Raw genomic sequence first — 72,089 nt, 5'->3', positions numbered from 1 at the left:
TCTTACCACGATGATGGATTATGTTTGCTTTGGGCTCAAATTTATGGGGAACGACTCACTACCTGTAGTAGACTTACTTCGACCTTCAACGATATGTGCAGGCTTATACCTCAGAATCTTCCTACAAATGGGCTCTTGGTGAGACTGAAACCTTCAAATAAATTAAAAATATGACCTCCAAACACCTTTCCTCTAGCAAGGGTCTCTCAAATTCAGAGTGCTTAAGATGGGTACACCCAACTAGGCTAGTATCGGTAACTTGTTTTCCTTTGCTTATGACTAGTTCTTGTGCTTGCCCTGCCTTGTCAATTTTAGGTTCTAAAGAAATGACGATTCTTGTGAAAAATGTGTTTTTTTTTTTCTCAATGGAGTCCCCCCTACTCCCCTGACTATGTTCTAAACAAAAGACAAGAAAAACCAGATAAGAAAAATATTCAGATTTGCATAAAAATATTAATGGGATGTCCTCCATTTTCTGGACAAGGGACTAGAACTTGGTGGAAAATTTGAAGCATCACATTGAGAACAGTTTGAGAATCTCTGTTATTTCTCAATTCCTATTATTCTAAGGGGAGATGCTACATGCTTCCACCCAAATGAAGGACTGTGACATCTCAAAGAACTCTACCATTATTTTGAATCTAAGTTTGTATGGTGGAGCTGTGAGATCCAGAAACCTTAGTGGTTCTACCTCTTTTAAGGATGAAATGCAAGGGAAGTCTCTCAACCCAACATATGAACTCTAATACAACCCATAACCCTACACAGTAGAAAAATGGATCAGGCACCAACCACAGAGGTAAATCTCCCAAAGGTAAACTCACTTTTTACTACTCTTCAATACAAGGCCATAATATGTAGGTTCAATGGGTTTTGGCCTAGATCTGATGCTTTACATACTGGACCCCCAATTGTGTCATCTATTTATGTTCCAAATGTTTCTTCGTTTTACATTTTGATACATAGAAATATCTAGAGAACATCCTGAATGATGGACCCTAGTCTTGGGGAAGAAATGGGCTCTTATTCAACCCATGGTTCCTGGATTTTGATGCCACAAATATGGTGGAATCAATTATGTTGGTATGGGTGAGACTCTCAAATATCCCCCAAACCTTCTATAACAACAAGGTCTTAGATAAAATTGGAAACACAATGGTAAAATTCAAAAAAATGGTCCTTGAAAGAATAAGATAGGTATTTCTACCTTCACTGTAACCTATGTAGAGATATACCTTACCAAAGGTATACCTAATCACATTAAACTAAAATGAAAAAAATTTAGTGGAAATAAGTATTATATTATGAGAATACATCATTCAGACACTGAATATTCTTTCAAACAGTACATTTGTAAAATACGTCCACATAGGCAAAATAGATTCTAGAAAAGAAAAAGAGGTAGGACCATAAGCCAAAAGGATGTCAATCCTTCAATCCTCACCTCTTAGAAGGCGATGGGAAATAAATCATGGAGAACCTACCAAACCAAGCACAAGTAAATGCATAGGCTTAGCATGGTCTAGTACCCCATATGTAGGATAACATCAAGCTATAGGAAACCCAGGCACCAGAACAATAGGAAAACGAGTCTCCTATAGAAAACAGGATAGGGGGTACACAGGTATCACATGTTTTTGAGAGCTTAGATTCAGAAAAAGAATCCCATCTGAACATAAGTTGTGAACTAGCAATGGTTCTAATTGGTTCAAACTTAGGGTGATGGCAGAAAGTAGAGAAAAATCAAGAAACATAGAGAAGTTATGTGATTATTATCACACTTAACTTTGATGTTTCACATATATCATTCCTCTAGTTTTTCTCTTGTAGGTCTGTTATAGGCCATTTTTTCATATCTGGTTAATCGGTCTATCATCTCGATCAATCAACATCCTTTTACCCCTTGTCATCATCCTTGAACAAAGCCCTAAGAATGAATCTCCCTAATCCTTGAATTTCTTCCCTTAACTCCTTCATTTCAATGATTTTAAGGCCCAACACAACCTGTTGCCTTAGGGACTATCATTCGCCAATAGCTTGGCCCTCTTTGGACCTGCATTGATCACCAATAGGTTTCCCCTTGCTGGGGGTGTGCCGATTCTATAAATTCATGATAAATATAAAGGATCCTCAAGCTTCCTCTTCCAGAAGCTTCTAGGAGTTGTTATAACTATTTACCTTGGATGAAAGTCTCGAATCCTATCCTATCCTACCTTGGAGATTTGACCCCTTATCCCTTGATCTCATCCTCCCATTAAGAGTAGATCTCAAGCCTAGATTGGCAAATGGATAATAACTCTTAACCTATTATACTCTTCTATATATTTGTTGCCATCCACAGGCTAGGGGTTGGCTTTTGGAGATAGATTTTACCCTCATGTTATTGTTGTGAGAGTAATTTTTCCATGCATTAGGGTGACATAGAGGTACACTTTGTGGCAAGGAAGGACAAGCTAACTTGGAGGAGCTATTTTACAAGATCAACTCCTATAGTTGGTTGTAACTCTCTCCATTTCTATTAATACAAAGAGTTCATTGTTTCCCTATATGTGATGTTATGTTTTCATGTATTTCAATGTCATGTTGATCCATTGAATAGAGTGATTGGATGATGGTACATCGATGTCGTAGATCATTGGCTTGTGTTGTTTGGTTGTACAGGTTTTAATTATAGTGACTAAAGCTAGCATTGGAGCATATAATCCAAGAGAGGAGTGAAGCTTACAACAAATTCTAAGTAGGCCTCATCCCATTGTCCATTTACTTTAATGAAAACATTAGCTTCTTTTCTTTCTGTTGTTCTAGACTAGGCCATCAATTCTAGGGAAGATACTTCTTTCCACAATCATAGATTTTGTATAACAAATTGGTGATCATATGTTGAACCTCTGAATTACCTCCCCCTTGAAATTTGTTCTCACCTTTTTTCTCTTGATTTCTCACAAGACTATAGATCCAATCAATGATAAATGTTATATTTTGTCTTAGGAAAACATTAAAATGATCACCATATTATATTTTCATGTTGTTGCTATTTTAATAGATTTTTGTAAATTAGCTACAGAACGCAGCCTATTCTGCAGCTAACTGTGGGTTTTGTAACTACTCTCATGGTTTGGCAGGTTACAGGTGTCAAATGAAGAACTGGGCCACATGGGCATCTCCAAAATCATCTCTACATGGATTCTATCCTACTCACTCGATCCAGATCAACAGAAAAGCATGCCTAAATTCTTGGTCAAAGATCGAGTCAAATACGTTATCTAGTAGTAGTAGGGCTCTTGATATTTCATAGTTGATTAGGCGTCTAACGGTTTCTATTGAAGAGTTATTGCGGAGTAAGCCACTTGTAGTTGATCAGGAGTTGAGGAGTTAATGCATATCAAGCCACCTGTAGTTGTTCAAAAGTTTAACAGTCTCATTACAATTTGAATTAAGCCATTTATAGCATGTATTTCTATAAACAGTGATGATAGATTCAGATTAAGCCACCTGTAACAAGATTTTCTCTTAGACAGTTATGTTGTTTTTCTATAAATATCAGTTAAATGAGACCGAGAAGTAGTTAGAAGCTAAGGAAGGATTACAGGATTTTTGTTAAAAACTCTGTTCAGACTTCGTTTTGTTGATAATACAAACTCTGTTTTGTTAATGGTGGTTTAAAAGTGCATCTTTAATTAGTTTTTATCTAGCCACATCAGTTGTAGAGGGCCCCCGTACTAAAGGAGGTTTTTCACTTGTTGTTTTCATTTTAATTTCTGCTACTTTGTTCTTTTTTGCAAGTCCATTTTCTTTAGTTTTGTTTCATTTCAGTTTGTAACCAATAGTGTGAGGATAAAAATCACAACTGTGCAAGTCTTATTCTTCTGAGATCTTGTATGAGAAATGACTGAGTAAAAAAAATGAAGAAATGAGAATACACAGTTTCTTAGCTCCTTACTATTTTGATTACTCATTTTCTTAGCATATAACTATCAATTATCTGTATTAATAGATGTTCTCAAAACCATTTCGGAATAATGATAATTCTAACTTAATTGGTTGAATATCTAATTCATGCAGTGACTGAGCTTACTCAGCATATTGTGAGTTTTATAATCTATCATCTTTTCTTTTCTGTTTTCAGATCATTACTTAGTTGCATCACTTGACATTCCAAAAAATCATTTCAAGGAGATTGATTCTATCATGTTCCAAAATTGAATGGTTGAATGGCTAAATGAATGCAATTATTGGATTACCTTTTGCATCAGTATTACTTTTGGTTATAGGAATTAGATCCATGGATTAGGACTAAATGGTAGATAAGATAGATGCTTTGTTTCTCTTATTAGGTCCTAACTAGTTAAAAATGATTCTTAGTCCATTTTTAGGAGATTAGACTAACTTAGGAACCTATCCTTCCTTTTGAAACTCATTAGATCCATGTAAATCTCTCATAGATTGTATATTCTTAGACACCAAAGAACAGAAACCCCCCAAAACAAACATAAAAATACAAAACAACGAAGTAAGAGAAAAGTTAACTAAGCACATATAGTGCATCACACTTCATCAGTCTACAAACCTCGGTTGATAATTCATGCAAGCAATTTAGGACACTAAATTGACTAAACATTTTGGTGCTGCTACCAGGGAAGTGTAATTAGGTAACCTTATCTCTTACATTCAAAAAAAAAATGATATGCGTAGAGAAAGAGACTCTAGGGGTAGATTTATAGCTAGAGGTAGGAGTTCAATTCCTACAACACCACCTACTCCACCAAGAATAAGAAGAGATACACCTCCATCTCAAGCTCATATTCCTAGCCATAGACCTCCTAAAGTTCTAAGGTCAGAAATTCAATCAAGAGGATCTCCTACTTCATCTACTGAGGTAGTCCTAGAGGAGGAAAATCTTGGATCTCCAACAGAAGGAGTAGCCTTTTTCACCTCCACAAGGGAACATATTTTAGTTGAAGAATTAAGAATACCTAGTGAAGAAGAAGAAGTAGAACCTCTCTCCCACATACCATTAATAGAGGAACCAGAGGAAGAGAAATTAACCTTGCAGGTTGAATCTTATATTGACTCTAAAGAAACTATAATGGCAGAAGAAGGAGAGGATGAAGAATTCACACTGTTTGGAGGAGGAGGAGGTAGAGGAAATAATGGAGAAGGCAGAGGAAATAATGGAGGAGGTAGAGGAAATAGGGAAGTTGATAATTCTTTTGGATTCCCTATAGTTGATGAAGAAACAGATGCCACAATGAAAAATATCTCACCTTCTGTCCTCCCAAACTTTCATGGATTAAAAGTGAAGACCCTGAAACCTTCTTATTTGAATTTGAAGTCTTGTGCAGAACTTATGATTATTTACAAGACTCTCAAAAACTCAAATTGTTCCCTTCAATGTTGAAAGGAGCTGCTTTAAAGTGGTTCATGGGGTTGGTCACTCAGTCCATTAGAACATGGAATGACATGAAGAAAGTGTTTTTGGATAGGTATTTGGATTATTGCATGCCTATCAATCACAAGGATGAAGTGTTCAAAATGATGCAAAGAGAGGATGAAAATTTAGAGGATTTAATTGAGAGATTCAACTATAACTTAAAAAGAGAAAAAATGGATAACCTAGATCAAGATACTTTAAAATCTCTTCTATTAAAAGCCATTAGAGATGAGTGGATAGATATCCTTAACATGATGGGGAAGGGAGATATCTCTCAACTCCCATTAAGTGACATAGGAGAATTATGTGTTCATCTCTCAAGAGGAAAATCCAAAACTGGGAAAGGTCCAAGAGATCCTTCTCTTGTTAGGGTGAATAAATCTGCAACTGGATCAGTGAGTAGGGCAGAAATTGGAAACATGCTTGATGAATTTAAAACAGATATTCTAGGGAGCCTTAGTGAACAGATAGACACCCTTAAGTTACAAAACAAGTAGAAAACCGAAACTGATGCTCTGGCTATTTTCTGTCCCAAATGCAGAAAGAAGCACGCTTTAAGAGAATGCCCTTTAGATGCAAAAGTCATAGAGACTTGTGTGATTTGTTCAGAAAACCATGAGACCAAAAGTTGTCCTTCAATCCCTGGTCTTAAGGTTGTTTTTCAAGAAGAAACAGTTTCAAATCCAACAGAGTCTCTTTGCTTTGTCTCTAGAAGACCTTGGCAAGGGTAGCAAAATCAGGGTTTTAACAGCCAAATGTATATGTAGCCCCTTCCAAATTGGAATTCTTGGCAACAACCTTGGCCTCAATCTCAATTTCAAACTCAACCTTGGGCTCAAGGAATGCAGAATCCTTATGGAAGATTCTCTCCATACTGTCAATATCCTCCACCATATCCAAACTATCCTCCCCAACAAATTCCTCAACAAATTTAACAACCCCAACTTCAAAACCAAAACCCTCAACTTTCACTGCCATTTCCACAAAGACCAAATCAGTTACTTGCCCAACCATTACCTAACCCCAACAATAAAAATCCTCAGAATAGCTATATGTTAGAAGGACAACAATTTCCAACTTACATTATCACTCCATTAGATCTCAATGATGTCCAATTGAGATCTGGTAGGATATTAGAAAAGAAAAAAACTTCTGTGGTTATTCAAGAACAAGACAATTCTGAGGAAGATTCTCTACAGAAAAATAAAAGTTTTGAAGGAACATCTCCTCAAAACCAGAACACTGAAAATGAAAAACAGAAAGAACCAATAAACTCAACTCCTATCATAGAGCAACAACCAGTATCTACTTCTACACCTCCTTTTCCAGAAAGATTACAAGTTGATAGAGGGGTAGAAAAGCATATTATGTTGCCTAATTATGATTTTCTAGATGAATTGAAAAATGTCTGTATCAAAATCCCTTTGTTACAAGCCATTAAGGAGATTCCAATTCTAGCTAAAACAATAAAAGAGTTGAGCATGAAGAAACCAGGAAGAAAAACAAAAGAAGTAAAAAGAATTCACCTAGCAGGAAAAATAGCAGACATAATGATGGGAAAAATTGCCATACAAAAATATGTAGATCCAGGAAGTCCAGTTGTAAAAACACATATCAATGGAGTTGAAATCCCAAATACACTGATTGACTTAGAAGCAATAATAAACATTATGAGAAAACAAACCATGGAACAACTCAAACTTCCCAATCTTCTTTATACACCTACATTACTGCAATTGGCAGATAGATCTGTAATCAAACCAGATGATGTATTAGAAGACATTTCATTGTCTCTAGACTCTTGGGAGTACCCTGTTGATTTTATGATCCTAACCCCAAAGAGAAATATAGGAGGACATCCACTTATATTAGGAAGACCTTGGCTGGCTACAACTGATGCATTCATTAGCTATAGATCTGGGGATATGTATATCTCTGATGGTAATTCAACTAAGCAATTCACTTTATATCCTCCAGCAAGAACAATCATAGATATAGATGACAAAGAATGGATTGATGATGAAAATGATATTCAACCCCTCTTTACTATTTCGACCATTAGTGAAGATAGTCAAATCTTGAATATAAGGGAAAATTTTGAATCAACTCCAGAATATGAACATGATCAGTTTCAAGAAAGATCTAATATTGAATACTTGTCATCTAGGCAGATGTCTCTTTATTCTATGGAAGAATTTGGTAGCTCTACAATTGAAATCTTTCCAGGGAAAACATTGAACATAAACAATAACTTGGAAAAATTACAACAGGAAAAGCTAATCAAAACTTTACAACAACATTCTTCTGCATATGCATGGGAATACACTGACATGAAAAGAATTAGTCCTAAGACTTGTATACATCACATCTACATTGAGGAAAATTGTAAACCTACCAGACAACCTCAAATAAGGATGAATCCAAATCTTAGGGAAATTGTGAAAGAAAAGTTGCAAAAATTGTTGAATGTAAATTTTATCTACCCAATTTCAGATAGCCAGTGGGTTTCTCCTCTAGTGATTGTGCCTAAAAAGAATGGTAAATGGATGGTATGTATTGATTATCGAGAATTGAATAAAGCTACCCTGAAAGATCATTTTCCTTTGCCCTTTATAGATCAAGTGTTAGATACATTAGCAGGTAAAAAGTACTTCTCATTCTTGGATGGTTTTAGTGGTTACAATCAGATCCAGGTAGCACCTGAAGATCAAGATAAAGCCACATTCACCTACCCATGGGAAACTTATGCCCACCAGGTACTCCCTTTTGTATCATGCAATGCACCTGCAACATTTCAAAGAGTAGTACTAGGAATTTTTTCTGATTTGATACATGATTGTGTAGAGGTATATATGGATGACTTTACAGTTTATGGGAATACATTTGAGGAAGCATTAGAAAATTTGGAAAAAGTTCTTAAAAGATGTAAGGAAGCAAACCTTTCACTAAGCCATGAAATTTTTTTTATGATGTTTACAGAAGGGATTGTTTTAGGACATCACATTTCAGGAGATGGAATTAAAGTTGATAAATCTAAAGTTGAAGTCATCTCTAAGTTATCAATTCCAAGTTGTCAAAAGGATGTTAGAAGTTTTCTAGGATTCACAGGGTATTATAGAAGATTTATAGAAAATTTCACTAAACTAGCATCCCCACTCTTCAAATTGCTTACTAAGGATTGTGAATTCAATTGGAATCCTGATTTCCAGTTGGAGTTTGAGACCTTGAAAGCAAAATTTTTTAAGGCACCCATCTTAAGAGGTCCAAATTGGAAACTACCTTTTCATATTTCAACAGATGTTTCATATACAGCTCTGGGAGCTGTATTAGGACAAAAAGATTTGATCCCTTTTGCCATCTACTACACAAGCAAGAATTTGACTCCCACTGAGTTAAATTACACTGTAACTGAAAAGGAATTATTAGTTGTTGTTCATGCTATCAACAAGTTCAGACATTATATAATAGGCTATGAAACCTTTGTTTATACAAATCACTCTGCAATTATATACTTAATGAATAAACCGATTACTAATGGAAAAATTAAAAGATGGTTATTACTCTTGCAAGAGTTCAACATCACTGTGTTAGATAAACCTGGAAAACAAAATACAGTTGTTGATTTCTTGTCTAGAATCCAAAATATCAAAGATAACACTCCAGTTGAAGATAAATTTCCTTATGATTATCTTTTTGCAGTAACTACCCAAACTCCTTCGTTTGCAGATATTGCTAGTTATTTAGTCACAGGAAAATTACCTTCACATCTGTTTCCTAAGGAGAAAAGAAAAATCATTCAAGCAAGTGAAAATTACTCATGGATTACTAATGAATTGTATAAAACAGGTCCAGATCTCATGATAAGAAGATGTGTTCGAGAAGATGAAATGCCTGAAATTCTTAAGGCATGCCATGATGAACCTTGTGGTGGAAACTTTGCTGACAAAAGGACAGCCTATAAAATCCTTCATTTAGGATATTATTGGCCCTCCATCTTTAGAGATGCCAAAGAGTATGTCAAAAGGTGTGACAATTGTCAAAGGGTAGGGAAACCTGCTCCTTCAGATGAAATGCCACTACAAACTCAGGTACTCATTGAACCTTTTGAAAAATGGGCCTTGGATTTTGTTGGACCAATTAATCCTCCATCCAAACAAAAAAAGTATATTTTGGTATGCATTGATTATGTCACTAAATGGGTAGAAGTTAAAGCATTACCTTTTGCTAATGAGAAATCTATAGTTAATTTTCTTTTTAAGGACATCTTCACTCATTTTGTTGTTCCAAGAGAAATAGTGATAGATCAAGGATCTCAATTTACATCTAAAATGGTGGAAATACTTGTAGAAGAATACAAGATAAAACATAGGAAGTCTACTCCTTACCATCCATAAGCAAATGGTCAATTTGAATCTACCAATAAGGTGATAAAAGGAATTCTCACTAAGACTGTACATCTACATACAGAGATTGGGCAGAAAGGCTTCCTAAAGCCTTATGGCCTACAGAACTACATGAAGGAACAAAACAAGACATACTCCCTATGAGCTTGTTTATGGGAAGCAAGTCCTATTCCCTATAGAGTTTCAAATCAGAACCTTCAAGATGGCAGTCCAATTGGGACTGGATTTATCAGAATCATAGAAACATAGATTAGAGCAACTCAATGAGCTTGATGAAATTAGGTAAGATGCAATTCAAAGAACCAGTTTAGTCCAACAACAAAAGGCTAAATGGCATGATAAGTATATCAAGGAGAAGAAGTTTCAAGCAGGAGATTGGGCACTTTTGTTCGATTCAAAATTCAAAGATTTTCAAGGGATGTTTCAGACTCATTGGCTTCGGCCATATGAGATTGAAGAAGTCTTTAACAATGGAGCAGTGAGAATAAGGACAATAGATGAGAAAAAGGTACCTGTTCTTGTAAATGGTCATCGGTTAAAGATATATCATAAGCCAATTTCAAGGGAGGATATTGTCAGAATTTTCCAAAATAACACTGAGATGAAGTTGGTGAAGAAGAGTGATTCTTCTCCACTAACTTAGTTTTCCTATACATATATATAGAAAAAAAAATATTAAATAAAATGTATAAGTATGAAAACCAATTATTCATTGGCTTACTTATACAGGAAATACAGGGTGAAAATCAGAGATTTCTGACATCCTATATTTCCTATTTCTCTTTCTATAATAAGTAGTGACATAAAGCTACATTCATTTGCAGTACCTAATCTGCAAATTCATTTCATCTCACTTCACTTTCATTCCCTTTCACTATTATATTCCATTTTCCTTTCATTACACTCCATTTACATTTTATTTCACATCCATGTTCCATAGCCATATTTCATCTTTATCATGTTCTGCAGCTAACTCCATTCCGCAACCAATTTGATTCTGTAACCATAACTCCATTCCGCATATTTGTTCCAAATAAATGTTGATTGTAGGGAATTGAAGAATTTTTTTTTGAAGACTAATATGCTAAGAAGGGTATCTGCTGATCAACATAAAAAAAAACAAGAAACAAGAAGGTTAAGTTCCAAGAGGTAAAATTGCAAAAAGTTATGGGCATTCATATGTCTCCATGACAAATCATCATTTGATTTGATTCCCATCTCTATCATACTGCATATCCGCCACACCATCCGTCTTCTATCACATAACGATCCATAATTAAACTCCCTCATTGTTTTCAATGGCAATGACTATGACATGACATATTTGTCCACATCTCTCCAAAATTCTTACCATCTACTTATTCCAAGAAAACCCGTAGTTCTTTTCACCATATTGGCAGTCAATCCACTTCATAAACTAGGAAGGGTAATTCTGAAGGTTAAGGAATTTTGCGAAGTAGAAGACATGGGACTCATTGTCAGGTCAGAACCGGTAGGAGAAAAATATATGGAAGGATACCCACAACTCAAGGAAATGCTGCAGAAGGCTGGATGGCTCAAATTCATCGAAAAATTTGATGGTTTTCATAAAGAGATCACAAAATCTTTTGCTAGATCTTTTGATGGTACAGAAGTAGAAATTGGAGATATTAAGTTTGTAGTAATAGAATCGTTCATAACAGAGGCTACAGAACTTCCAAGACATGGTGAAAGATGGTTCAAAAACAAGGAATTCCACAGTGAATCATGGAAAGTAATCCTCAAGAACCCAGGTATGGATGTCTCTGTTTTTAGAAAAGGAATTCCCATTTCAGCTCTTAAAATTAAATGGAGAAGCATGCTTTTGATATTACAGAAATTTATCACCTGTGAGGGGAGATTCGGGTGCATGTATGTCTACCATATACGTTTATTGATGAATTTCCTAGAAAATGGAGAACTGCTAAATAGTTTAAGAAGGATGGCCTCAAATGTGCAGAAGAAAATAGAATTCATAGACACAACCATGTACCATCATGGGTTGATAAAGATACTGATTGGGTTTCATTTAAAAGGCATAGGAGATACCTAGGAGGATTTCCTCGTTAGAAATCATTTTCAAGAAGCACCAAAGTCACCCAAAGAAGATAATGCTAGAAAAAGCAAAAGAAAGAAGATTGGTATATTCATTGAAGACAAACCTGAGTCTTCATCAAAGAAAGATGATAAAAAAATAATATTTGAAGAACTGACAAAAATCAGGAAACAAGTCAGAGCAAGAGGAAAGATAAGAAAATAGAAAAAGATCACATAGAAAGAGAATGTAAGTCATCCACAACCTAGAAGAAGCTCTAGACTCCGAAGGTTGGTAAAGAAAACACCGTCGAAAGCGACAGAGTTCATAAGCTTAGAAGAGGAAACCCCAAAAACTTCTCCTGTTAACATCTCTTCTCCACTCAATCCTCAAAACTCTCTTGACCATAATTTTGAAGGTGGCCCAAGCAGAAGACCTCCAGGCATAGACCCACTACAACAACAAATATATGATTATATAGAATCCATGGAGAAGAAAAGTGCCTCAATGAATACAAAACCCTCTGTCAATCCACAAGAACCTTTAATTGACTCTCCCAAACAGGAAATTTATGAATTAGGGATACTGAACAGACATATCAAGAAGGAGAATGCAACCTTGAGGGAACAAAGTAAATTGGACAAGGCTATTCATGATAATACCATTCTACATCTAGGACTGTGGTATAAGAAAAATAGGAAGTTGAAGAGGAAGAATAGAAGTTCGAACAGAACAGTCATCAACCTCAAATACAAGCTTCTTATGAGGAAACCCAGAATGACAGTCACTTCAAAGAAGAGCAAAAGAATAAAATTGGATGTACTAGCAGAAGTGTCTAAGCAAATGCATTGGAGAAGAAGAATTCACATTTTTGGCAAATTGCATGAGGACATGTAATGATTTTGCAGTGGGGGTATGTTGAACCTCAGAATTACCTTCCCCTTGACATTTTTTCTCCCCTTTTTTCTCTTGATTTCTCACAAGACTACAGATCCAATCAATGATAAATGCTAGATTTTGTCTTAGGAAAGCATTAAAATGATCACCATATTATATTTTCATGTTCTTGATATTTTAATAGATTTTTGCAAATTAGCTATAGAATGTAACCTATTCTGAAGCTAACTGTGGGTTCTATAGCTACTCTCATGGTTTGGTAGGTTACAAGTGTCAAATGAAGAATTGGGCCACATGGGAATTTCCATAATCATCTCTACATGGATTCTATCCTACTCACTTGATCCAGATCAACAGAAAAGCATGCCTAAAGTCTTGGTCAAATATGGAGTCAAATACGTTATCTAGTAGTAGCTGGACTCTTGATATTTTGTGGTTGATCAGGAGTCTAAAAGTTCTGTTGAAGAGTTAATGCGGAGTAAGCCACTTGTAGCTGATCAGGTTTTGAGGAGTTAATGCATATCAGGCCACATGTAGCTGTTCATAAGTTTAACAGTCTCATTACAATTCGAATTAAGCCATTTGTAGCATGTCTTTCTATAAACAGTCATGATAGATTCGGATTAAGCCACCTGTAACAAGATTTTCTCTTAGATAGTTATGTTGTTTTTCTATAAATATCGGTTAAATGAGACCAAGAAGTAGTTAGAAGCTAAGGAAGGATTATAGGCTTTTTGTTAAATACTCTGTTTAGACTTCGTTTTGTTGATAATACAGACTCTGTTTTTTTAATGGTGGTTTAAAAGTGCATATTTAATTAGCTGTTATCGAGCCACATCAGTTGCAGAGGGCCCCCACACTGAAGGAGGTTTTTCACTTGTTGTTTTCATTTTAATTTCTGCTACTCTTTTTTTTTTGCAAGTCCATTTTCTTTAGTTTTTTTTCATTTGAGTTTGTAACCAATAGTGTGAGGATAAAAATCACAATTGTGCAAGTATTATTCTTCTGAGATATTGTATGAGAAATGACTGAGTAAAAAATTGAAGAAATTAGAATACATAGTTGCTTAGCTCCTTACTATTTTGATTATTGATTTTCTTAGCATAGAACTATCAATTATCTGTATTAATAGATGTTCTCAAAACCATTTCGGAATAATGAAAATTCTAACTTAATTGGTTGAATATCTAATTCATGCAGTGTTTGAACTTACTCAGCATATTGTTAGTTTTACAATCTGTCATCTTTTCTTTTCTGTTTTTAGATCATTACTTAGTTGTATCACTTGACCTTCCAAAAAATCATTTCAAGGAGATCGATTCTATCATGTTCCAAAATTGAATGGTTAAATGGCTAAATGAATGCAATTATTGGATTATCTTCTGCATCAGTATTTCTTTTGGTTATAGGAATTAAATCCATGGATTAGGACTAAATGGTAGATAAGATAGATGCGTTGTTTGTCTTATTAGGTCCTAACTAGTTAAAAATCATTCTTAGTCCATCTTTAGGAGATTAGACTATCTTAGGAACCTATCCTTCCTTTTGAAACTCATTAGATCCATGTAAATCTCTCATAGATTATATATTCTTAGACACTAGAGAACAGAAACCCCCCAAAACAAACATAAAAATACAAAACAACGAAGTAAGAGAAAAGTTAACTAAGCACATATAGTGCATCACACTTCATCAGTTTACAAACCTCGGTTGCTAATTCATGCAAGCAATTTAGGACACTAAATTGACTAAACACCATATTAGGGAACGATGTACTCCCTTGGTGGTTTCCTTGTCCTTAGTGCTTGTTCTACCTCTTCTTCAGACCTTCAATATATTATTCAATCAAGAATATACCTAGGAAGATGTTTCATTGAGTTCCAATTGCAATTTTTGTGTCAGTACCTTGCATCCTCTGATCAATGCTTCCTCTAGGCTAGAGAAAGGGTGTTGTATATCCCATGAGCCTTATCTGTGCCTAAGTTGCATAACACAGATGCCCATCTAGCACATGTGTGGCCCTTGTTCATGCAAAAAAATTCTTTTGTTTGATTTTTCTCTCTTCCTAGCTTTGTTCCAGCTGCTCTTCCTTGAGTATTTGAGTGTCTTGCGGTCTCTCAAAAGCCTCCTTTCAGTTTAATTTTGGTTTGAGTTCCTTTGATAAGGATTTGTTTAGATTTTCCTTTGTTCTTATTATTAGGTCATCAGTGAATTGATTTGTTTGATCATTGAGTACTTGGATTAATTGGTGTTCTAGTCATCATTCTAAAAAGTTTTCTTTTATCAGTGATTAGACATGCATCTTTGTTTTCATCATGTTTGAAAACTAAGTAAAATTGAAAATAAAAATCTCTTTGCATTGGCATATAGGGTTTGTGTGTGCATCAACTTTGGAACAACTACATTTAAAGGGAATTATGTTGCCATATTATTTACCGCATTTTGTATGCTGCGTACTCTTTATCTCTTCCCTTCTTTAGATAGATTTTCATTGAAAGTGAAAGATTTCATTTCTTCATGTTAGCTTGCATTTTAGGGAATTCAGGTGAGACTCGCAATGAGCCATAAAACTGAAACTTAATTGAAGACAAACATTAAAATTTACTGAATCAATCTAAGTAGAATTTATAACATTAATGCAAACATTTAGAGGTATATGCTAACGTTTTTTGGCGTCATTAAATGTAGGAGTTGTCGTTGTTTTCCAGCATTGTATCCTGAGGGTGATATCCTGTTCCACATACGTAAGTGTATTGAACCATTCCCCATGTACCTTTGGGTATATTGGATTGCACTCCATGCATGATAAGTATATGGGAACACTCTCATTGAATGGTTACACATTAGACAACACTACTACGGACTGCACTTCCACGTACTGTCGAGTATATTTTGGAATTCCACCATAGATTTGTATCCTTGCCATAGATAACCAAGTCAGTCGCCTTGTATACCATGATACACTGAACAAAGCATTCGGGGAGATTTCTTTCACGTACATTAAGTCCTTGGTTCTCCAAGGTGTATATTGCAGTTCATGGTTTCTTGGTAAACCTTTATGCCTAGTTTTACCCCTTTTTTTGTGTTAATTGTTAAAATTTATTAATCCAACATGGAAGAACAAATACCTACCCTCTGTCATTCATGTAGAATTAAAAACAAGCCTCCTTTTACACCAAAGGCAACTCCTAGCCATCATCAGAAGCATAAGAAAATGAAAACTACTAAATCAGGAACTTCGAGAACTACTTCTGGTCATCCTCCTGAAATTGATCCACCATAGTCATCCTTCCCTTTGCGTATTAAGCCCAAGATTACATCTTCTCTTGGAGGTGAATATGACACAATCGAAACATAAGTATTTGAACCCTCATCTCTTGAGGTTATTGAGCCTAAATTTACTGAATCAATCACCTTATTGCCTAAGGTTACTCAACCTGAGGTACCTCGGCTATATTCACCTATTACTTCAGGACCTCCCTCTTCTCTTCCATTGTCTCATACGTAACCGTCAACTATATATCTTGGACCTAATGATGAACCTCTTCCACCTGGTCTTGTGAGTATTGAAGAGATCCTAGAGGAAGAACCTTATCCCTCTTCTCCTGTTCATTTGAGAGGGCTTCATCTTTATCAGGATTATCCTCTTCCTCCTCTTCAAACTGCATTTCAAGTTCCTTTATCCAATTCCCTTCCTTTTAGTTCACCTGTGAGTTTCTAGCAATAATCATCTTTGGTATTGTTAACCATCACTAAATCCACTATGGTTTCCCTGAATGTACCTGCTACTATGGATGAGACATCAAATGTTGCTTCCTCATCCATGTTCGTGACATCACTAGAGACACATTTGTACAGTGGCCCATCCATCCCACCTAGTTATTAGTCATTGTTTAGTACCTTCTCTAGTGAGGCATCCAGTCCTTAGACCTCTCCCATGACATTTATTTATGGAATTCCATCTGGAACTTATCTAATGAGCACTATATAATCTGCTCCTTTTCCTCCACCTACACCTACAGTTGAATAGTAGGTTGGTCCTTATATTAGTTGTTATGCTCTTGACCCGCGATAAATTCCAGAATACCAAATATGCGAAGAAAGACCACCCAAAACACAGAATAAAATGAGAAAAACAACAAATATTTTATTATTCACAGATGAAAGCAATGTTCACTTGCCTCTTCGAGGGGGCAACCTCCAGCAGAGCAGAGATCGTTTACAAAATAAGACTCGATATTTATCAATGGGGAGTCTCTAGCCTCTATATAGGATTCATACATACAATACCATGGGTCATTACCATGGTTCTCTCAATACCATATATCTAATACCATGGCTTGTTTGCACTAAGTGTGGTCCCTTTATTAAATGCGGGTCAACCACTTACAATTATTAATATGGGATTTATTGACTCTTTAACTAACTATGACTATGACTCGACCCTATTGGGTTTATTACATAAATAAAGGGGTTAGGGTTGGACCCTAACATCAGTGGACACCTTCAACAACCCAAATTTCCTTATGTTGGGTACCCTTCATCTGGTGGGAAGTTACCTCCATCATTCCCTCCTCCTTTGGCATGGGGAAACTTGTCATTGTTATACCACATGTTAGTGCTTAGCCTTTATTGAATCCTCCTTTTCCTGGTTTGATTGCTAATTTTTGCAACTCTACTTTTTCCATCCAATCTGGTTTGATTATGAGTACATATATATATTCTCAACCTATACCATCTGCAACCCAGATTCATACCTATGAAACTATGCCTCAACAAGATAAAATCAATGTAATCCAACCTTTACAGGCTACCTCTATTGCTCAATCTATTCTAATGGTAATAGGTACTTCCCAAGTCTTGCTTACTCAACCTTTGTAACATACCTTACAGTCTCAAATGCTTGAACAAGGTATCCCTCAAATCCCAGTATGACAAACAACATATGGTATGGCTCAACCTCCACGTACTCCAACTTATGTTTGAATGATGAAAAATCCAATAGGGAAATAGTATCATCATTTTCAAGGTATCCCTTAAGTACCTTATCAAGGTTGGCAAATCCAAACCCAACCACTCCTACATTTGCAAGGCTATCCTAGATCTGGACAACAAGAATATGCATATAATGGTTATCAAAATCCTCCCTACCTTTGTACCCAGGTTCCTCTTCATCATAACCCTCCCTATTATGGAACACAGATACATGTTGCTTATGTTATTCCATCCTATACAGGCTATCCTCCTTTGGAGTTTAACAAGTAGTTTCTATTTGTGGCCACTCTTGAACTGCCAGACTTGACTCGGCTCATGGATAATCCCATCACTCATTCTCCATGGTGGCCGATAATTCCTACTAAACTGCCTTATGATATCCCAAAATTTAATGGGAATCTTGGAGAAGACCCTTCCACACATGTGACGACCTATCATTTGTGGTGTTCCTCGAGCTCACTTAATGATGATTCCATTCGATTGTGTCGTTTCCAACATACGCTTATAGGTTCCGAATCTAAATGGCACATTGAATTACATAGAGCTTCATTCCATGATTTCAGTTCCTTAGCCATTATGTTTTGTTAGGTCCCTATAATACTAGTGATTACCCCATTACTATCGTAGTTGTATCCCTTATTAATATTGTTTTTCCCCCATTGTCCCCATATTGTTATTACTATGCCCCATAGAATCCCTCTATTGTTATTTTTGTGCCTTTATATTATTATTGTTAGGTCGACTGGGTTATATTGTGACTCCTTAGACTCCTATATATAGAAAGGAGGTTTTTTCATTTGAATCAGGAAGGAATCATTCATTTGTATAATGTAAAGGAGGTTTCCCCCTCAAAGAGGCTGAATTTTAAGGCGTTGATCTATCTTTTCTATATTTTTGTGAGCTGGTTTCATAACATTTGGTATCAGAGCTTTTGGATTCTATGGTTTCGCTGCTCCAAATAGGTCATCGTGGTATTTTCGCTACAACTTTTTTTCTACAACGTTTCAGAAGCGAAAAAAAAACCATTTGAGAAGAAATTGCACTAAACCTCGGGTCCGAATTTCAAAGCTTTTCGTGCTATATTTGCAGAGATATGATCTGAGGAAGTTGGTCTTTTTGCAGACTCCTGAATTACATTCCAAACAGGTGACCTGGGGAAAATCGTCATAACTTTCTCTCTGAGCATCGGATTGAAATTTCATAAGAAGGTATAGGAAGAGGACGGACTATAGTTTCTTGTGTATATTTTTCAGAGCCAAAGGTCGAAACAAGGACACGTGGCACGTCGTACAAGTTCGCTCTACTGAACTAGTCTATAATCAGGTCACTGTGGGAGATTTGGCATAACTCTTCCTTGGAGAATCCAATTTGGATCAGACTGGTGGCATTGGAAAGAGGACATAGAGGGCTACTGCAAGTCACAATTTCAAAACTAGATGATCTGAAATTACAGAGATACATCAGAGGCAATATCGAGCTCCTATAAAGTGAAAAAAGGTGTGTAGATTTTTTTTAAATTCTTGCTTAAGCTTGGTTTGAAAAATTATTTTGAAGGAATTCAAAGGGCATAGTAGAGCATTATTATCGGTAACTAATTCCCTAAGGAAAGAAAATGCAAACACCTAGTAAGCAACCTGAAAGCTCTAGCATGACTCACGAAGAAGAGGAAGAAATGCTACATGATATATCAAAATTACAAGACCAAGTGCAACAAATGTCACTCTCACAAAAGCTAACAAATGCTAAGATAAATGGCGTGGAAGCTAAGATGAATGGCATGGAAGCTAATATGGACAATTTGAAGATAGATTTGAACACAAAGTTGAAGACAGGCATGGCAGATTTGAAGACAGATTTGACAAATTTTCTACAAGAAATACTTACTAATGGTGAAAGGGTAGTAAAGGAAACTCATGATGCGAACAAAAGAAATGTTAATCATGATTTCATAGACTCTAATGTTGGATTGAAGACCCACCATATTCCAAAAATCGATATGAGGAAGTTTGATGGCAACGATCCCGCAACATGGATATTACAGATGGAGCAATTTTTCGATCTCAATAATGTGCAAAACACACAAAATGTACGTATTGCAACTTTATATTTGGAACCAAATCAGTTTGTATGGTATCAATGGCTTTTCTCTCATAAACAAATTATCACTTGGGCATTTTTTACGGAAGAATTGAAAACACGTTATGAGGATACAAAAAGCAACACTTTTTTTAGCCAATTGATAAGTCTCAAACAAAAGGGTTCAATAATGGAGCACATTAAGGAGTTCCAAAAATTGAACATAAGGGTAGAAAATATTCCAGAGGAGCATAGGATTGATGTTTTCATAGGGACTTTAAAGGATAATATCCAACATGATGTTCGCCTTTGGGAACCTGATTCATTAGAGAAGGCATTCAGGTTAGCAAAAAAAATGGAAAGCAAAATTGTGGCAACCAAGAAGCATACCACTCACAACTATAAATATGGAAGTGTTGTTGCCCCTAGTCTTCCACAACCTATAAGGTTGACACCACAACAATTGGAAGAAAAAGAGCAAAAGGGCTTTGTTACAGTTGTGATAGCAAATACACTAAAGGTCATAATTGTGCTAAGAAGAAATTTTTCTACATAGATTGTGAAGAGGAAGAAGAAAAGGAGCAAGAAAGGTCAATAGAAGAGGATATACTCCAGGAACAAAGCCTAGATAAAGAAGAAATGAATCCGACCATATCTTGTAATGCATTAGCTGGAATTACCACTCCTCAAACCATCAAGATAGAAGGACAAATCAAGAAGAAAAAGGTAATAATGTTGATTGATTCAGGAAGTACACACAATTTTATTCATTGTAAGGTAGCAAAAGAATTGAATGGCTTCCTATATCCAACACCAAAGTGTCAAGTGATGGTTGCAAATGGAGGAACAATAAATTGCTCTAGAAAGTTCCATAATATCAAGCTATCCATGGGAGAATATGTATTGACTAGCCCAATGCTTTCCATTCCAATGGGAGGTGCTGATGTCGTACTAGGAGTCCAATGGCTACAATCCTTGGGTACAATAACTTTTAATTTTCAAGAACTTTTCACGAAATTTTCTGTGGAAGGAAAGGAAGTTGAATTATGGGGTATTGCAGGGAAATCGGGAAAGATAATTAGCTCTAACGGTATGACAAAGCTTCTAAAAAAGGAACAAAGAGGTGTAATTTCACAATTATGTTCGCTAGATGTTTCCACATCGAAATCGTCTATTTCTCTAGATCTCCAAAAATTCTTGGACAATATTCCAAGGTATTTGAGACTCCCAAAGGTCTCCCACCTATTCGTGATCATGATCATGCTATTCATCTGATTCCATGAAGTGTTCCTCTAAACATCAGGTCGTACAGATATCCCTATGCCCAAAAGAGTGAAATTGAACGTATGGTTGCAGAAATGATAGAGGCTGGTATAATTCAACCTAGTCAAAGTTCTTTCTCTGCTCCAGTAGTATTGGTTCACAAGAAGGATGGATCATGGCGCATGTGTCTGGATTATATAGAGCTCAACAAGCTCACTATTAAAGATAAGTTTCCCATTCCTGTCATTGATGAATCACTGGATGAATTGCATGGATCAATTTACTTCACCAAGTTGGATCTTCGTTCAGGATATCATCAAATCAGAATGAAGACTGAAGACATTCCGAAAACAGCATTTAGAACTCATGAGGGTAATTATGAATATTTGGTCATGCCTTTTGGCCTTACCAATGCACCTTCTACATTTCAAGGTTTGATGAATTCCATTTTCAAACCCTTACTTAGAAAATTTGTGTTAGTATTTTTTGATGATATACTAATCTACAACAAGCCTTGGAAGGATCATGTTGAACATGTTGACAGGGTGCTACCACTATTGGAGGAGAAACAATTATATGCAAAGATCCAAATGTTTCTTTGGAGTACAAGAGGTGGAATATATGGGTCATATTGTATCTCATGAAGGAGTTAAGGTAGACACTAGCAAAATTAAATCCATTAAGGAATGGAAAATCCCCACATCCATAAAGCATCTGTGAGGATTTCTTGGGTTGACAAGGTATTATTGCAAGTTTGTTAAGAATTATGGGAGAATAGCAGCACCTCTAACAAAATTATTGAAGAAAGATGCATTTTCATGGACTCCAGAAGCAACAAAGGCCTTTGAACATCTTAAAGAGGCAATGTGCCAAGCACCAGTCTTAGCTACACCAGAATTCACAAAAACCTTTATTGTGGAATCTGATGCTTCAGGAAATGGAATTGGTGCTATTTTAATGCAAGATGAAAGACCCATTGCTTTTGAAAGTCCCAATCAAGGGAAAGTTTTTACACAAAGCTATTAATGAGAAGGAAATGTTGGCAATACTACATGCACTTAAGAAATGGCGACCCTACCTAATGGGAAGACACTTCAAGGTAAAAACGGATCATGATAGCCTTAAATACTTTTTAGAACAAAGATTATCCTCTGAAGAGCAACAAAAGTGGGTCACAAAGATGTTGGGTTATGACTTTGAAATCATCTACAAAAAAGGGAAGCAAAATGTGGTGTCATATGCACTCTCAAGAAAGGATAAGGATGTGGAAGCATTGTTGTGAGCCATTTCTATTATCCAACCAAATTGGATAAACGAAGCAAGGGAGGAATGGAAGAATGATGAAGAATTTTGGCCACTTATTCGAAAGTTACAACAAGATTCTAGTACATCTGATACATTTAGCTGGCAAAATCATTCGTTATGGTACAAAGATCGCTTATACCTCTGTAAGAATTCCCAACTCAAGCAAAATATTCTTATGGAATTGCACACTTCTCCCTTAGGAGGGCACTCAGGAATTTTAAAAACTTACCACAAGGTTAAGAAGGAATTTTTTGGGATGGCCTTAAATCGGATATTCAACAGTTTCTGGTGGAATGTTTGGTTTTCCAACAAAATAAAGTTGAAACAATTAAGACCCCGGGTCTATTACAAACTTTATCCATTCCAAGCCAACGTTGCGAGGAGGTTTCAATGGATTTTATCACAGGTTTACCCAATTCTGAGGGAAAGAGTGTCATCATGGTGGTAGTTGACAGACTTACCAAGTATGCACACTTTTGTGCATTATTACATCCATTTAAAGCCAGTACAGTTTCTACTGCATTTATGGAAACAATTCAAAAGCTACATGGAAACCCAAAGATTATTGTAAGTGACAGAGATCCCATTTTCACTAGAAATTTTTGGACAGAATTATCTTCTTGTCTCGATACTCAGTTAGCTCATAGCTCATCTTATCATCCTCAATCTGATGGGAAAACTGAGATAGTAAAAAAATGTTTGGAAGGATATCTTCGTTGGTTTGTATCTGATAAATAGACACAATGGGTCAAATGGTTGCCTCTGGCTGAATGGTGGTATAACACGTCCTTCTATACAGCAACAAAAATGACCCCATTTATGGCACTTTATGGATATCAACCACCATCAATCACATCATATTTAAAAGAAAATTCTAAGGTTCAAGCAGTGGAACATCACATCGACCATCAACAACAAGTCCTCCAACTCTTAAAGGATAACCTCATGTTGGCACAGAATGGAATGAAACAACAGGCATATCAACATCGCAACGAAAGAAGTTTTGATGTAGGTGATTGGGTATTCCTATGGCTACAACCATATAAACAAATGTACCTTAAGCAAGCTAAGAAGGATAATAAATTATCACCAAAGTATTATGGTCCATACAAGGTGTTGCAAAAGATTGGTACTATGGAATACAAATTGGAGCTTCCTGTAGCTTCTCAAGTGCACCCAGTTTTCCATGTTTCATGTTTAAAGAAGGTTATAGGCGACAAGCTCCCAGTTCAAACAATATTTCCATACCTTGACAAGGAAGGAAAAATTATATTGGAACCGGAAGCAGTCACAGAAACAAGAACTCGACAGCTACGAAATCGATTAATTTCGGAGTATCTCATCAAGTGGAAGAACTTATCCGCTAAAGATTCCAAACGAGAGGATGAGAATTTTATACAGAAGCATCCAGAACTACTCAAGCATTGAGGACAACACATTTTTGAAGGAGAGGGGCATGCTAGGTCCCTATAATACTAGTGATTACCCCATTACTATTGTAGTTGTATCCCTTATTAATATTGTTTTGCCCCTATTGTCCCCATATTGTTATTATTGTGCGCCATAGAATCCCTCTATTGTTATTTTTGTGCCTTTATATTATTATTGTTAGGTCAGCTAGGTTATATTGTGACTCCTTAGACTCCTATATATAGAAAGGAGGTTTTGTCATTTGAATCAGGAAGGAATCATTCATTTGTGTAATGTAAAGGAGGTTTCCCCCTTGAAGAGGCTGAATTCTAAGGCGTTGATCTATCTTTTCTATCTTTTTGTGAGCTGGTTTCATTACATGTTCCTAACATATTTCCAGTTACCCATACGATATGAGACTGCAATGAAACTTTTGACTAATTTCAAGAAGAATAATGCTACTCACGTTTCAGGTCATATTCATCAGTGGCGATGCCATCGTCGATTGGTTAAAATATATGTTCCCGATCAATTATTGGCAGAATGGTTCATTAAATATCTATTGCCATCAATGATAGAAGATGTAGCTAAGGGTGAAGTGGTGACTGAAGAGAAATTGATTCCTCATGCCCAGTATTTGGATCTCATTTATATGCAATCTGGCACACTTTATGAGAAAATACCAAACCCTCCGTGACCCTCGAACATATTTTCTCAAATTCCTAGTAAAGAATCACATGCTGTTGATGGCATGATTGATTCTGCCAACTCACAGTCTAAGAGTAAACCATCTGGTGTTGCTCTTATGACTGCTCAAAACCCTCCATCCAATCCTCTTATGGCTTCTACTTCCAATATTAATGTCGTTCAATCCAATAAAGGAAAATATCAACAGCAACTAGGAAGTAAGAAGAAAGGTAAAGACAAGAAGAAGAAACATTCTCCTCTACGGGATAAACAATCCTATCATTCCTATGATGAGAAATGGAAGCCTCAATATCCATGTTTGATCTATAATGAGGATCACTTCAATCGTGACTGTCCCCACGAGGTGGAAGTGAACAAATTTTTTAAACATTCTACTTCACCCGTTGTGTTGACCGACCCATTTCCCAATTGGGAGACTCACATGGTTGCTCGGGACCCTACTTCCTCTAACTCAGTTTTAATGCTTTCCTCCGCAAAGCCTAAATCTGATATTATGGTGGCTACCCGAAGTAAACACTATGGTAGTGTGAATCCTCTAAATAATTAGGAAACTTATAAACCTACCAGTTTGACAACATATCCATCAGATCCTACTTTTCCTACGATTCCTACAGAATTAACCATTAAGCCTTTGAAGGGCGTTATTCATAAATCTTCTTTCAACCCTCGTGCGAGAGCTTCTCAAAATTATAATGTAGTTGAGGACCTGGCTCAGTATCCTTTAGCTATGTCCACTCTTGAGGTGTTGGAAAATTGCCCTGTGTAGAAGAAGGTTTTTCTTTCTTTTATCGGATGTATTGATCCTTCATATTCTAGCCTAGTCATTTTCAATCATGAGAACTATTCACCTCAAAATCTGGCTCAAATGACTTTTATGATCCAGGTTGTCATTCATGGTAAGAACATCCATCGTTCTATTGTCGATGAGGGAGCCTCAACCTCTTTGTCTTGCTGAAAGGAAATTGGTTCTCCTCAATTGAGTTAGTCATCGGCCACCTTGAAGGATTTCAAAGGACAAACATATAAACCTTGCAGTATTTTGAACTCTTTGCAAGTATAATTAGGAGCCAAATTTGTATCCATATAAGTCAAAGTTATTGACACACAGCTTGACTATAATCTTCTATTGGATCGCACATGGGTTCACGCCATGGTTGCTGTCGTTTCGACTTATTTTTGAATGATCTCCTTTTCCCATAAAGGCGGGATCGTAGCTATAGATCAACTCACCTTTTTTGCCTCTAATTCTCAATTTACAGGAAATGTCCCTCTTGTAGAGGAAAATCTACACCCTTACCAACATGTCGGGGTTAGACTACTTAAGGATTCCTCTCTCATGGGAAAATTTCTGCTTCCTCCTCCTTCACTTCCCAACAACTCCCCTTCAATTTCCTATATTAATATGATATCATCTTCTACCATTCCAACTAATCCTTGTATTTTACCAGATGAAACTAACATCGATAGTTCTGGTGACCGAATGCTCCTTAGCCCCATTGAGCTAGATTATGAAGCCATCTATTCAGCTTGTGTGGCTTGTTCCGGTCTCCCTTTGTTGATTAATTGGGTCAATCATTCATTGGATTATGGAACATCCTATGATATTTCTCTTGCATGTTCCCTACCGACAAGAGCATCATGGAGATCATGATACCAGATGATGTATCGTGGGATGATTATCACCATCGTTCCTCCTTACTAGATTTCGTTGAGGATAATCTCAGTGACTTATATCTACCTAATATCATCAAGTTTTCCACAAGTTCCATTTCCATTCATGAAGTCAATTCTGAAAAGAACCTCTCGAATATCAAAGAGACGATACCTATCAATGTCTCAGTTAGTATTGTGGAGAATATACACATCATTTCATCTTTCTCTTTGGATGAGATTAATACCTATAAAGCCCTATTTCAGGAGTTTCAAGATGTCGTTTCCTTGTCTTATGAGGAAATACCAGGTATCGATCCAAATATATTGGTGCATGAAATTAAAAGGTATCCTAATGTTAAACCAGTCTGACAGTGCCTCTGTCTGGTACATCCCAAGAAGGTTGTCACAATTAAAGCTGAAGTTGAAAAAATTCTACGTTGGTTTCATCTACCCCATTCCTTTGACCGATTAGGTGTCAAATATTGTTCCTTTCATGAAGAAACAGGGAACACTCTGTGTATGTGTTGATTATCAGGGTATAAATCGTGCTTGTCCAAAGGATAATTACCCGACTCCATTCATCAACCAAATTGTTGATGCTTGTGCCGGTTGTGAGATATATTCATTTCTGGATGGTTTTTCTAGCTATAATCAAATCAATATTCTCTTGGTGGATCAACCTAAAACTACAATTATCTATCCTTGGGGTACATTTCCTTAACAGAAACTCCCTTTTGGCTTAAACAACATTGGGGCTACATTTCATAGGGTGATGGATTATGCCTTCAACGACATCAAACATATCATGCAACCTTATTTGGACAATCTCCCTCCTCACTCTAAACATCAAGCTAATCACCCGATGCATCTTAGGGCCATCTTCTTATGATGTAGACATTATAACATTTGACTTAATCCTCACAAATGTGCATTATGCATTATTTCTAGTCAACTTCTTGGTTTTTTCAATTCAAAACATGGAATTCATATTGATCCCTTGAAATTTCAGGCAATCATCGATTTTCCTGTGCATTCTTCCCTAGTTCAGCTTCAACAACTCCAAGGGAAGGATAAATTTTTGTGGAGATTTGACCCTAATTATTCTGAGTTGTCCAAAGGATTAATTCTCCTGCTTATGAAAGGGTTTCCCTTCGATTGTGACAACGTTGCTCAATAGGCGTTTGGTGCCTTGAAAGATGTACTAGTTCAGGTATCTCTATTATATTCCCCTAATTATCAGCATAATTATTCCTTGTATCTCACTGCTGCATTTACTACCATAGCAATGGTATTGGTCCGAGAAGACAATGTAGGGACTGAGAATTTGATATATTATTTGAATTAGAACATTAACGATATCGAAATCAAGTACACACGTGTATAAAATTTAGCTTTTGTTGTCATTCAAGTTGTCCAAAGGTTTCGCCATTATGTATTTCTCTAGAAAAATACGGTTGTTTTAGATTGCAACCCTATGACATATATTTTGTCATGTCAATTTTTGGCGGGGAAATACTCCAAATGGATCATCATCCTGCGAGAGTTTGATTTAGAATTAATCAAATCCAAGTCCAATGAATCCTTAGTTTTTGTTAAGCTAATATGCAACATTCCCTCTGTCAATTCTGAATCGACATCTGAAAATTCCATTCTAGACGATTCGTTGTTTCTGATATTGTCATCTGACCCATGGTATGGAGACATTCTGATATATCTCTAGACCTAGGCTTTCCGGTCTGATACCTCTCGCTCTAAACAATGATGTATTCGATTCCAAGCCAAGAATTACATCATCATCACCAACACTCTTCACTGTTGTGGTATCGATACAGTTTTTCGAAGGTTCCTCACCCATGAGGAGGTCAAGAAAGTCCTTAATGAATGTCACTTGGGGGAATGTGGTGGTCATTTGTCTGGTTATGCCACCGCATAGAATATCCTACGTGATGGTTACTTTTGGCCCACCATATTTTGTGATTTTATTCTCGTTGTCCAAAAGGGTCATTCATGCCATATTTATGATTGTAAGACCTATGCTCTGCTCGCTCCTTTGCATAATGTTATCACCGTAGGACCTTTTGTGAAATGGGGTATCGGTTTCATGACATATAACCCTCACTCGGCCAAGGGGAATGGCTATATCATCATAGTAGTAGATTATTTTACTAAATGGGCCAAGACGATGCCTATATTTAACAATATTGGTGAAAAAATGCATATTTTTCTCTTTAAATTGCACAGTTTGGTGTTCTGCAAGCCATAGTTATGAACCATGGGAAACATTTTCACAATCACATGATGTCTGAACTAACTACCATGTTGGGGCTCTCCCATGAAAGTTCCACTCCCTACTATCGTCAGGCTAATGGGTAAGTTGAGGCTATTAACAAAGTTCTCAAAATGATGCTTCAACGAATGATAGCAGTCCATCGATCAGATTGGAATTTGATTATTTACGTTGCTCTGTGGGCATAACGAACCTCTATTAGGATTCAGGACTGCTACTGGATTTACACCATTCCAATTGGTTTATGGCCTGGAAGCAATCCTTCCAATTGAATGTGAGATTTTGTCATTGAAACTGTTTGTTGAACTTCTTCCTGTAACTTCATTTGAAACTCTTACATTTGACATGCTTATATGAGACTCGGCGAGATGTCGTCATGGCTAATGAAGCCTATAAGAAATGTGTCAAGGCACAATATGACAAAAGTGTCAAGCCTCGTGTCTTCTTGGAAGGAGACCTTGTCCTTCTATACGATCAAGAGTTTAAAAAATTAGGACTAGGAAAGTTCCAACCCATGTGGCTAGGTCCATATATTGTCAAGTGTGTTCTTGCTAAAGGGGCTTATGAGCTAGTCGATTTTGATGGAGCTCCACTGGCATAGCCTGGAAATGGGATGTATCTTAAGAAATATTATGCTTGATTTTTTGCGTAGTACACAGTGTACATAATATATATAGGAGTGTTGAGAGTGTTTGCAGTGTGTATCTTGAGAGTTTCATACGGTTTCTATTGATCTTGTTTACACTTGGTTTTTAGATGTCGAAATCCATTGAACCATATGTCAGCTATAGTACTTAGAACCTATCCTCCATAGCATAGTACTCAGAACCTATGGTGTCAGCTATAGTACTCAGAACCTATCCTCCATAGCATGGGTTATCTTTGTTCCAAATGGCGAGTTAGTGAGTCTACGAGCAATTTGTATCAGTCGCTCTACCAACAACATCACTATGTATAGCATAGTGGTCGAGCTATTGTTTGAGGCTATTTCACATGGTACCCATTGTTTAGTCATCAGACTTGACTCAAATCCTTTAGTACTACAATTGACTAATGTTTATTCGGTTATAAGTCCAACCATACTTCGCATGTTCTTAAGGGTTCACCTTCTAGAAAGACACTTTGATTTCATACAATATCAACACATTTCTAGAAATCTAAATACATTGACAGATGCACTTGCTAATCATCTTTTAGATAGACATTTGCAACATATGTAAATAAATTTCAATACACATCACATTCGATGAAAGCAATAACATAAAGATAGAAACACAAACGATAGCCTTATATAAAAAGTTTGGTTTTACAAAATTTTTGCCTGAGACAAATATGGGCACACAGCCCATAATATAAAAAACTACATGAAAATACGCCTAATAGACTAATTATAGTGCTCATGGTAACATGCCACTGCATGAGCCATCTTGCGCAGTAGCCGACCAATATGGCTTGGTACTGCAATAGTGTCTTGCTGAAGTTGCATAAGAAGTTGGTCAACCGTGGTTTCACCTATCCCATGTGTCAACCCCTCCATGTGGCGCTCCACTTATTCTAAGGTCTCGGGTAAATTGAGATATTGTAGTAGATCTTGTTCTACTACAACAACCTATATTGGTGCTACTGCCTATTGTGGATCTACTGCATGATGGAGATATGAAGCACCTATAGGTCAAACGAGACCAATATCTGCATGAACAAATCAATAATTTAATCTTGGATATATAAAAAAACACAAAAAAAATTGTAAAACTTTAAAATAAAAAATGGTTGAAATATCTTACCCATAGGACCCCATTTCTCAACCTAAGGAAGCACGAGCTCAGGTTCGCAATGAAATTTCATCCTTGTGTATGGATAATCATCTATCATAATGAACTTCCTGCATAACTATCTAAAGAAGGTTGGTGAGAAACTGATCGCTGATGGGCCTACATGTTGGGACATAAGATCTATCTACCTCCTCATACGTGGAACTATCAGATCCATGGGCTCGAGTGTGATATGCTAAGGCTATAGTAATGAATCCATTCTAAGGAAAAAGAGATTAAGATCAAACCCTAGCCAAAAAATTTCAATCTTCCATCTCTTGCTTTAGGCAGCTGCTCTTTCATGTTGATCAACACTCCCTCACTCCAATTGAAAATTGTTGGCTCTATGCACTTTAGAGCATACTTTATGTATGACATGTTAGCTATGTGAAGTGTAGAGCTACGAAACAATCTGGAAATGATGAATATGATTGTTCTTAATGGAAATAAAATCACATCTTTTATGTTGATTTTTCCATCCCTAGTTGGTTGGGCTCGAGGTCTGCAATGAGTGGTGATATAATCTTTGATTGTTTCTCCACCCCTTCTCCCACCTTGAAAGGAGATATGGGCACCTCTCATAGATAAGCCAGTTTGATTATATATGTACTCTACCTTTATCTTGAGCATATGTGCTCCTAATCCGAATGCCTGAGCTTGAACATCCCATGAATGAATAAGATGTTCTAGCAGCTCCATTTGTTGCTCATACCAGGAAGCCAAAATAATTTTAGTAACCCACAATTTTTTAAGGCCTCGATGGTAGTAAGGTCATTTGATGCATCCACATCATTTTCTTCATGTTCTCTTTCCCTCCATATTAAGGCCATTTTGTTTCAATGAAGTCATGAAACATCAAAAGGAGACTCATCAAGATCCATTCCATGCAAAAAAATTGACAAATTGTGCCTAATGCACCCCCTCAATGGGAGACAGTGTGTTGCAACTCTCCTAACAGTGTATTTTGACCAGGATCAATGCTCCTTTCAACTTTGGGAGGGTGCGTTGGTCCAAGGGTGAAATATTCAAGCCTTAAGGCCCTCAAAAACCCAAAATCTTGCATGAAATCACAAAATTCTTCCATGAAATGAAAAAGAAAGGTTTTAGCTCCTCCCTGGAAGTGACGGTGCTTGAAATGGTCTACTAGGTTGATCATAAACACCTGCAAAAGATCGAGGGAAAAAGTACTCATAACTCTAACATCAGAAGGTGAATCTGAAATGTTAAAAATGAATTGTCATTTTGATTACTTATGGTCATTTATTCCATTATTTTATTCATATTTAATTTTTTTACCTATTTGTGGTTCAGTTTTATTATGAATAGGTATTTTTAATCTTTTGATGGTGTTCTGAGCAGGTTAACAATTGTTTAACAGATTTTGTCATGTTTTGAACAAATTGTTTTAACCGAATAGAATACTTTTATCACTTTTCCGGGATCTATAAACTCATGAAAAAGGAATCCCCTAAAGTTATCTTTCAGCTCTCTTCAGACTCCCAAAATATGAAAATATTTCTGAGCACTTGTCTTTTCGAACTCGTTAAAGTAAATGAAAAGACATCTACTCAGTATAAGTTTAGCCCTTTTCCGAAAAGAGATATACTACTTACGAAAACGGAATACCTTAGTCTATCATGGCTAAGAGGTTCTCCTAAGTATTATTTTCTTCCTTTTCAGACTCAAGGGACTATCTATGAAAAGGGACATCTAGAGCTTTCTTTTTCGCCTCTTTTTCAAACTCTCTAAACATGAAAAATATGTCAAGTTTTACCTTTGTCAGACTCGTTAAAACATCAAACAGAGATGGACTAGTCAAACATGATGAGACCGAACCACTCCTTCCTTGGGTTTGTCAAATATACTCAGATGGATTCTGAAGGATGAACTTATAGACCAAGCATATGTTATCTTCCTCAAGCTTGTTAAAAAATAAAGAGGTGCTGACCACTATGGTTGGGGAAAATTGGGAAAATAGGGCACTCCACTTGTTAATGGCAGTGAGTCGCTCTTGAACATGACACTCTTCCACTTCAACTCCATGGCTGTTAGGTTGGAAAATCTACTTGTCTTTTGGTTCATCATACCATTTCAAAGCCTCTGCTTTTGGTTTTGGGTCAATGTTGCCAACTCCATTAAGTGTTGTTGATGTGTTCAAGAGAATTCATTCAGTCAATATTTGCTACAATACTCTTAAACCTTCATTCCATGTATTGCATTCATGTTCCAGTTTTGTATCATCATTATTTGGTCTAAAAACATGATAGTTGTTTCGTGTCGTTGATGGGGGGTACATCAAGGCCCTCTCATGGTGAGTCGCTTCCTATTGACATCAACTCATTATCCAGGAATTTGACTTAGAAATGCTCTTTGGTACCTTTGTGCTTGCATACATCAATGACAAGTTTACTCACTCCCGGCGATAGGTTTACATCATTGGCCTTTGACCGAAATATTCTGTGTGGTGTTTGACTTCAATTCATTTATTCACTTCATACGGATTGTACTGTAGTACCTTGAAATCCATTAACATCATTGGTGGTTTCTCTCACATCTGTTAGCAGTTTACATCATTGGCTGGTAATCAGATGGTGTCTACCATGTTTGACTCAAACTCATTGATTCACATCATTAGAATCGTACATTGAGGGGTCATATGAACGAGATAGAAGACCCCAGATCTAGTTTCATCCATCTGTGTTGTGATTTCAGGATTAATACAATATTACAAAATATGAAGGCTATGATCATAGAGACAGTCATCCAGTTATGGGTCCACCTTTTTTTATTAGTGGATGTGTCTCTTGATCACTATACACATAATATTAGCTTATGTGCTGAGTATGGGTATGCCTCCCTTAGCAAAGATGTCATGATGTAAATGTATTGTAACAGAAGATGATCTCACCAGTTGTTCGTGATCCTGACTTGTCACACTGTAAATAACTTTAGTCATCAGTTTTCATTTCTGAATTTTCACTTTAGGGGGCAATCTATTATAGGCATTTTTGTCACATCTAGTAAATAGGCCTATCATCTGAATCAATCAACATCCTTTTACCCCTTGTCATCATCCTTACACAAAGCCCTAAGCAAGACTCTCCCTAATCCTTGATTTTATGCCCTTAACTCCTTCATTTCAATGATTTTGAGGCCCAAAACACCATGTTTCCTTAGGAACTAGCATTCACCAACAGTTTGGCACTCTCTGGACTTGCGTTAATCACCAATAGGTTCCCCTTGTCGGGGCTGCGTTGATTCTAGAAATTAGGGAAAAATAAAAAGGATCCTGAAGCTTTCTCTTCCAAAAGCTTCCAGGAGTTGTTATAACTATTTACCTTGGATGAAAGTCTTAAATCATATCTTATCCTACCATGGAGATTTCACCCCTTATCCCTTGATCTCATCCTCCCATTAAGAGTGGATCTCAAGCCTAGATTGGTAACTGGATAAGAACTCTTAACCTACCATCCTCTTCTATATATTTATTGTCATCCATAAGCTAGGGGTTGGATTTTGGAAATAGATTATACCCTCATGTTGCTGCTGTGAGAGTCATTATTCCATGCATTAGGGTGACATAGAGGTACACTTTGTGGCAAGGGAGGAAAATTCAACTTGGAGGAGCTATTCTATAAGATCAACTCCTCTATTTGGTTGTAACTCTCTCGACTTCTATTAATACAAAGGGTTCATTTTTTTCCTATCTGTGATGTTATGTTTTCATGTATTTAAATTCCATGTTGATCCATTGAATAGTGTGATTGCATGATGCTACATAGATGTCGTAGATCATTGGCTTGTGTTGTTTGGTTTGACAAGTTCTAATTATAGTGACCGGAGCTAGGATTGGATTATACAAGCCAAGAGAGGAGTGGAGCTTATGATAGATTCCAGGTAGGCCTCATCCCATTGCCCATTTACTTTAAGGAAAACATTAGCTTCTTTCTTTTTGTTGTGCTAGACTAGGTCATCAAGTCTAAGGAAGATACTTTTGTCTGCAATCATAGATTTCATATAAAAAGCTTTTAAGCTGAGAGGCGCACCTTTTATAATAATTTTTAGCATATGAAAAATATACTTTTCTTCCTTTTTTCACAATGAATAAAGTTATGGGCCTTTTTCCTTTGGAACAAAAAATTAAAGACGCGTCATTAAAGTTATTTATTTTCTTTAAAACCCTAACATTTCAATTGTTTGGTAAAATAAAAAGGAAATATTCCCCTTTTTGGGAATTCCACTTATTCACAGACATACGATCAAAGATTGTATCTCATCCTTAAACTATACAAGTTTAATTATTAATATGTGACTCGAGTCGAAAATATTTCCTATGTAATTGTATCAGTTTTCAATTCGAGCGTCATAGGTGCAAGTATTATTATTATAAGCTAGAAAGTAATATTATTAAAGCATATAAATTCTCAATATGCATGTAGTGGTATTATTAAGACAATATAGTCTCAGGATGTGTGGAGAGATAATATTAAAGGAGATATAGTCTCAGAATGCACAAAATGATAGTACTAAATTAGATAGAGTCTAAGGTTTCCTCAAGTTTGATAAAATAATTAGATCATGATTTTAAGTCAACACTTATTAATTACTAAATCCCAAAAGAGATACATAAAACTTATAGATCTAATTTTAGATAATAATAAAACTTTGTTGTAGATTAGATTCATATAAAAATGTGTCTAATTATGTATCTAACATTGTTTCAAGCTATCAAGCAAATGGAAGATGCTATTGACAAATCTAAGTGTAAGGTGATTGAATTTTTTCTATATGTGTGGTTTATCATTGTATAGACTATATTTTGGTTATCTCGGTTGAAGTTTATTTCAATTTTGTTCATGTTATGTCATTACTTATGTTGTGGCATTATACCTGAAGATTTCACATATCACCATTTTTAGTAATTATTTGGTAACTTTAAACATTTGCAAAACCTCAACATGATTTGTGGTCTTCGTATTTTGATCACAAAGGACATTGAAAACAATTAATTCAAAACAAGAAGTAAAGAAATATATATATCATACCCAGGTACTGCAAGACTTTAAAAGGGAGTGAAGATACTCATATAAAGGTTGTATTTCTTTTTCTTATGGTAAATTTATTTTCTACTCTTTTTCCATGCTTTCTTGTAAACCATGGACTGATGATATGTAAAAAAAAAAAAAGCTTGGGTTCAGATGAATCTATATTTATCTTTATAAATTGGTTTTAATTATCCAATATTCTTCTATTGTGGAACATACAAAGACTTAAATCCCCTTTAAATGAATTATGGACTCATTATTCCTTTTTCACATTGTAGTTATCTGATAGGAGTCCATGCAAGAACAAACCCAAAGAAGGAGAGGGTTGTGAGTCTGAAAAGTCGTTAGAATTGCATAAGGAGCATTAAAAAAGAAGAAGTTAAGCGAAGCTCAATGAAGTCAATTTTGTTGCAGATCATATCAAATACAAATGTGGTCCCTTATTAATTACCAAATATTAGAAAAGACACATGAAATTCACATAATCTAGACTCATAGAATTATAGTGACAAATTATAGAGTGATATATGCAGTAGTTCCTTCTGTAAATATGCATAAATTCACACGAAAGAGACTCAAAGAGATAAGTAAATTTTGAATAGCCTTACCTCATCGAAAAATGCTCATCCTACAATCACTTTTCACCTCCTCCTTCTCCCACCTACTCGTGTCCAGAGACAAATTAAGTGATTGAATGATTGATAGATTGTACGGTGTATATTTATTTATACATTTACTTCCCATTTGTTGAAGCCGATATTTAATTGTGCTTTTTGTTTTCTCTATGTATCTCCACCATATGTAATTTGCAATAGAGTGAAAATTTAAAACATCTTGACATACTTACATTACATTACATTACGCCTACACTTCTCACAAATATTGAGTTGTAGAGCGCCAGTCTACGCAATTAAAAAGGAAACATAGTTATATTTTTGAACTCAAATTGAGATTTCATAATTGTTTCTATATTTATCTTTATTTTTTACTTGTTTTAGCACCCCTTTTCACCTTTATTTTGAGAAACATACTTTATTGATTCCTTATTAATTGAGGACATGAGAAACTAATGATTTGACCACTTAAATGATGATGATACTTCGGACACATTTTATTGATTATAAGGATAGATGATAGTAGATGAATCTATTATTAGATGATGATACATGTTGATAACATAATAATTTTCTATAAATGGATTTTATGATAGTTAATCATTCATGATCATATGAGATTTATCATTGTCTAAGTGTGGTAAGAGACAAATATGATTCCTAGTTGAATGATTGAGCATTGATTGTGGTTTGATTATTGGGTAGTGTTTGATGTTGAATTTGAATTATCATCAATTAATATTATCACAGAATACAAATGATATGTGTATTGAATGTAACCATAGGGTACAAGCTTTCTGAATGAACCACATATGAGTAATTGGGTTATGTGGATTGAATATGATATTTTTTTGTAAGGGTGGAACAACATCCTCGATTCCATCCACTAGCATTCCAATAATGGTTTAGGTTGGAAATTTCTCTGCACTTTCAATTTGAACTTGCATGATGCCATGAGGGTTGACATATGGATTTTATTACTCACAGGGATTAACTAATTTCTGCAAATTAAGGTAGACTCCTTAATATTTAGTCACAATTAGTTCCCTTCAACTAGTCACATTTACTTCAAAGATGAGAGTCGTGTCTCCCTTGGAATACACACTTAAGTTGAAATGAATAAATAAAAGGGGGAAACGTGACTTAAGAAGTGAAATCTTTATTAAAATCCTAGAAAAGTTGGCAAAATGAGACCATGGTTGTGGACTAAAATATTTTTTATAAAACCAAGATTATGTCAAATAACTCAAATAAGTACACTATTTATCATAAAACATCTGGGGAAGATGTTCTATCTAATTAATTTGGAAATAATAATTTTGATTAAATGGTAACAATTAAGGGGAGGTGTGTATAAATTAAATATAATGTAATAGAAAATAGGATAATTGATATCCTTGAGAACCCCTCCATGTGGAAGAAGAATAGAATTTAAATCTATAACAAAAATTGGAATTTAAAAAAAAAAAGGATATTAGAGACATAAATCTAATATGTAAAATTTAAGTCATGTTAAAAATACACACAACCTCCAAAATAGGGGAATGGAAAAGGTAGTTCTAATAACAATTGGGAAAAAAAATTAGGAAACATTTTTTGGAGTTAGGAAAAATAGTCTTTTAAAGAAAAAAAAATGAAATTTATGAGAGCCTTAATGAAATTATCACATATGGGTGGATGAATAATAGTAATTTATGGATTTAAGAAATTAATGAATTTGAATGAGAATACAAGTGGAAATATTGAAATATCCTAAAAAAAAGGCCAAAAAATGAGAAGGGCACTTTTATGGAACTGTTGTCACTGTGACAAACAACCTCCAAATTTTTTCATACACTTGAATTTTGGAGCCTCCTTGTGATCTTACAATCTGTTGTTCCAAGTTGATCATAGTCACTTCATGTTCGATTGATGATTTTCTAAGTGTTCAAATCTTCTTATGAGATTCTAACTATTGAACCCACTTTCTCACACATGATTTGATTTTTGATACATTCACAAGTGAAACTCTCTCTTGCAAGCTTAGTAGTCAATGTTTACCTCTATAGACAAGCATTGTGCATTCCTTAAGAACAATTCTTGTGCAACCTCTAGAAGTAGAGCATGCATAGTCGCTAGTAACAATGATTGTGCACCCATTGGTAGTAGGCACTACACAACTCATAGACCCTACACAACCCCTATTGACAGTGCTTGTGAAATTGACAAGGACAGTGCATTGCACAATCCCTATGGATAGTCAGTGCAAAATTCCAGTTGAGAGTCTCTATTACTCTTAGTTGCAAGTGTACCATCATCTAGGTGAGTTTTCTCAAATGTTGGTTTTGCGCGCTTTTGTTTTCATAAGTGTTGCTTTCACTTTCGTAATTGTCGTTTCTCCTTGCTTTCACTTTCGCAAGTGTCGCCTTTGGTTTCTTTAGCTTTCAAATGTGTCACTTTTGGTTTCTTTAGCTTTGCAAGTGTCTTTTTCACTTATTCTTACTGTCACAAGTGTTGCTTTTGATTGTTTTCACTCTTGCATGTGATGCATTTTAGTGCACTACTAGAGGAAGCTTTAGCACACTATTTTGCATTATCTGATCATATATATAATAAGAATATGGCCTAGACACTATCCCACAACTTAGCAAACTTTCTGGTTGCAATCGACACTTGTATTCTAAGTGTTGCAATGCTATGTTTCAACTATCACACTTAGAAATAAGTGTCGCCTTGCTGTGATTTCAAGCTATGCCTGAGGATTTTTAGTATGGTGCATTCTATTGCCTTGTGTTTGATGGTAAACATGTGTGATATTCGGTTTTGGAACTTGTTTACATCATGTTTTCTCTCTTGTTCCCTTGATCCAACACTCAACCAATTTTGGAGTTCATCCATGTCATCACATCCTGCGCAACTCACGAGCATGCTTAATCTCCCACAAAAGTGATGAGTACTCTATACACTCATAAGTATTAGTGATGAAATCCTTAACTCTCAGACATATGCACTCTGCTCATCTTAAGAAAAACCTCCTCCACCTGCACGTTGAGCAATCTTGAACTCTAGACCATTATTTTGGCTGGTTAACCTTGCCAAATGTGCAGTTCATGGTTCCTCCTACCATTGATTTTGTTATAGTGTTTTCTTACCAAAGGTGTACGGAAAGAAAACACTTAAGACTGTGGATGACAAACAATCTCAACAATATAAATGGCTGCTAAACATTGTAGATCTACAGCAACTGATAGAAACAAAACCTGCCAAAGTCCTGATCTATGCCACAATCATAGTTAAACAACAAAATGAAATAGTAATAATAACTCCAATAATCCAATGGAAACTAGATATACAAAGAATAGATTTTATTATAACACCTGTGAAGGGAACAAATAAATGTTACCAGCCCCCCTCTATGGGATGGGTTCTTGGCTATCCTCAAACGTCTTCAGCTTGTGTAGAGTCTCTCTCCTCTATAATGTGTAAACCCAACAAATAAAATGTTTGAGCTCAATGGGAACTCAAATGGAAGAAAAATGGTGTGCGACAGTGATAATAATCAGAGTTACAATAGTGAGTGCAACAATGAAAATAATCAAAAGTGAATAATGAATGGAAAACCCTTCTATTTATAACAAAATATTGAGTTATCCTCGAATAATGAGCAATAATAAAATATTATTAACCCCATTCTAGGAATAACCACTTGGAATATTTTATTATATTTGGTTAGGAGGGAAAAAGTATTTAAATTTTTATTTAGAAATAATAAATAAATAAATTATTTATTTATCATCTCAAGAAATATGGTTAAGGAATAATAAACAAATAATGATTTATTTAATTATTCCTAAGGGATTTAGTCAAACTTGACAAGGAATAATAATTAATTAGTGATTAATTAATTATTCCTAGAGAAAAATAAGATAATTAATGATTTATCTATTTATTTTTCATAACTGGGTCAAATATGACAAGGAATATTAATTAATCAATGGTTTAATTAAATAAATAGTGATTTATTTAATTATTCTTCATGGGTTTAATTATAAATTACTTAATAAATGTGGTTTATTAAGTAATTTCTCACAGTGAAAGTAATTTTACTATGGTAAAATTGGCCTTACATGGTGTACTTCGATCCATCTAGTAAGTTAGGCTAGATGATCAATTTTTTGATGATAACATATTGCCCCCCAACCTACGATTGTTAGGAGAAAAACGTATGACCGAAGTACATTGTAAAGACACAATCACTAGACAACAAAGTGGAGTCAGAGAGAGAGAGACAAATAGAGCTGAAGTGAAAGAGGATAGGGACAGAGGGGGTGAGATCTTGAAAATAGCAACAAGAAATGCTAAAATTAGCATTGCTATAAATAGCATTTCGGGATACATTCCAATTTTAGTTGGTCCCTGAACTAAAATTGAGAATTAAAATTCTTATTTGATCTTAGCAGTTGTTTGAAAAATAATTAATTAATTCATCATGAGTTAATTAGTTGGAGAAAATAAAACATGAAGTCTATGTGGAGATTATCCATCAATTAAGGAGATAAGGTTGAGTTGTAATTAGTTAGCTCAGTTAACTGAGTTAAGTCTAGTTAGATTATTTCCAATAGTTGGAGAAACTAATTGTGAGTTCAGTTAGTTAATGCATGCATGCATGTAACTAGTGTACTTCAGATAACTGAATATTCTCTCATAAATAACTCATGCATGTCAATTCAGTCAGAGACCCAGTTGAGATCAGATGATGGGACAGTGTACTATCAGTTGCAGGAATATTCCCATGAGGATATCTCTTGCATGCAGAAGGAATTCATTCCTTGAGGATTACGCAACTAGATCAAAGGGCAGAGAGTGTGTGTGAGGTAATTTCACACAGGTGGCAGCTTTTGGATCCCAAGAGAATCTGCGCAAGGAAATAGGAGGCTTGGAGGATTGAAGGAAGGCATATGGTGTGTCTATTCAATCCATGAGCTGTGTTGAGGGATTGTACTAAGAGTTGGATAACTTTTGTGCTAAAGCTTTGTGTAATCTCTGATATGTTTCCACTTGTTTGATAATACAAATAGAGGGGTTTTTTAGTTGAGGCTTTCCCCAGGTTATTCTTTTGTGTTCATGTGTGATTGAATTCTCATTCTCTGTTATATGTGTTCTTAATTGATCATGCTGAAATTGATAAAGCTTCCACAAGTTTTGTTTGTAGAAGTAGATCTAGTATATTGCTTTAGTACATTGCATTATCAGGTGATCTATAGTGGGAATTTCTACATGGTATCAGAGCAAAGGTGGTCAAAGCAGAGAACAGTATAAAAAGCAGGGAGAAGTTCAAAGTTTGAAGTTCCCAATTATAGAAATCGAATTCTTATCACATCTCAAATTTCCCCAATGGCGTTCAACGGTTTGAGACTTGAGTATGCCTTGGATGGCAGCTCGAATTATATAGCCTAGAAGGATCGCATGGAAGTGGTATTAGAGGACAATGGTTTGAAGAACTGCATTGATCAAGAAGTCCCCAAGCTAGCAGCTGCTAATGCCCAAGAATTGGCGGAATGGAAGAAATGTGTGGCTAGAGTGAGGAGAATTCTTTTGGAGGGAGTTCGAGACCATATTGTCTCGAGTCTCAGTGGGAAGGAGACACCTTTTTCAATGTGGAAAACATTGAAGGATCTATATCAGAACAACAACAATCAGAGCAAGCTAGCGCTGAAAGACAAGCTTCAGAAAATCAAGTGTGAAAAGAGCGACACAATCTCTACATATCTGAACAAGCTCACCACCTGCAGGGATGAGCTTGGAAGTGTAGGAATCATGGTAGCTGATGATGACGTGGTCAGTCTTGCTCTCCTCGGTCTTCCTAAGAGTTGGCATAGTTACCAAGACTCGCTAAAATAAGAGAGAAACTACCAGATGGGAACGAATTTGGTCGGATTTGATGCAGGAGGAGATAAGAAGAAGCACCAAAGATGGATCTTCATCAAAGCAAGATGATGAAGAAAATCTAGCCTTAGCGAGTAAGGTGAGGAAACGGAAAGGGAAGGCATCCCATTCCAAATCCAGTTCTTCCCATGGTGGGAAGAAGATTGACAAATCGAAAGTGAGATGCTTTCATTGTAATGAGGTGGGCCATTATGCTACGAATTGTCCACAGAAGAAATCTAAGAAGGGATCCTCGAAGGGATCAGATGGTGAGGCACTGGCCTCACAGTTCGAATTGGATTTCTCCCTCATAGCATGCATTGTTTCATCCATGGTGGGATGTGTTTTGTACCTGGACAGTGGAGCTTCATTCCACATAACCGGCGACAAGAATATTTTCAGTACCTTAGAGGAGAAGGATCTCCAGATGCGGATTAAGATGGGTGATGATGGAAAGTACCGTGTTTCAAGTGAAGGTATGGTTGTGTTTCAGAGGGAGCATGGAGCTCCTCTCACCCTGACTGATGTAAAGTATGTACCGGGTCTAAAGAAGAATCTTGTGTCCATCATTATTCTAGAAGACAAAGGCTATGATGTAGTTTTTAGTAAAGGAAAGGTATTCCTGAGACATATCGGCACTGAACAGGCCAAGAGGATTGGAACTCGAGTAAATAATCTCTACAAGCTGGAGGTAGATGTATGTGCTGCATTGAATTCCAAGGCAGAGTTGGTGCAGAGCCAATACGTTGGCGAGCTATGGCATAGAACATTGGGCGACTTGCACCATGGGGCCTTGAAGATCATGCAACAGATTTCTACTGGACTTCCCAAGGGAAAACTGGAGAAGACAAATACATGCAAAGGTTGTACCTTGGGTAAGTATGTGAAATCTTCCTTTCAGGATCGAGATAGTAGAGTTGGAGCAATCCTGGAATGAGTTCACACAGATGGGTGTGGACCATTCTCTACAGCCTCCACCACTAAACAAAGTTACTATGTTATTTTTATTGATGATTTTTCTCATAGATGCTGGATCTACTTTATGCAGAAGAAGGATCAAACCTTCTCAAGGTTTTGTGAGTTCAAAGCCTTGGCAGAGAAAGAATCTGGAAATAAAATAAGGGCCTTGCGAAGTGACAATGGTGGAGAGTATGTCTCCCAACAATTTAAGGACTTATGTGCAGTAGAAGGAATTAAACGGGAGTTGATGACACCCCATAACCCACAACATAATGGGGTGGCCGAAAGGAAGAACAGATCGATTGTGGGAGCAGCTTGTGCGATGTTGCATGATCAAAGCCTACCACTTCATTTGTGGGATGAGGCATGCAATACAATAGTATACTTGCAGAACAGAAGCCCACACCGTATACTGGGGATGAAAACACCAATGGAGGCTTTTTCCAGCAAGAAACCAGACGTGAGTCACTTCAGGATTTTTGGATCATTGGTTTATTGCCATGTGACCAAAGATGCCCGGAAGAAGCTAGATCCAACAGCTGAGTTGGGGATACTTGTGGGGTACACTGATACACCCCACAACTATTGGGTGTTCCTACCTACCAGTCAGAGGACAGTGGTACGTAGAGATCTGAAATTCGACGAGCAGAAAGCCATGCAAGTATCACTTGAGAGGGAGCTCAAGTTAAATGGAGAGGAGGAACTTTTAGTTCCTAAGGAGTAAGAGCCTCGGACTGATGCGGAGCAGCTACATGCAGAGGATCTGGGAGTGGAGACTTCCACTCATGCAGAGTCTTCCAGAGATGGGTGGAAATGCTCAACAGAAGCTGACAGGTTGATGTTGGATGCGAGAGAGAATGTGGGACAACCATCCTCTCAGCGCAAATGGAGGAGGTCACCCAAGCGGTACATTGGTTACATAGCCCTGGTTGGGGAGTGTGTAGAGACCAAACCCTCTTCTTTTGAGGAAGCTGTGCAGCAACCAGTCTAGGTTGATGCAAAGGTGGAGGAGTACAACTCCATCATTCAGAACTGTGTTTGGGATGTTGTCCCAAGACCAAATGACAAGTCAGTGGTTAGTTCCCGATGGCTTTACAAGGTAAAGCAAGCAGCTGATGGTAGTGTTGAGAAACATAAGGCAAGGTTTGTTGCCTGTGGTTTCTCACAGGTCGAGGGGATAGACTACGATGAGACCTTTTCTCCTGTAGCAAGGTACTCATCTATCTGATCAATGTTGGCACTATCAGCTCAGATGGGTTGGAAGATACATCAGATCGATGTAAAGATTGCATTCCTCAATGGCACGATTGAGGAAGAGGTGTACATTGAGCAACCGGAAGGATTTGAGACCTTCGATCATGAGTCGCATTTGTGCCGACTCAAGAGAGCTCTGTACGGGCTGAAGCAAGCACCTCGTGCTTGGTATACCAAGATCAACAGCTATTTCACCGGGTTAGGCTTCACCAAGAGTGAAGTAGATGCGAACATTTACCACATCATGGTAAAAGGTAAGACATTGATCATTGTTCTTTATGTGGATGATCTGATATTGACAAGCGATGATCAGTTGATCAAGTCTTGCAAGGACGATCTTGCAAGAGAGTTTGAGATGAAGGACATGGGCCTTATGCACTATTTTCTAGGCATGGAGGTGTGGCAGAAGGATGGGGAAGTGTTTGTATCTCAAGGCAAGTATGCCAATGAGATACTAAGGAAATTCCACATGGAGAAGTGCAAGCCCATGCAGACTCCTCTCGCTGGTAAGTGGAGGAAGGAGGATGCTACTTCAGCTGAGGTAGTAGCTGCTACTGCTTATCAGCAACTTGTGGATTCATTGATGTATCTAGTGAACACACGATCAGACTTGTGCTTTGTGGTGAACCAGCTGAGTCAAGCTATGGTTCATCCTACCAAGCTGTTTTGGAAGGCAGCGAAGCATGTGCTGAGATACCTCAGAGGCACATCTCAGTATGGATTGTGGTACAGACGGATAGAGGGAGTGAAGCTTTAAGGCTTCACAGATGCAAATTGGGCAGGGAGTCCATTAGACCAGAAGAGCACTTCAGGAGGAATCTTCAACCTTGGTTCAGCTATAGTTTCTTGGTACAGCAGGAAACAGAGGTCAGTTGCACTTAGCTCAGCAGAGGCTGAATACATGGCTATCAGTCAGGTAGCATGTGAGGCCATTTGGATGTGGAAGATTCTAGTCGGATTGTTTGGTCAGAGGATGGATCCAACAGTGACCTATTGTGATAATCAGAGTTGTATCAAACTCTCTGAGAATCCAATATTTCATGACAGGACCGAGCACACCAATATCTGGTATCATCATCTTCGAGACCATGTGGTGAAGAGGCTCATGTTGTTGTTGTAAGTTTCGACCGAGGAACAGGATGCAGATATTTTGACTAAGGCATTGTCAAAATGCAAGTTCGAGTTCCACAGAGACAGGATTGGGGTGACAAATAATCCTTTTCTTGTTGAGAGGGAGTGTTGAAAATAGCAACAAGAAATGCTAAATATAGAAGTGTTAAAATTAGCATTGCTATAAATAGCATTTTGGGATACATTCCAATTTTACTTGGTCCCTGAACTAAAATTGAGAATTAAAAATCGAATTTGATCTTAGCAACTATTTGAAAAATAACTAATTAATTCATCCCGAGTTAATTAGTTGGAGAAAATCAAACATGAAGTCTATGTGGAGACATGCAACAATTATCCATTTGATTGAGGAAGTTATCCATCAATTAAGGAGATAAGGTTGAGTTGTAATTAGTTAGCTCAGTTAATGAGTTAAGTCCAGTTAGATTAGTTCCAACAGTTGGAGGAACTAATTATGAGTTCAGTTAGTTAATGCATGCATGCATGTAACTAGTGTACTTCAGATAACTGAATATTCTCTCATAAATAACTCATGCATGTCAGTTCAGTCAGAGACCCAGTTGAGATTAGATGATGGGACAATGTACTATCAGTTGCAGGAATATTCCCATGAGGATATCTCTTGCATGCAGAAGGAATTCATTCCTCGAGGATTGCGCAATTAGATCATAGGTCAGAGAGTGTGTGTGAGGTAATTTCACATAGGTGGCAGGTTCTAGACCCCAAAAGAAACTACGCAAGGAAATAGGAGGCTTGGAGGATTGAAGGAAGGCATATGGTGTGTCTATTCAGTCCATGAGCTGTGTTGAGGGATTGTACTGAGAGTTGGATAGCTTTTGAGCTAAAGCTTTGTGTAATCTCTGATATGTTTCCACTTGTTTGATAATATAGATAGAGGGGTTTTTTAGGTGAGGCTTTCCCCAAGTTATTCTTCTGTGTTCATGTGTGATTGAATTCTCATTCTCTATTATATGTGTTCTTAATTGATCGTGCTCAAATTGATAAAGCTTCCACAAGTTTTGTTTGTAGAAGTAGATCTAGTATATTGCTTTAGTACATTGCATTATCAGGTGATCTACAGTGGGAATTTCTACACGAGACCAAAGAAAGTCTAATTTTATGTTATGGTACCAAATCTTAGTGAGGTGTGGGAGGCATACCTATACCCACCAAGATAACATAGTACAAAAATAATGATGCGCTTAGAAACATAAAACTGAGCAATGAAGTACATGTTGAATGGTACATGACACGCTAGCATAACTGAGCCAGAAAATAATACAATGTGTCCCATATACATAATGCACCTGGAAAAACATGAGACAAGACTGAATACAATAATACCTAAGTACATGAGATATCATGGCCCTTCCCTCAAAAAATGGGAGGGAGGGAGGTTAGAACAATTGAAGAAGCCCTACAGACAGGGAAGGGCTCTGAAAAACTGAATAGATCATATGAAGGAGACGTGCATGCTATGAACACTGCGATCGGTAGGAACCGAACCCATCAATTTTGTGAACTGCATCTGAGGCTGTAGCACAATATGAAGGCATCCAGGCATGTGGGGGGGATACCTGAAGGGCCACCCCCTCATGAGGTTTGAAACATTTCACACACACCGAAGAATCACTAGTACAATCTGCTGCATCACTAGACCATCAAGTGTATGAATCAGGAACATGAAACAATCAAGTCAAAGGGAAATAATGAGTCCCTTTGCTCGATCTAAGGCACCGAACAAGAATGGAATTTGGAACCAAGATACACTGCCCTCTAGGTTGTTCTTTTGGAATAAATGAGTTGATGTCGACAGAATAGGGCCCGCGATAGGTGAGGCAATGAGGATCCTCAACTAAGGCACGAGGGAAAATAGTAATGTGACTGATGGACTGACACCAGGGACAATGGAAAATGATGGGACTAAGGGACAAATAGACGAATTCCCTTGTCAGAGCATAAAGTGCATGGTTGACCTGGCAGCGACTGACTCGACTCCGGAGGGGATGGGGGATAGTATGACTGGAGGCCAAAATGGGCAACACGGGATGAACGATATGAAAATATGGATGGAATACTGTGACATGATATAATGGGATGTGAAACAGACTCCATGGATGCAAAGGTGACTCATCGTGGATGCTCTGAATAAGGGTGACTCGATGACGCTGCCACACAGAATAGGCCCGGTGGGGACCATGAAAGCATGAGTAAATGATGGTTACTCATGACGAAAATTGACACGTGAGATGACAAGCACCAAGGGAAGGTGGTCCCCAAAGTACAAGCATCGCATATGAATAAATTCGATTTTGAGAGGCGACGAAGTGACCCTTCTTGGAAAAATGGCTTCTAGGTGAAGTGTCAAATCATCAAAAACTGAGAAAGACCCATTATAATACTCGATGAGAGATTTCAAATGGTGCTAATGGTTCATCAAATAGAGCTATGTTATGGTCGTAATGTAAGATAGAAAAACTGTGGGTTTTCCTATAAAAGGGTGTTTTCTCTCCAATTTGAGAGGAGGAGAAGGCCCTAAATCTTGTGGAGATCATATCGGATAAACCGACCATTGTAATCAGGATCTGTGACTTTTAGGCAAGTGACCTTTTCTAAATATGGCCTTAATGCTTCTTGGAATGATGGTTCTGGGTGAAGAATGAAGGGAAGAAGAAAATGAGAATGAACTACTATAGGAGGTCTAGAATCATTCTCACCCACTAAGTCAAACATGGGGACTATGTTGACATAGAGTAGAATATTTGAAGACATGGTATCAAGTGTGTACGATATGTGATGTGCATATGGCTCATAGAAGAGGTCGGTAGGACAAACTATCCAAGGAATGGGAGGATAATCGACCATACCTAGATCCAATGGGTTCTAGGCCAAGACTTATGTTAATCAATTTAGAAGATAGCTAGGGGAAAAACCATCACCCCCCCCAAGCATGGGATACTACCCGCAAACGTATGTGATGGAGGGGATTGATCTAGTATGCAAAGATCGGGATGATGCCCCCTAGTAGGAGGAGTTTATGGAGCGCCATTGTGTTTCGAGTTCTCGAAAAATGGATTCAAGAATCTCGGCCCAACTTGGCACGAGATCCTCCGAAGGATGATAAGGAGATGTAGGGGCCTATGTGCCCCCCCAGTATGCTACGGGCATACTGGATATATTTAGAGTGGTGGACTCAAAATATGGGAGGAAGTGTGCATGATGGTGCATGTCATCCCAAGGGTAATCAGGGGTAGTCATGGCTTCCATGATTTCCTCATTAGAATGGAAGATGGGAGGACGAGAGGAAGACTGACTACATGATGCGGCGGCAGTACCTGGTGCATCATCATGAGAAATAAGGTTCACATACGCATCATCTGGAATGATAGATGATGATATAGTATATGGAAAAGCTAACGATGTTGAGGTCAGGGCTTCTCACGAAGGAGGTTCAATAGAAGCTTACACAGTAACCTTGAAAAGGTTTGTCTACCAGGAACTCAAGGATGATGATAGGTAAAGGATATGGCCCGTGGAGTCCATCATCTTGACATCGAGGGGAGGGATCACGATGGTGGGACCAGAGTCCCCTTGTTCTGGTTTACTAGTGGTACCAGAATCCATGGGTAGAGGAGTAGGTGATCCACTATGAGTGGTCTCATATTCGTGAAGCACCTCAAGGCAATTGCAAAATTCGTTGAGACGAGGGAAACAATGGGAATAGTGACCATGATGATCGCACAAGGCACAAGGGTGATTTGTGTGTAATGTTCTGAGTTTCTTGGCTGGACCCGGTAAGTTAACATGGACTTCAGGGATATTTGACTTAGGGAACGTTTCATGAACCAAAGGTTTGAGATGAGGAAGTTCAGGACAATTATTGGTGGCATGCCCAACAAATTTACACAAAGCGCATGGAGGTGATGGCTTTGGGGCCTTGGGGGCTAGAGGAGCTTAGGGAGCCTTGTCCTTAGGTTCTTTCCTCTTAGCTTTGCCCCCTTGTGTGGATGCTTTCGCAATAGGAGTGGGTTCCTATTGAGGTTGCAATGGAACTGGAGCAACAGCAGGGGTTGTAGAGACCGGTTTAACTGGGGTCAAAGCATGATAAGTTCTTAGCTGACTAGGTGGAGTGCTTGCAGGGGGATCAATGTACCATACTGGGATCCCCAAAGTCATGTTAGGAAGGACCAGCGAAGCCATGCTAGGGACATAAAATATTCCCGGAGGAGGAAAAAAGAAAGGTATCTGCCTTGCAGGGTAATGTCCTCGTGGAACGACTCCTGGATGGTTGAGACTTGGAGGAACAGATCTTGGTGGGAACATAGGGGAGGCACCCACAAATGGAGGAGGTCCTGGGGGGTGGATCCGGATGGCTCGATTAAGAGAGTCACAATAGGGTGTTGAGGAGCTGGTTATTGATCAGATGTACCAGACTTCTTGAGAGCAGCCCGTGACGCTTGTAACATGCAAACACTCAAAGAGCTAGGCTCAGAGATAGGAGGGGGAGGACCAGGGAAAGCACCCAACAATGAGGACTCTTTGTAGACTCTGGTTGAAACATCAGCGAGAGCGGTAGAAGACTGCTTGTCGAACATCGACAAGATAATGGACGTAGGAGAGGTCAAGGATGATGGCTTGTATTATGTCAACTAATCGATGGTGATGATCTTCCCTTCATGGGGGAAGAACATCTTGCGGAAAACCACAGATGTGACGATTGACATGGCATATGTGTAACTACGACCCAAGAGAATGTTGTAATCTAAAGGGGCATCAATAACCTCAATGTCTACATGGACAATCTTGCCCACAAGAGTCACAGGACAATTGCGATACATGCCGAGAGGCTGGGAGGAGTGATCGTCCCAAGCACGCAAAGTGATGGTGGATGGGGACAACTCAGGTGACTTAAGTTGTTTCCAAATGGAAACATACATCACACAGGTGGATGCACCTTCGTCAATAATGCATTGGGAGATGATGGCATTACAGACTTGGACTGGTATCTGGAAAGCAACAGATGAAGGTAATGGGGGATGTTCTGATGTATCAACTGGGAAGACAATCAAACAATCATCGGAAGGATCTACTATGCCCAAAGCAGTTAGTAGAGATTTCTTTTGAGAGGGGCACAACTGGAGGACTTCCAGCGTTGACATGGAAGCAGTTGATTGTGCCAAGTTGTCTACTATACTATATGTATGGGCAGCTCACTTAGAAGTTGTGTTACGTCTTAATGGTCCCTTTGGGATCTTAGGAATTTCCTCAACTTTAGGTTGAGGGATCTATAATGGACCATTTAGTGTCGTAAGAGGCTCAGTAGATTCTTTGGTTTTGGACTAAGTGGCAAACAAAGTCGATGGCTTGTCATATTGACTCGACCGAGTTTGCAGGTTGATATCAGAGGGATTAAACTCATCAGAATTGATCATAAGGATCTAGTAGTCACCAGGACCAAAAGGTTGGGGGGGATGGGTTGCTTGACCTATCTGAGGTTGAGCAGCAACAAATCCTTGCAGAGGGAAAGGATTTGTAAGCATTGTCGGTTGAGATAGCGCAGGATTCTGAGGCGATTGCCAGATGGGCAGTTGACCTCTAGAAGTTGCTTGAGCTTCCCACATTTGGCGCATCTGGGATAAGAGAGGACACTCATGTGTATAATGGCCATGTACACCACAACATGCACAAGGCTTATTCGTACGAATATCCTTTTTCTACTTGGACTGGCTACTTTGTTGCTGGTTATTGGTGTTAGGTTGGTTCCCTTAGGGTTCATTAGGTTGATTACCTTGATTACACTAGTTACCCTTGTTACCTTTCCCCTTATTCTTTTTCTTTGAATTTTGGGGATTGGTCGCACTCTGCTACACAAACACTTGACCCTGAGGGGGCGGTGGCTGCTGGGGCTGAGGATGCATGGGAGGTTGCGGCGCTAATGCTTGAGGGACTGGAGTGCTCAGCTGTGCATAAGGAGGAGCAACGGTTTAGTAGATAGGTTGAGCATTGGTTGGCCCTGAAAACATGTTGCTAGCAGGAGGGGCATAAGTGTTGGAGGAACTGGTGCCCCCTACGAATAGCCATAACTTTGTTGAGTATATGGTGAAGGATGTGAAAGGGTTCCAACGATACCGTCGATGGCGTGAGATGCCCCTAGTGCATTGGAACCTCCAGGATGGGGGAGGTCTGGAATGACAATATAGACATAACCGGATTGCGCATAAATCAAGTCATATCTTAGAGCGGTTTGGAGAGCTTCTTCCTCTGTCTGAGGAAAATGGGATGCAATATTTTTTCCAATGGGTGATAAAAGGCTCCTAAGAAACCAATCAAGATAGACATGGTCTTCGAAGGGTGGGGCACGACATGTGCTCCTCCTTCAACGCCACTCCTGAGCATGATTGGAAAGGCGAGTGGCGAAGGGCTAACGGAATGAGGTCAAGAGCTTTGTACCAATGTCGTATCAGATAGGTAACTGAAAATATGAGAGGAATGATTTAGCATGCGTCACAAAAATGGAGTGAGAGGCGGCGGGCTGATCTACATACCATTTTGCAGCATCTCTAATGAGTGTGCATTGGAATAGCCGAAGACGAATGGAGTCATCGGTAATGGAATTGGATAAACACCACATATAGAAAGAGCGAACGTGATTGGTGGGGTCCTCTCCAAAATTACCCTCAAATTTTGGGGTGTTGGAGGGAAGCTTAGTCGACATAGCAGACTAACTAGCATCGTGGTGTATAGGGTCATTAATCAACTGGCTAAAATCTGAGAGACTTAACCCAGCCATAAAAGGGAGCATGGGGGCTGCCGGAACGGTTCCTGAGACGATTCCGCTAGATGTGACCACTAGGGTAGAACCGAAGCCAACACCAGGTTGGGTTCCTGCACCAGTTGTGGGTCCAGACATGGTGATGATATGCGGTGAAGGAGGCTTGGAATCAGATGAGGAATCAGATGAACTAGAAGAAGATTCGGTATGGGGACTCGGCGGACTATGAACTCGAACCATGTGGGGAGGAGTAATATGCCGAAGTGGAAACTGGGGATGAAGTCATGAGAGTCTCCGCAACAAACACCTTGGTGGCGCAATGGTGATAAGACACAAGTAACATGGAAATGGTGAAGGGAGATCAACAATATGTTTTTTGTCTCTGTGTGGGGAGATAAATTTATTATGTTATGTCTTGGCTTGGCGGTGTAAACCAAGCACTCTTCGCTTAAGATGTGCTTGTGTGTGAAAGTGTGTTTATTAATTAAGCCCAAATCGTGTTTGAAAAAACAAAAAAATATTTCTAAAAATAAAATGAAATTGAAAATAGAAAATGAACAACAAATCAATTAACTAAACCCCACCCAAATTGGGTTTGCAAACACTATGCTAGTTGCTGGTGAAATCAACTGAAAACACACTAAAAGGGTCAAGATATCTAAGTGTTGGTGTGACTGGGATCAAATGACAGTAGACTGCTGGAAAGTGGTGCAACAACAACAAAAAACCAAAGAGGAAGATCGCTACAAAAAAGATAGGGAGATGGGTGTAAAACCTAGGGCAACCGATGGGGCCCTAAGGCCAATGACCAAACAAGGTTTAGTATGAAAGTTTGGATGGAAACAAGCTATCTTTGAAGATCTGAAACATGAAGGTACATATTTGGGAAATATGTTTGAAAGCGTTGTAGAAACTCAGACTTATTACTCAGCTAAACTCCTCCTATAAAGGTGGAAGTGTATTGGAAGCCCTAAGGGGCTAAATTCCACTTCGACGAGTAAATTAGAGTAGATCAAGGCCTAAGCGGGATAGGAAAGTGGTCAACCAACCCAGCAGACAACTCTCGGAAAAACCCAGAAACAGATCTGACAAAATCCCGGAAACCCTAAAAATCACAGGTACTGACCTGATTTTAGGGGGATCACACTTTTTGGGCTAAAAGGTGTGCTTTGGACCTCCAGATCACACATTTTTGGCAGAAAAGTGTGATTTCTTATCCTTCATTCCCAGTCAGCAAGTCTATGAAAAAATTATCATCTCTGTTGCCGCTGGTTCATGTGACCTACGGAAAAGACCAAAAAACTTCTAGAAGTTATAAATTTGACAGATCTAGTGTTAGAAAGCTAGTAAACAACATTAAGATACTGAAAAAAGAAGAAGAAGAAGAAAACCTAAGCTAAAAACTGAAGGTCACCCAAGTTTCTGGATTTGAAGTAAAAAACCAGTGGAGTCGCCAATTTTGTTATAGTTTTTTCTTCCCAAAGGTGTACGGAAAGAGAACACTTAAGACTGTGGATCACAAATAGTCTCAACAATATAAATGGCCTCTAAACATTGTAGATCTGCAACAACTGATAGAAACAAAACCTACCAAAGTCTTGATCTATGCCATAATCATAGTTAAACAACCAAATGAAACAATAATAATAACTCCAATAATCCAATGGAAATCAGATATACAAAGAATAGATTTTATTATAACACTTGTGAAGGGAACATATAAATGTTACCAATTCCCCTCTATGGGATGGGTTCTTGGCTATCCTCAAATGTTTTCAGCTTGTGTAGAGTCTCTCTCCTCTATAATGTGTAAACCCAACAAATAAAATGTTTTATCTCAATGGGAACTCAGATGGAAGAAAAATGGTGTGCGACAATTATAATAATCAGAGTTACAACAATGAGTGCAACAATGAAAATAATCAAAAGTGAATAATGATTGGAAAACTCTTCTATTTATAACAAAATATTGAGTTATCCTCGAATAATGAGCAATAATAAGATATTATTAACCCCATTCTAGGAATAACCACTTGGAATATTTTATTATATTTGGTTAGGAGGGAAAAACTATTTAAACTTTTATTTAGAAATAATAAATAAATAAATGATTTATTTATCATCTCAAGAAATATGGTTGAAAAATAATAAACAAATAATGATTTATTTAATTATTCCTAAGGGATTTAGTCAAACTTGACAAGGAATAATAATTAATTAGTGATTATTTAATTATTCCTAGACAAAAATAAGATAGTTAATGATTTATTTGTTTATTTTTTATAATTGGGTCAAATATGACAAGGAATATTAATTAATCGATGGTTTAATTAATTATTCCTAGAAGAAAATTAAATAAATAGTTATTTATTTAATTATTCTTCATGGGTTTAATTATAAATTGCTTAACAAATGTGGTTTATTAAGTAATTTCTCACAGTGAAAGAAATTTTACTATGGTAAAATTGGCCTTACATGGTGTACTTCGATCCATCTAATAAGTTAGGCTAGATGACCAATTTTTTGGTGATAACAGATTGTGCATTGGGAAATTTCAATGGACAATGGGGCCATTGCTGTGTCATTATCATGCCCAACTGTGTAAACCCTAAGCTTCTTGTTCGACTATTGTGCATTGTGCAGCTACCATGCCCTAACTTGCCTCCATATTTCCTTAATTTGATCAACTATGCAATCCCTTCATCTACTTGGCCTCCTACTATGCATTGTGTAGTTCTAATGGGTAGTAGGTCACCTCTATGTCACTGCAACCCTCAACTATGTAATCCTTGGAGTGTGCCCCTCAAGCACTGCGTATTGCACAGTTACAGTGGTTAGTCATATCCCTATTGTTAATTGAAACCCCTCACTGCATAGTACCTTGTTCTATATTGCCTCTTAATATGCATTGCACAGTTCTAGTAGATAACCAGGTCATCCCTCAGCCTTTGTGATGCTCAATTGTGCAACATTTTCCTCCTCTTCCTTGAGCATAGTGCACTGCACATCCTCAATCAGCAAGCTCATCACCTTATCTCATGGACTTCCCCACCATGTAGAACCTTGATAAGCCTTCCTTACTTGTGCATTACATGGTTACAAAGAATGACGTGGTCATCCTAGGGTCCCTATGGCCTTCAAATGTGAAATTCTTAGCCTCTCGCTTTCAATGAACTTACCCATTGCCTCATCACAGTCAACATCTCCCATGATCAAGCAAAGGTAGAATAGGTGGTTTTCGGAATAATTTTGGATTTTAATGAGTGTAATTCATTTTCCTATGTTAGCATTTCAACATAGCAAGGTGATCTTCAAGGGAGTTCATCAAGGAGAGACTATAAGAGAGCACTTGTGAAGAAGGAGCAAAAGAAAGAACCATCACGAAGGACTTGAGGGAATCTTGGACCAAGATAAAGACATGGGAACTCATGCTGAATTGGAGGGTTCTAACACTCATCTACACCCTATGGAGGATGAAGATGAAGAGAAAGAAAATATCTATCATGAATAATTCAAAGCCATAGCAGCAAGGAGAAGAGCTTGGCATTGATGAAATGAAGTCTTATGTCACCGTCACCAAGTTATGGCTTCTTAGGGTGTCATTACAAAGTCATGTGTTTCAATGCATTTTTCCACATCACATGTAGAATGTAATTATGTTCCAAAAAATGAGAAAATATAAAATGTGTGGAAGCCCAAGTGTCCCATATGGAATGTGAAAAATCACTGGAAATTTTTGAAGTCATGTAGAAGTTCAAAGGTCATATAAGAATTCGAAAAGTCATAGTAGAAAAGAAAAAGTCATGAGGGAGCTCAAGAGTCATATGGGAGGTGAAGGGTCATCTCATTTCTTATAAATACACCCTCATAGCTCGAGAGAAGAGGATTATGGACTTTTCACCTTGGCTTCTCTAACTTGGCATATGAGAGAAGATCTTTCTTTGGAGAAGAAAGTAGTGACTTAATGTTCCACTATTGGGGCTACTGTGGAAACATTGTAATTGCATATCATGGGTCTTTCGCTTCATATATGAAGCTCTCGGAGCCAACACACTTTCATTCATATGTCATGAATGATCATGAGACTATTCTTTCATTGTTTGCATTGTATGTTTATGTTTACACATACTAATGAAAATGAACTATTTCATTGGATTTAGTATGCATCTTGTTGAACGTGTGTTGTTAATTTATTTTAAGATCTTTGTTATCTTGCGAACTACTTTGTAGGCTAATCAAATATTCTTTCATGTCCTTGTGTGTCTCATTTAGGATAGTACTATTACTTTTCTTCGAGAGGCGCACTCTGTTTTTCCTTCCATGAAAGTATCTCATATACATCGTAATTGTATGGCTCACAATGTCAACTTACTTTCTTGTTTCAAAGGTTGTTTGCATAATACCTTATGTTGATAATTGCAGCCAAGGAAAATACCTAAGAATAATGGGAACCAACCTTATTTCCTAGTTGGGGCTCCTACTCCAAACAATGTGAAGTCTAGTTGGGACATCATATTGGGGAGACCCCTTTGTTGGTGGATTTCCAACACCATCAGCAAGTGGTGCTAGAAGGAGGGCCAGATGAGAAGCAATGCTTGTTGAGTCTATCTTTGAATCTCTTATCTTCAATCGCTCATTCCCAGATAATAATACTAGGATTTTTTTCTAATAGATCAAATCTTACACTCCTTATGGAACTTATTTACAACTTGTCTCGGTTAAAGTTTGATGGCGAGGGTGGAATATCGATAACTCAACATAAATCTCAATTTCTTAATTTTTTTTTTATCTTAATGAAGTAATTTCTGAAGATGTTGCTTGTAAATTATTCACCCTCACACTTGAAGTTCGAGTTAAGCTATGGTATGATTACCTAGATGTTTATAAAAGTATTAATCAACTTAGAATGAAATATGATGAATCAATACATGATTTTTCTAATAGATTTCCTCACCTTTGTTATGAGTTTCCTAAAGAAAAAATGGATTGGAATTTTCTTTAAGGAAAAGTTTCAGCATCTAGCTCAAATATCCTTGAAAAAATGAATTTGAATCCTTGGTTGATTGTTCTCTTCCAATTTTCATCAACCATGAGACACCTCTAATCTTAGAGGAGGAATATACCACTCCTTTTGTCCCTTCTCCTCCTCCTTTTTAATTACCAAACAAAGTGGTCCCTCATATCAATGTCGGTATTGGGAAATCTAAAAATTGGATTGTTGATCCATTTATCCTACCTACATTTCCTTAGCATGATCGATATCTCATCTAGGAACAATTTGAATGTTATCTTAATTCCATGAAACCTAAGGTGAATACTAGTCTGTTGATTCCCCTAGATCACATTAATGTGCATAACCGAAACCTTGAATATGATATCATTAAAAGTGTTGTTTCTTCAAGGAATACCTATAATCATCTATCATCCATATTTCATGGCCCTTTGTACCTTGATTTTCTAAATCAATCCACTCCACTGGAGAGTTCTTATTACCCTCTTCATTTTCAATTTGCTTCTCTAAATTGTGATAGGAGTGTGAAGATGATCTTAATATCTCTTCTCTCTTTCAAAATCCTCCATGTCAAGATGATGTTCCTTCATTCTTGGTTGATTTAAAATCTAGTGATATTGACAATCAATCAAATGAAATCAAGATGTTTAATCAATCTAAAGCCTTGGGAAACCATCATCTTGATAACAATAATCTCACTAATGTACATGTTCAAAAATGCCCAGGTATATTAGCCAAACTTTTGATTCCCCAAGAAAATATTCTTATATAAAATTCTTCTTTTACTCATTATCCCTCATGTCCTACTTCTTTTAATGAATTAAATTGTGATGAAAACATGCCATGCTCTTCAAATTCACAATCCGATGAGTTGAATATTGTATTGACACAAGTGTAGAAATTCTCATTGTAGATCACCTGATAATGCAATATACTAAAGCAAAATACTTGATCTACTTCTACAAACAAACTTTCAGAAGATTAATAGGTTTTGAGCAAGATCAAGTAGAACACATATAACAGATGAAGAAGAAATCAATCACATGAAGCACAGAAAAATACTCTGGGGAACGCCTCAGCTAAAAACCCCGCTATCTGTATTATCATACAAGTGGAAATATCTCAGGATTACAAAAATATTTAGCTCACAAGCTATCCAGCTCTCAGTATAATCCCTCACTGCTGCTCATAGATAGAATAGACAACACATATGCCTTCCTTCAGTCCTCCAAGCCTCCTATTTCCTTGCGCAGTTTCTCCCAGGTCCTCTAGCTGCAACCTGTGTGAACTCCACCTCACACACAACACTGACCTCCGAAATAACTGCGCAATCCTGAAGGAGATAATTCCTTCTGCATGGATGAGTTTCCTATATAGGAAAATTCCTCCAACTGATAGTACATTGTCCATTCCTTTAATCTCAATTGGCTCTCTGTCTGAACTGACATGCATGAGTTATTTATGAGAGAATATTTAGTTATCTGGAGAACACTAGTTGCATGCATGCATGCATTAACTGATTGAACTCACAATTAGTTCCACAAACTGTTTGGAACTAATTTAACTGGACTTAACTCAGTTAACTGAGCTAACTAATTACAACTCAATTACAACTCATCGTTATCTCCTTAATTAAGGGATAACTTCCTCAATCAAAGGGATAACTGTTGCATGTCTTCACAAAGACTTCATGTTTGAATTTCTCCAACTAATTAAATCAAGATGAATTAATTAATTATTTTTCAAACAGCTGCTGAGATCAAATTTTAATTTTAACTTAGGGACTAATTAAAATTGGAATGTATCCCGAAATGATATGTATAGAAATTTTATTTTTAGCATTTCTATATTTTGTTATTTCCAACTAAGTTGGAGTATATCCTGAAATGCTATTTATAGAAATGCTATTTTTAGCATTTCTTGTTGCTATTTTCAACACTCCCTTCCAACAAGAAATGCATTCAACTCGAACCCAATCCTGAACCTTTGGAATGTTCTGCATGCAACAATTCTCTCAAGTGTTGTTGCTCCAGCAACTCTAGGAACACAAAAATGTCCAACTTGAATCAGAATGATGCCTCTGTCATCAAAGTCTCTAACTTTTATTGCCTTTATCGATTGAAAACTTTGCACCTTTGTGCCCTTCAGTATCTGACTACTCTAGCCTCTGTCACCTTGATCTCTGACTGCATCAATCACACTGATTCCTCCTGCTGCATCCGTGCTGTTGTTGGTCCTATCTCCCAGCACTGCATCCGCACTGCACCTCCTCTCATCATGTTGCATCGTGTTGTCCACTGTTGCACTACAACTCAGTTACTGAGAAGTAAGTAAGTAGTCTCCCAATTAACCTTCCTATTGGGCTAGAAACACCCTCTGATGTTGAAGCTCCCTATGCCGCTCCATCCGCATTTGTATTTACCCACTCAACCAGTCCTGCTACTCCTCGTCGAGGCTCCCGTAGCAAGGACTAATCAAAGAGGTTGGGTACCTCAAGGATCCTACCCCTATTTCAGCCTTCTTAGGACTATCACTTCACATCGCCCCACCTCACACTTGGAGGTATGGTTGCATGTGATCCCTCTACCAACTTCGCTCGAAATTTCCCCCTATTGAAGGTCTCTGCATGAGTGGATGCCTCCACTCAGTCTCCTCTCATCTTCTCTAGTTGTGGCTACTCCACAACCTCTTGAAGCTTCTTCACCAATTGTGTCTCCTACACAATTGTATGAGACTTATCCTGGCGCTGCATGTTGAGAGGTAATGTACTCTCACTCTCAACCACGAAGTCTCCAACATTTTCCTTGCTCCTCAAGGCTTTGCATGCATCTTGAACCTCAAGAGCATACAGGTTCTTGACTCATGAACCGATCTGCTTCACCTGTCTCGTGGTGATGTGTCTAAGGAAAACCTTTCCCTTACTGAAGACAACATTATAGCCTTTGTCCTCCATCATCACAATCGATACCAAGTTTTTCTTCAATACAGGCAGATAATTCACATCAGTCAAGGTGATGCAAGCTCCATGCTCCCTCTGAAAAGCAAACGTGCCCACTCCTGAAACACTATACTTTTCATCATTACCCATCTCTATGTGGATTTGGAGGTATTTCTCCTCCAAGGTACTGAACAAACTCTTATCGTCGGTCATGTGGAATGAGGCTCCACTGTCAAGAAACCAACCACAACCCATCATTGATGACACCATGCATGCGATGAGGGTAAAATCCAATTCGAACTGAGAGGCCAATGCCTCACCTTCAGATCCTTCCGAGGATCCCTTTTTGGATTTCTTCAATGGACAATTAGTTGCATAATGGCCCACCTCATGAAAGTTAAAGCATCTCAATTTAGATTTGTCAATATTCTTCCCACCATGAGAAGAATTCGATTTGGGATGAGAATCCTTCTCCTTCCCTTTCCTTACCTTACTCTCTAAGGCTGGATTTTCTTCATCCTCCTTGGATGAAGAACCATCTTTGGTGCTTCTCTTGATCTCCTCTTGCATCAGATCCGACCATAGTCATTCCCAATCTGGAAGTTTCTCTCTTCCATTTACTGAGTCCTGATAGCTATGCCAACACTTAGGAAGACTGAGGAGAGCAAGACTCACCATATCATCATCAGCTACCGTGCTTCCTACACTTCCAAGCTCATCTCTGCAGGTGGTGAGCTTGTTCAAAAATATAGAGATTGTGTCGCCCTTTTCACACTTGATTTTTCGAAGCTTGTCCTTTAGCGCCAGCTTCCTCTGGTCATTGTTGTTCTGATATAGATCCTTCAATTCTTTCCACATTGAAAATGGTGTCTCCTTCCCATGGAGACTCGAAACAATATGGTCTCGAACTCCCTCCAGAAGAATCCTCCTCGCTCTACCCACACATTTCTTCCATTCCGCCAATTCTTGGGCATTAGCTGTTGTTGGCTTGGGGACTTCTTGATCAATGAAGTCCTTCAAACCATTGTCCTCTAATACTGCTTCCATGCAATCCTTCCAAGATATATAATTCGAGTTGCCATCCATGGCATACTCGAGTCTCAAACCATTGAACACCATTGGTGAACTTTGAGATGTGATAAGAATTCAATTTTTACAATCAAGAACTTTGAACTTTGAACTTTTCCCTTCTTTGTATATTGTTCTCTGCTTTGATCACCTTTGCTCCGATACCATGTAGAAATTCTCACTGTAGATCACCTGATAATGCAATATACTAAAGAAAAATACTTGATCTACTTCTACAAACAAACTTGCGGAAGCTTAATAGATTTTGAACAAGATCAAATAGAACACATATAACAGATGAAGAAGAAATCAATCACATGAAACGCAGAAGAATACTCTGGGGAAAGCCTCAGCTAAAAACCCCGCTATCTGTATTATCATACAAGTGGAAATATCTCAAGATTACACAAAGATTTAGCTCACAAGCTATCCAGCTCTCAATACAATCCCTCACTATTGCTCATAGATAGAATAGACAACACATATGAATTCCTTCAGTCCTCCAAGCCTCCTATTTCCTTACGCATTTTCTCCTGGGTCCTCTAGCTGCAACATGTGTGAATTCCACCTCACACACAACACTGACCTCTGAAATAACTGCGCAATCCTGAAGGAGATAATTCCTTTTGCATGGATGAGTTTCCTATATAGGAAAATTCCTCCAACTGATAGTACATTGTCCCTTCCTTTAATCTCAACTGGGTCTCTATCTGAACTAACATGCATGAGTTATTTATGAGAGAATATTCAGTTATCTGGAGAACACTAGTTGCATGCATGCATGCATTAACTAACTGAACTCACAATTAGTTCCACAAACTATTTGGAACTAATTTAACTAGACTTAACTCAGTTAACTGAGCTAACTAATTACAACTCATCCTTATCTCCTTAATTAAAGGATAACTTCCTCAATCAAAGGGATAATTGTTGCATGTCTTCACAAAGACTTCATGTTTGAATTTCTCCAACTAATTAACTCAAGATGAATTAATTAATTATTTTTCAAACAACCGTTGAGATCAAATTCAAATTTTAATTCTCAATTTTAATTCAAGGACTAATTAAAATTGGAATGTATCCCGAAATGCTATTTTTAGTATTTCTATTTTTTTCTATTTCCAACTGAGTTGGAGTATATCCTGAAATGCTATTTATAGCAATGCTATTTTTAGCATTTCTTGTTGCTATTTTCAACAAGAAGATGGTAAGGTTGCACATGATGAAGAAGAAAACAACGAAGTCATTGATCATCCATTCCATTCTTTACAACCTCCAGTATTGAGTGAGGATAATTCTCTAGTTTAGGTTACTAATGAAACTTCTTTTCTCATTTACAAATCCTCATATACGCAATCAAAATAATATTATGACTGGAGTAATTTGTTTTTTGAAGTTATAAAATCTGATCAAACTAGTGATGTAGATGGCTTCCATCTCGATAATAGTGATCTTGTTGACTTACTAATAGTAGTTGTCCACATGCAATTCTCAATCTAACTCAGGTCTCAAAATGTGATTATTCAACATTCGAAAGTTCTAGGGTTTCTCATGGAGTCGAGAAACTTCAACTTCCATTGATGGTTATGTTAGGTTCTCATGATCCTGATGAGATCCCTGAACCATGTCAGATCTGGATTTTCTTGTATATTTCTTCTCTCTGCATTGTTTCAATGAATGTAAACTCCTTATTGAAAGATTTTCATCGTTTCTAAGTTAATTTTCCTAAATTTCAAGATCCATTTTCTTATCATATAGATATTTTTTATTTGGTTGACTAATCATCATGCAAATCTCTTGTATCAAATCCTAGATTGGAATGTATACCTTTCATGGATGCATTGAGCTATGAAGATGATCATTTAATTATCATGAAAAATATTATCATTGGCCAAAAGCTTCATATGTAGTAGATACTTATGTGAATGATCGTGTCCTGGTCTTTGTTGTGAATATTGTGATGCTAGTCATTTTCACTATGGCACAAGATATCCTCTTGAGTATTGGTGAATTCTTTACTTATTTGGTGAATCAAATTCCTCATCTTAGTGGATTCATTTCCAAAGTTGATACAGGTTGGATCTTATTCAACACATGGTGATTCGTTGTATCATGATTGGTTTCCTGTATTTGCTATACTAGCATTCATTTTTAATTCTTATGATTTCCATAATGCTAGTTTAGATTGTAATTATATATAAGGTAGTGACTTTTTGTACCCAACATGTGAGGATGAGGAATCTATTATTCAGAGCAATTGTGAAACTACTCAAATTGATTAATTTCCATTTTCATATAATAAAGGATCTTATGCCATAACTGGTCCATCTGATCATAACAATGGGTCTAACATATGTCATGCAACTAATCATTTTCCCACTAGTATATGTTGTTATCACTCAAAAATAACCCTTGATGGGGAGGGAAATCACCAAGGTAACCTCACACCACTTTGAGGTTTAAAACCAACCCTTCAACCTAGAGAGGGATCTCTCTTCAAACTCAACTACCCTAGGTCACAATTGTAGAAGGTATGTGATGTGCTCTATGGCCAAATTAATATGGATGTTGCTAAACATGGTTAGAGTACGGGAATAAACCATTGGGAAATGGAGTCATAATGAAGTCAAACCCGCGTTTTCAAAATAATTCAGAAGCAACCAATCTTAGAAGCAAGGTAGTCAATTATTGGTAGACTTACATTTTGCAGGCATGAAATATGAAAAGAAAACATTCAAAGCCTCAAACAAAGAATCTTAAAGATGAATTATGCATTAACTTATCAAACTGAACACATGAGCATCAGGATATCATAGATATAGAGCATATACCATGAATTCCAAATCAATGAAATTTCATTTAGATATAGAAGAAACAACACATCAATGACAAGTTGAAAGAAGTAAAAAAAACTAGAAAATAGACTGCAATAATGGACACATGAATCTCTGGAAAATATCTTAATGCCTCTGTTTCAAAGACCTTTCATTAATTTCTTGAGGAAAGTACACAATACACATGAATTTCTTCTCCAAATTTCAAACCCTTTGTCCTTTTTCATTATCAACTTTATAGAGTACTTGCAAAACCATAAGCATGTTTTTAGAAATGCCTTAATTACAACAATCTCAAAATAGCTAAGTATATCTCTAATTAAAACTAAATACATTACATTTCTCAATAATAAAACAAGATGATAATATTTTTTATCTGAGAATTATGTTGTTGCTGAAGACCTGGTTGAAGCTAAGGATCAAAACTGATGGATGATATTCTTACCAGATTTTCTGAAAATCTTGTTTCTTCATCATACTTGTAGCAATTTCTTCCCTAAAATTTGGTCCAATCCACAAAAATGAAAATCTGGTAGGTAAATCCTTCCTTTAGGGTTTTATTTGCTCCAAACTGCTCCTTGTTTCCTTAAAAAATAATATTTTCCTAAGCGCTGATAGATTAACTAGCGTACCACATATCGGAAGAAAAACCAGGAATCACTGATGGATTAAATGCCAATGTTGTCTAGAAATAGAGCAAAATTCGCGCGGACAATAACTATTAGTGCTCATCCAAAATTAAACGAAAATGGCGCTGATGGATTAATTCTTTGTGCCCCATCAAAATGTTTCCACAAGACCGAAAAAATAAAAATTTGCACCGTAAATACTTCACTTGAGTTTGCTAGCTGCTTCCGGCAAAATGTCAACTTAACTCGGTCTCCTTTTCTTTGATGTTCTTAAAATGAAGATCTGATGCTATAATTCTTTGCATAAAATGGGATATTGTTTTCCTTATTGCCACATGCCACTTTATTTTCAAATCTAATCTATCTGTGTTCACTTTTTAAACTTATCCGTTGAAATCAATCTGGGCCTTGGTTTTGGAAAACTACATCTTCCATCAAAAAACCAAGTTTATAATGTTTCACCATTTTTTTGTTTTGAATTTAATTATTTATGAATTTCATAAAATAATGTGAAATTTATAAAGAATTTTCATCTGAAAATGGAAATTCATAAACAATTTTCCTCTGAAAACCATGAGTGGTTTTATATAACGCTTTTCCCCAATTTTTATATTTATGAATAAAGGAAAATTTATAAATAATTTCTATAAAACGATTTGTTTTTCATGAATTTTAATCTTTGAACCCAGAGACTTATTCTACAGCCCAATGTGATGTGTAACTCTGTCCGTCAGTTATCAAAGTTGAAATTTTGTTCATATTCTCTAAAATAAAATAATATATATATATATATATATATATATAACATTTAAATAATGTCACTTCATAAAAAAATCCCGTGAAGAATTTAGATCCCTCTCAACACATGTTAGATCTATATTTAAAATGGATCTATTCTAGTGACAACTTTTTTTTAAAAACACCATCAATGAATTTGCTCCCATAATTTTAGTTTGCAAAACATGGAACCAATTTGCCATTTAATTATTTTCGTAAATAAATTCTGGAGCAGACAACATTAGAACATTGGGTGGATCAAAATAACAGTGTAAATGCAGTCAATGAAAATAGAACTACTGCAAGATGGCCACCCTTTGGAGCATGACCACAGCACCACCAAGACTGTTTAATATGCTGAAATTTCTGTGTAGATATTTGGGCAATGATGATTCCCTGTCACACATTTGCAAGACCAGATATTCAATAACAAGATTAAATATATGCCGATCGTATCACCATTCTTAACTTTCAGAATCCAAATACCAAATGGCATGAAGAAATAATCTCACTTCCCTCAACAATTTGCATATTACGCAAATTTCATTTGATAGTCAGGCATGTGTTTTGGTAATCGAATAAAATGTGGGAAATCTCTGGAAACTCTTCCCATCATATTCAACACTTTGGCATCGTTAGGGTTTGGAACGGTTGTTGGCATCCTTTTTATTTTTGTTTGTATTATGGTTTTAGTACCACATTCATTATGTGAACAAAGACTATGGTGTTAATATACACCAGTACCTCCCTGTTTTTTCGATGTATTCCGTAATGTGGTCGACCCTTAAGGGCTCCTTCCTTAAAAATTATGTGGCTTGTTGCTTGGCCTATTAGTGTTATTGGGATTGCTGGGCATTTGAGCCCAGTGATTTTTAATATTCATTAAAAATTAATTAAAAACCCACCGTAAATATTAAAAATTTATTAATAAAATTCATTAAAAATTAATTAAAAACCCACCATGCAGCCAAATTTCCTTTAAAAAATAAATTTATATTTTTTTATGGGCTAAGCCAAATAATTTTTAATATTCATTAAAAATGCTTTAAAAACCAAATAAATTTATATTTTTTTATGGGCTAAGCCAAATAATTTTTAATATTCATTAAAAATGCTTTAAAAACCCACCGTGCAGCCAAATCTGTTTTAGAAAATAATTTTATTTTTTTAATTGGTCAAGCCCTAAATTCCATTTAATTGTCATTGAAAAAATTGTAGCTTAATAACGATTCTATAATGTGGAATAAAACACTTAAAAGAATTGAAAACTTTAATGTCTAAGAAAAATACCTCCGGCCATTGATGCTGCTCACAATCTTTCACTGTTTCTTCCTCATGTTTTGGCACTGGGTACAGCTTCAACCTTTGCTCATTAAAACCTTGATCTGCTTCTCGGCTCTCAATATACGATGTACAATTTACACGCCTATTGGAGATCACTTCCGGACTTCATTATACATGGAATCAATTATACACATAGTACCGCGACATCATAGGAAAAATAACGATAATAAAACAAAATTCCAATATATAACGCCAAGTTAAGAAATGCTCATCCTAAGTTTCAAACCAGCTCAACGCAACAACAGAGGAGCCCACAACGAGTACTACAAACCGCCCAAAAAAAAAAAAACAAGGAGCGCTCCAAAATCACACCATGCAGAAAAAGAATAGAGAGACGAGAACGCAGTGCGAGAGGGGAGGTTGCGCTGTTTTCTATAGGAGCGTGAAAATAACTAGAGGCACCGAGGTGAAATGAGAGGCACAAAAACTAACAGGGAACCCATAATCTCTCATCTGTGTGGCACTTCCAAGCTCTGCTCACTCTAACTTGATGGTGTAAAACTGAAGGGGATTGAGTTAGTGAGCTTGGGGACCAAACAGAAGAATTTATAGCCAAGCTTCCATCAAGCTTCTGATGGCTATGTGTCAAGTGTTCCATAGATCATGGTAGAGAACTGCAGAGGGAGTAATGGACCACTTCAGGAGCTCCCAACAAGAAATTAATTAACTGAAGATAGTTTCCGTAAATTAAGGAAATTACTGCAGTTGTTTTCCAGAATTTTTGGAATGGGCGGCAGATGGTTTCCTAATCATCGGAGCCATTAAGGGAGCCGACTCGCGGCAGTTATGGGAGCTAACATTCTCCCACTTGGTCCATACTTCCAAACTTAATGTCTCATCTTAAAACCCATTGATAATTTGTATTAAGTAATAGATACATGAATCATGGCGATAAGTCCTCTAATGACGAGTATTATCTTCCATGTATTACTATGTATTTATTCTTATTATAATTTATGTGGCAACAATTTCTTAATGAATAAACCCTATGTTTATTCTTGGTCCTACACAGATGAATTTTCTCAAATCAAATTAAGGTGCACATAAATATGAGAAAAACATCACAATAATTAAGAATTTCATTAAAATAACATTGTCCATACAATGAGAAACTACATAATGGAACCAAGTCCCATATTCATTACATGATCCTTGAATTTAAACGATGGCATGCCTTTAGTCAAAGGATCAGCGATCATCAACTCAGTGCTGACGTGCTCAATGACCACTTTCTTTTCTTTAACATGTTCCCTTATAGCTAAATACTTAATGTCGATGTGTTTATTTCGACTCCCACTTTTGTTGTTTTTAGACATAAAAACAGCAGTTGAGTTGTCGCAATATATTCTTAATGGCTTAGAGATAGAATCCATAATTCTAAGCCCAGAAATGAAACTCTTAAGCCATACACCATGTAAAGTAGCCTCAAAACAAGAGACGAACTCGGCTTCCATAGTGGAAGTGGCAACCAAGGTCTGCTTGGCACTCCTCCATGATACAGCTCCACCGACCATCATAAAAATGTATCCTGATGTTGATTTGCGTGAATCAACACGTCCAGCAAAGTCAGAATCTGAGTAGCCAATTACTTCCAAATTGTCCGTCCGTCTATACATAACCATGTAGTTTTTGGTTCCTTGAAGGTACCTCATTACTTTCTTTGCAGCTCTGCAGTGGTCTAAACCTAGATCACTCTGATATCGTCCCAACATTCCCACAACAAATGCAATGTCAGGTCTTGTGTAGACCTGAGCATACATTAGGCTTCCGACAGCAGAAGCATATGGAATGTTCTTCATTTTTTCCCTTTCAAAGTCGTTCTTTGGGCATTGATTCAAATTGAACCTATCACCCTTCACAATGGGAGCTACACTTGGTGAACAATCCTTCATCCGAAATATCTCTAAAATTTTATTAATATAGGTTTCCTGAGACAAACCCAAGATGCCTCGAAATCTGTCTCTATGGATCTTAATGCCAATGACATAAGATGTCTCACCCATATCCTTCATATCGAAATTTTTAGAGAGGAATTGTTTCACCTCATGCAGCAAACCCTTATCATTGGTTGCTAGCAAAATGTCATCCACATATAAAGCAAGAAAACAAATTTTACTCCCACTAACTTTCAGGTATATACATTAATCCATAATGTTTTCTACAAAACCGAATGAAGAAATTATATTATGGAATTTCAAATACCATTAGCGGGATGCTTGTTTTAAACCGTATAAGGATTTCTTGAGCTTGCAAACCAATTGCTCACCATCACTAGAGAGGAATCCTTTAGGTTGTTTCATGTAAACCTCCTCCTCTAGATCTCCATTGAGAAATGCAGTTTTCACATCCATTTGTTGCAACTCCAAGTCAACATGGGCTACTAATGCCATAATAACTCGCAAGGAATATTTCTTAGATACAGGAGAGAAAGTCTCTGTGTAGTCGATTCCTTCTTTCTGAGTGAATCCCTTAGCAACGAGTCTTGCCTTGTATCTCTTAATGTTGCCCAATGAGTCTTTCTTTGTCTTAAAGACCCATTTACATCCAATGGCTTTTGCACCATTAAGCAACTCGACAAAATCCCAGACTTCGTTACTCTTTATAGAATTCATCTCTTCCTTCATGGCATCGTACCATAATTCTGATTCTTTGCAACTCATGGCTTGTGAAAAGGACTCGGGATCATTTTCGGCTCCAATGTTGTAGTCAGATTCTTCCAGATACATAACATAATCATCAGGAATTGTTGATCTCTTTGGTCTAGTAGATCTTCTTAATGTTGTACCATCATCTTCCTGAGAAGTATGTGGTTCAACTCGTTGTTCAAAAGTTCTTGGCAACTCTTGAACTACCTGATCTACTGGAATGTCGTCAGCAGCTTGTGGAACTTCAACAACTGGTTGTTCAACACCAATTTGTACTTGAGGGGTGCAGTGAACAATAACCAATCTATCACCTGAGGTGGAAGGTTGAGATTCTGAATTATCCTTCTCAGAAACTATGTTCCTGATTTGATCACTCCCACTGATCAAGTCATTTTCAAGAAACTTTGCATTTCTTGATTCCACAATCCTAGTGCTGTGAGATGGACAATAAAATTTGTAACCTTTAGACCTTTCAGCATATTCAATGAAATACCCACTAATGTTCCTTGGGTCCAGCTTCTTCTCTTGTGGATTATATATTCTCACTTCAGACGGGCATCCCCAAATGCGAATATGTCGCAAACTCGGTTTCCAACCTTTCCATAATTCAAATGGTGTTTTAGGAACAGCTTTGGTTGGAACTCGGTTTAATATATACACTGTCGTCTTAAGTGCTTCAGTCCACAAGGATTTAGGAAGATTGTAGCTGCTAAGCATACTCCACACCATGTCCAATAATGTTCAGTTTCTTCTTTCTGCTACACCATTCTAGTCGGGTGAACCAGGCATGGTGTATTGGGCAAAAATCTCATGCTCTTGAAGAAATTTTGTGAACGGCCCAGGTGCTTGTCCATCTTCTGTGTATCTACCATAATATTCTCCATCTCTGTCTGATCTCACGATCTTAATTTGCTTGCCGCACTGTTTCTCTACTTCAGCCTTAAAGATCTTAAAGGCATCTAATGCTTTGTTCTTTTTATGAACCATATAGAGATACATATATCGTGAGTAATCATCTATAAAGGAAATGAAATATCTCTGACCATGTGACTCCATGGCTGGACTACATATATCAGTATGTATGATCTCTAATATGTCCGAACTCCGATTGGCACCTTTCTTTGACTTGTTGGTCTTCTTTCCCTTTATGCAGTCCACACAAGTCTCAAAATCAGTAAAATCCAGAGTATTAAATACCCTTTCATTTACCAATATTTTAATTCTTTCTATGGAGATATGACCTAGTCTCCGGTGCCATAATTTAGAGGAATCTTCATTAATAACACATCATTTAGTGCCAGTGTGAATATGCATTGAATCATAAGTGACATTGTTTTGTAAATTAATGTAGTAAAGACCATTAGAGGAAATACCATTCCCAACATAATCAGATTTATAAAATAGACTGAAGGATTTTTCTAAAAAGTTAAAGGAATATCCAAAAGGTACAAGCCTTGAAACTGAAATCAAGTTTCTAGAAAAACTTGGAACATAAAAGGTCTTTTCTAATTCTAAAACAAAGCCACTACTTAAATAGCATGTTCCTATAGCTTCCACATGCGAGCTCATCTTGTTTCCTGATAAGATGCTTTGCTCACTTCCCACTGGCTTCCTTATGTTTTGCAAACCCTGCAAGGAATTCGAAATGTGAATTGTTGATCCAGAATCAATCCACGATGTGTTAATATTGACATTAACCATATTAGATTCATAACAAACAAACAAGATTAAATTACCTTTGTCTGCAAGCCATTTCTGAAATTTGGCACATTCCTTCTTCATGTGTCCCTTCTTTTTACAGAAGAAACACTTGAAATCCTTCTTGATATCGGCTTGGGGAGGTGCTTTACCTTTCCCTTTCCAATTGGCTTGAGATTTGCCCTTTCCACGGGTTGCCAGCATTGCACTTTCTCCCAGTTCCATCACCAGTCTCTCTTCCTCTTGAACACTCATGGTCATGAATTCATTAATTGACCATTTATCCTTATGTGTGTTGTATGAGATTTTGAAGGGTCCATATTGGTGTGGAAGGGTGTTTAGAATGTAGTGCACCAGGAAAGACTCCGATATTTCAACTTCGAGTTTCTTCAATTGAGCCACAGTGTCCCTCATTTGCGTGATGTGCTCATGAACACCTTTCACACTGGTGAGCCTCAGGGATGAGAACTTCATAATTAGGGTGCTTGCTAGTGCCTTGTCTAAAGTGACGAATTGTTCATCAATGGCTTTCAGCAAGTCTTGGACCTTTTCATGCTGATCAACAGAACCACGAATACCAGCTGAAATTTTAGTCTTAATGAACATCATGGTTAGGCGATTAGATCGCTCCCATCATTCATAAAGCGCGGTGTCCAATGCAATGCTGGTATTAATAAGTGCCGGTGGTTCATCTTTCTTAATAGCATAGTCTATGTCCATCCACCCCAAATGAAGGAGAATTGTCTCCTTCCAGACCTTATAGTTATCTCTTTTAAGTTCAGGGATATCACAACGAATTTCAGAGAAATTTGCAGGTTGTACAACTGCATAAAATTAAAGATCACATGCTTATGTTAAAAAAATTGAGGCCTAAAAGTAAAATTTCATGCTTTACCAATGTAAACCATGCTTAAAATTGAATCTAATGACATAAAAATTGCCTGTGGGCTAAATTTCCAATTCAAGCAGATTCAATTATTCTTTATGATAAAATTTATCAAATTATTCACTTAATTCATAATTCTAAAGGGTATATTATGATTATAATTTGATATAAATTCTATCTTAGATTTGAATTTTATAATAAAACTATTAATTCATAATTCCCGTGGGTAAGTTATGAATATTTTATCCTAATTAATTATATAAATATAATAAAAATTCCTGTGGGAT

The sequence above is a fragment of the Pinus tabuliformis genome, chromosome 3_2 (genome assembly GCF_031772625.1).
Source record: "Pinus tabuliformis cultivar Carrire ecotype Pingquan chromosome 3_2, CPIR1, whole genome shotgun sequence".
NCBI lineage: Eukaryota > Viridiplantae > Streptophyta > Pinopsida > Pinales > Pinaceae > Pinus > Pinus tabuliformis.
Note: the sequence above shows the minus strand (reverse complement) of the source record.